The sequence below is a fragment of the Bufo gargarizans genome, chromosome 4 (genome assembly GCF_014858855.1).
Source record: "Bufo gargarizans isolate SCDJY-AF-19 chromosome 4, ASM1485885v1, whole genome shotgun sequence".
NCBI classification, from domain to species: Eukaryota; Metazoa; Chordata; class Amphibia; order Anura; family Bufonidae; genus Bufo; species Bufo gargarizans.
In genome coordinates, this window is record NC_058083.1 from 56757355 (window position 1) to 56829443 (window position 72089).

At 45.5% G+C, this 72089-nt stretch overlaps 2 protein-coding genes across 2 annotated transcripts; one reads left to right on the top strand and one right to left on the bottom strand.

Moving 5' to 3' along the window:
- Positions 1–14147: 14147 nt before the first annotated feature.
- Positions 14148–30058, bottom strand: LOC122934705. The gene is made up of 3 exons (XM_044290359.1): positions 29937–30058; positions 28586–28707; positions 14148–14952 (listed from the first exon to the last, which is right to left on the bottom strand). Exons 2-3 carry the CDS (start codon positions 28699–28701, stop codon positions 14391–14393), a joined length of 678 nt encoding a protein of 225 aa, XP_044146294.1. The 5' UTR covers positions 28702–28707; positions 29937–30058; the 3' UTR covers positions 14148–14390.
- A 31569-nt stretch (positions 30059–61627) lies between these two features.
- Positions 61628–63836, top strand: LOC122935189 (E3 SUMO-protein ligase ZBED1-like). The gene is made up of 2 exons (XM_044290952.1): positions 61628–63085; positions 63286–63836. Exons 1-2 carry the CDS (start codon positions 61628–61630, stop codon positions 63772–63774), a joined length of 1947 nt encoding a protein of 648 aa, XP_044146887.1. The 3' UTR covers positions 63775–63836.
- Positions 63837–72089: the final 8253 nt, after the last annotated feature.

The window sequence follows — 72089 nt, forward strand, 5'->3', positions numbered from 1 at the left end:
GTGTCGGGGTAGACTCTGGCGCAACAACCGGAGCGGCAGTAGGAGCGGGCCCAGGAGCGACAACCGACCCATCGGCAACGGAGGCGAAATGAGCCGTGCGTTCAAGCAGGGTTTGCAACGCCACAGCGAACCGACCCAACAGGTAATCCTGCTGATCAAGTCTGGCAACCAGCGTAGGTAGCGAGGATGGCCCTGTACCGTCAGAATTCATGGCTTGGTCCTAATGTCATGGAACCATGAACCAGACGTACAACAAGAGATAAGTGGAAATAAGAAGGCTTTATTGAAAATCAAGCTGTAGCAAAGGTCCAAACGGATGGCTAAACCGAAGCAGGGTCTTGCGTAGACAGAGGTCAGGAACCAGGAGGGTGGTCAGACGAGGCCTGGATCAGGAACCAGCAGGGTAGTCAGACGAAGCCAGGATCAGGAACCAACGGGGTAGTCAGACGAGGCCAGGATCAGGAACCAGAAGCAGCAGCAGTCTTAGAAGCATGTGAACACAGGAGGACCAAGCAAGGAACTGAAGCCACAGACCTTCTATATATATGAGCTGGGCATCCAGCTCCTCCCAGTGGGAAGGAGAAGCCGCAGGGTGGGAGGCTACAAGAAACCCAGAAACCAAGATGGCCGCCAGCACATGTCAAACGAAGGAGAACAGTAAGAAGGTAAGACCATGACACATGACCTGTGATGTCAGCTTCTCTCCCTGCTCTGATAAAGTTAGTTTACAAGCCTGTAAACGAGACGTCACTGTGCTGGCCACGCCTCCCCCTTCACTGCCGTCTGCTCTCTCTCTCCTAAGATTCTTAACCCCTTCAGCTGCACATACTGGCTAGCTGCAGCAGCCAGTGAGGAGACAATGCTGGGCATTGGAGCTGACAGACTAGAGAGAGCATTGCACAAGAAGGTAGGGGGAAGATCCTGTTTGTATTAGCAGTGTCATTATACAAGTGGGACTTGTAATTCTACACTTACAAGTTGCTGTTGATTCTCCCAGCACTCAGGGCAGCTCTTGTATCCACTCCTTTAGCAGTGTCATTATATAGCTTGGACTTGTAGTCCTACACATACAACATGCTGCAGAGTCTCCTAGCAGGCAGACATGTCATTTAGGGCAGCTCTTGTATTCACTCCCTTAGCATAGCAGGGGGAGTGGCAGACATGTCACTCAGGGCAGCTCTTGTAGCCACTCCCTTAGCAGAGAAGGGGGAGGGGCAGAGATTGTTTTTATTGCATATAAACAAAGGCCAGAAAAGAACCAGGGAAATGAGGAAATATATATTTTTTTGCATAAAACTTGCTTAGCTCAGTTATATATCAGATTTTCAGTGCTATATTATTTTTTTTCATAACTCAAACAACCCCTTTAATTACTATTGGCCCTTTATCCCCCCTTCCCAGCCACACGTACTGTATGACTTATGTTTGTAGGGCAACACACCATGTACATCAGATGCCTCCTGATTGATGAACATATGGTTATTGTAACCATTAGAGAAGAGTGAATTTTTAAAAAATTCGATTCGGGGAGAGGAGCTAGTGCCAGACTGAGATGGCTGCTGAATTCTAAGCTCCGCTGGGACGATTCCTCTAGCACGAGCCTACAGCCGCTATCAGTTGGAAGGATGGTAAAGATCGGGAACTCCAGACCTGGGGAACACTCATCTACCAACAAATCACAGACTGCCATTGGATACATGGACAAATTCATCAAAAAAGCTGTCTCAATGTTCGTGGCCTGGAAAACAAAGATGGCAACGACACATTCCCATAAGGCTTGTGAACGCACTCTGGAAAAGTCGGACGAGGAGAGCGACACTGAGGAGCCCCAAGACAAAGGCGCCCTGACAGTTACCAGGCACTACCTAAAGCAAGCCCTCTGCAAAGCTATGGAAACGGTCCTCAGCAAAATCACAGCGCTTTGCCAGAAGATGAGGCAAGTTGGGGACCCTTGTGGAGGTTCTGGAGACCCATCAGGCATCAATCTTGGATTACCAGACGGCCACCACACGATCTTTTGAAAGGTGCAGTACGTACCTAAATGAATTGCATAGCGCTCTGGAAGACCAAGAAAAAAGGGGGCGCCGTAACAACTTGCGGTTTAGAGGGATCCCAGAGACTGTGTTCCCAGGGGATATCCCTACAGCAGTTCAATCTATCTGCAGTTCTCTATTGGGCCCAGATTTTTTACATAGTTATTGAGAGATCCCACAGGGCACTGCGCCCCAAAACCAAGGCCAGAGGACCCTCCTAGGGACGTGATATACATATTCCTCAACTTCCAAAATGGCGATCCAAGAGGCTGCAAGGAGCCGCTCTGATTTGACTTATGAAGATGCGCAAATTGTAGTATACCAAGACCTAGCACCCTCTACGCTCAGGAAACGTAGAGTCCTGAAGCCTTTGACTGACTGGCTTAGATCTAACAAGACACAATATAGATCGAACTTTCCATTCAGAATTTCCTTTTTCCATGCGGGCGCTGCTTCAACATCTCGGCCTACACAGAATTAGAAGCAGTATAAGATCATTTGCAAATCCCACCGTTGAAAGTAGAGAACTGGAACGTTTTCCAAGACCTCGCTATGTTACCAGATGTACCTACGGTCGTTCCATTTGTTCCTCAACGTACACCTAAAGCACAGAGATCTGGGAGAAGGAAAACTGACACTGAAGAGACTGGCGCAATATCTGTGAATCTCTAGTTTCATACTCAGTATAAATCTCTGTACCCTCTTCATGTGCTAAAATATTCCCTTAACCTCATCAGGTTACATTTTTACCTGTAAATGTCTTACTACACCCTATTTTCTTCTCTGTCTCTTTAAAACACAGTTTATCAATAAAATAGAGTAAATACTGTTCCCCCTCTTTGGTCTTATCACTTCAACCTACCTTCTATAGTGCAGGGAGAATCATAATTAGGTCCATAGACCATTCTCCCCCAATTGACCTTCTTATACATTTACATTGATGCTTCAATGTATAAGTGTTATTACTGTTCTGTTTTAGTATTCACCCTCATTTCTCGTACTAGGTTGTATATAAAGAAGAAGATACATCTCCATTTGCATCTCCATTTGGTTTTCAATATATGTTGTGTTTTCCTCTGAGCCCTTGCTCGCCCTCCAGGTTGGTGGAACGTCTGTCCGTACGTTCGTGCGTCTACCTGGATGGAGCATTCACTGCATGACTGTACCCTAAGACACCTCAGTTGCATCCTATAATGTCAAAAGTTTTAATACCCCATCCAAGCGTAGCCAAATTTTCACCATGTTACGTAACTTTTAGGGGCTAGTATTCTGCTCCTCCAGGAGACGCATTTCAGATTTAACAAAATACCCGAATCTCTCATTCTCACATTACCCTCAGTGGTACTACTGTGGAGGGCAATCTTCTGCCTCAGGGAGGGGTGAGCATAGGTTTCCAGAGGAGAGTCCCCTTTAAATACACTAACCACCTCCAGGATGCTGAAGGGAGATACATCCTGGTTATGGGGCACATAGGCCCACAAGTGTATACCTTTATAAATCTCCTTTAAAGGGGTTGTCCAAGTTATATTTATTGATGATCTATCCTCAGGATAGGTCATCAATATCAGATCGGCGGGGGTCCGACACCCGGCACCCCCTCCGATCAGCTGTTTGAAGAGAAGGCGTGCGCAGTGTCAGCGCTGCCTCCTCTTCACTGTTTACCTTCTAGCCGTTGCATCTGCAGTGGTGAGCAGGTGTAATTACACCCAAGCCTTCCAATTGAAATGAATGGGACGGCTTGGGTGTAATTACACCTGCTCACCACTGCAGATGCAACGGCTACAAGGTAAACAGTGAAGAGGAGGCAGCGCTGACACTGCGCACGCCTTCTCTTCAAACAGCTGATCGGAGGGGGTGCCGGGTGTCGGACCCCTGCCGATCTGATATTGATGACCTATCCTGAGGATAGGTCATCAATAAATATAACTTGGACAACCCCTTTAAGGAGGGGATTGTGGTTTTGGGTGGGGATCTGAACGTTGACTTGAATCCACAACTTGACTCCTCCTCACATAAATCTGCCCTATCTTTGGGATCTTTACGTGCCATTAGAGAAGGCCTGTGAAGTTTACATCTAGTGGATTCTTGCCGAGCTTTGCACCCCCACTCAATAGACTTTCTACCCCCATGTCCATGGTACATATCATCGTTTGGACTATGTGTTTATCTTAAAGGAACCCTTCCAGCTATGTTCTGAGACCAAAATCGGCTCTATTCACCTGTCTGATCATGCTCCTGCTTTCATCTTTGTCCGGGTGACTTTATAATGTCCGAGGTCCCCAAATTGGTGCCTTAATGAACCCCTATTGGGCCATACGAAAACTAATGATAGAATGATAAATGATACCAATGATACCGATGATAGAAAACAGAGGGAGGTTATTAATGGTACATACTCAGATTGGGTCACTGTCACTAGTGGGGTACCTCAGGGGTCAGTATTGGGCCCTAATCTCTTCAATATATTTATTAATGATCTTGTAGAAGGCTTGCATAGTAAAGTATCAATTTTCGCAGATGACACTAAACTGTGTAAAGTAATTAACACTGAAGAGGACAGTATACTGCTACAGAGGGATCTGGATAGATTGGAGGCTTGGGCAGATAAGTGGCAGATGAGGTTTAACACTGACAAATGTAAAGTTATGCACATGGGAAGGAATAATACAAGTCACTGGTACATACTAAATGGTAAAACACTCGGTAACACTGACATGGAAAAGGACCTAGAAATTTTAATAAACAGCAAACTAAGCTGCAAAAACCAGTGTCAGGCAGCTGCTGCCAAGGCCAATAAGATAATGGGTTGCATCAAAAGGGGCATAGATGCCTGTGATGAGAACATAGTCCTACCACTTTACAAATCACTAGTCAGACCACACATGGAGTACTGTGTACAGTTCTGGGCTCCTGTGAACAAGGCAGACATAGCAGAGCTGGAGAGGGTCCAGAGGAGGGCAACTAAAGTAATAATGGGAATGGGGCAGCTACAGTACCCTGAAAGATTATCAACATTAGGGTTATTCACTTTAGAAAAAAGACGACTGAGGGGAGATCTAATTACTATGTATAAATATATCAGGGGTCAGTACAGAGATCTCTCCCATCATATATTTAGAGCAAAATGTTCAGTTATTATTCGCAGAAAGCTTTTCAAACACCTAAAAGACTATTGTGTGTGTGTGTTTTAGGCTACTTTCACACCTGCGTTCAGGTGTCCGCTCGTGAGCTCCGTTTGAAGGGGCTCACAAGCGGCCCTGAACGCAGCCGTCTGGCCCTAATGCATTCTCAGTGGAGGCGGATCCGCTCAGAATGCATCCGCCTGCCAGCGCTCAGCCTCCGCTCCAAGCAGCGTTCGGGCGTCCGCCTGGCCGGGCGGAGGCTTGCGGATCCGTTCCGACTTACAATGTAAGTCAATGGGGACGGATCTGCTTGAAGATGTCACCATATGGCTCAATCTTCAAGCGGATCCGTCCCCCATTGACTTTCAATGTAAAGTCTGAACGGATCCGCTCAGGCTACTTTCACACTTAGAAAATTTTTCTAAGTTATAATGCAGACGGATCCGTTCTGAACGGAGCCACCGTCTGCATTAATATGAGCGGATCCGTTCAGAACAGATCCGATCGAACGCAGGTGTGAAAGTAGCCTTAGAGCAGCAATATATTTTTACCTGCACTAAATTGATCAGCCTCAGGGACATCCGTGCTGAGGAAGGGACAGATAGTGCAGGGAGAAAAATGTGATGTTTTTACAACCAAAAGCTTAGACCCCAAAGTCCTTTTAAGGACTACTGTGTGTGTTTGACAGCAGCAAGATATTTTTATTTAATACCTATTAGTGACATATACTGCACATCATCCGCAGACTGTGTCATTTTGTATAAATTCAAATAATCAGCGCCACATTTATTGTCTATAGTGTGCGTGTAATACACATCCGTGACATATACAGTACGCCATCCGAAAACTGTTTCTTTAGCGTAAATTTAAATAATCTGGGCCTAATCTAGTATCCATAGTTTGTGGCTTTATGTGACATATACAGTACGCCATCCGAAAACTGTTTCTTTAGCGTAAATTTAAATAATTACCGTCCAGTCCTCATCTACTGTCTCTGTAGTGTGTGCGTGTAATACACATCCGTGATATCCGTGACATATACAGTACGTCATCCGAAAACTGTGTTTTAGGGCAAATTCCAATAATCTGGGCCTAATCTAGTGTCAATATTCTGTGGGTTTCTGTAACATATACTGTCCTGCATCCGAAAACTGTGCCTTTAGTGGACTGTAAAACAATCTGTGCCATATCCAGTGACAAAACCATTAATATGAAGAAGACCAGCACTAAGGGACGGGGAAGTGGGCGTGATGCTGATGGTGCACGCAGAGGCCGTGGCCCTGGGGTCAATGAAACTGTGTCTGCTGCCAGTGCACTAGAAACAAAAAAAACATCCACTGTACCCAGCTTAATGTCCAACTCAACTGGATGGCGCAGGACAACATTGTCCAGGTCCGACCAGTGTAAACAGTTGGTCGGTTGGATTGTTGAAGATAATGCTTCCAGTTGGTTAAGCACCACCCTCTCTTCCACCAGGTCCAGTCTCTGTAGCCAAGAGTCTGGTCAACTGAATCATTACTCTGATCATCCTTCCTCCCACCATGGAGAGGCTTGCCAAACGAGTGATCCTACACTTGGATATTCCGAGGAGCTCTTTCCAGCGCCACTATTACATTTGGCCCTCGCGCCCAGCACACTTGAAGAGGGACCTGAGATCTTGTGCCCTGATTCCCAACCTCTTGAGCCTTCACAGTCTTAAGATGACGGTGGTGAATGGCAATCATTCGTTCATGAGGTGGATAATGATGAGACACAGTTGTCAATCACTGAGGTTGTGGTTAGGTCAAGTCAGGAGAATGAGCAGAGTGAGGAAGTGGAGGAGGAGGTGGTAGATGATGAGGTCATTGACCCAACATGGGAAGGTGAAAAGCAGAGCGAGGACAGTAGTACAGAGGAGGAGGGAGCCGCAGCACCGCGACAGGCTGGAAGAGGCAGTGGGGTGGCAAAAGGGAAAAGTCGGCCCACAACAAACAGGCCCGCAACCGTTACACGAGTACCCCAATGTGTAAATCTACTTTGCCAAAGGGTAGGTTTTACGCAGTATGGTGCTTTTTTGAGGAAAGTGCAGACGATAAAAGAGTGGTAGTTTGCAACCTGTGCCGTGCCAAAATGAGTCGGGGCGTGAACACTAGCAACCTCACCACCACCAGCATGATCCGCCACATGGCATCCAAGCACCGTAACAAGTGCGAGAGAGAGACATTTAAGGGAGGTATTAAACCTACTCCCCCCCCCCTATGCCGGCCGGCAGTGGCATCAACATCTTCCATAAACGTGTGGTGAGAGACATTAAAGCCCTCATATATCCCGCAATAAATGATAATGTTACTCCCAAAGAAAAAGCCACCTTGAAGTGGCTGGGTAGTTTGGAAGATGTCGTTTTCAAGCCCGCCAAGGGGGGTAATGTGGTACTACTCACTAAAGAGTATTATATTAGTGTGCCATGTGTGCGAGCGTACGTCGGTGACGCGCGCACCTCCCTCCCGAATGGTGATCACTCAGCTCGCCTCTGATATCGATCGACCTGCGACTCCGAAATGCTTACCTTGCTGTGAACTGCCGTGGATGTTGCCGCCTGCCTGTGGACGCTGCCGCCTGTCCGCCCTATTCGGCAGCGCTGGGGGTCTGAGCGGAGGGGCCTTGTTAAACGGCCGTGGCTCTAGATGGTGACAGGACCTAAGCATATATGAGGATTGGAGGCGCCAGGTGGAAGGTTGGTAGCCTGGTTTGAATGTCCGCGGTCCTTCCCCCCCCCCCCGACATGAACGGCAGTAAGGTGAGAGCTGAGACTCCTTGAAGTATTGCCGGATTGAGCCAGGAGCATGGATACCCTCTGGCACTGAGGTGAGGCAAGTGGGTGCAATTGGCAAGAGGGGATAATTGAGGGGAGCAGAGGTCGCCAGTAACACGGCTCTAAAGATCTTGTATGGAAGCTGGCAGTCGACCCCCCCCCCCCTCCCCCCCCGAAGCACAAGCCGAGAACACAAAGTTTGCATCGGAAACTGGAAGTAGAGGGCTGGCATAGACGGCAGAGTAAAGTCATACTGATTTGGTAGGGGATTTGCTTTAACTATACTCTCCTTCTCGGATTAGGTGGACGCTGGCATGTTGTTTTTTAGCGCTGGGATACCTGCTGCAACTTTGGTGTGTGGGGGAACAGCTGCTTTGTTAACCATAATTGGAAGATTGCCCCCTCTCCTACCCCTCTAGGGTGGCTCTTCTTGTTGGAACTGGAATCTGTGGCAGAGTGGAGGACGTTGGATCCTGTTTCTCTCCTTGCCTTCTTCTATATGAAAATATAGCTACCTTTATGGCACTAGGAATGTATTGGACTCTCCTAACTGCATGAACTGCATTACTTGATCTGATTGGTACTGGTTAGTGAATGGTGACTGGTCAAGTTGGAAGTACCCTTTTTCTCTTTTTTTTTCTTCTCCTTTGTTAAGAACAGATACAATGTGAACTGAGTGATCACATGTAAATGAACTCTGCACTGAATGGTGACTGATCAAGTTGGAAGTATTTTTTTACTCCGTTTCTTTAAGAACCGACATCATATGAACTGATCGATCAAATGCAAATTAATTTTGTACTGAATGGTGATTGATCAAGTTGGAGTTTTTTTTTTAAATTTTTATTATTATTCTCTTTTGATATTACATGAATTGATTGACCAAATGTAAATGAATTTTGCACTGCTATAGCAACAAATCATGTTTGTTACATTGTGAATACTATATCATTAAGTGTGGGGGAATGGGGGGGAAGGAAAAGGAAGGGGAAAGGGAAAAAAAGAGAGAAGGAGGGGAAGGGGAGAGGGGAAAAAGAAGGGAAAGGAAAAAGTAGGAAAAAAACTAAATAACTTTAGAAATGTCTAGACAAGGTGCAGGTAAAAAAGGAAGAGGGCAACAAGAACTTGGCACGTCAATTTCTCCAATGTTTAAGAGAGTAGAAAAATCTAAGCAACAATTAATGCCCAATGTACGTGGACCTACTAGCCCGCCAGGGAAAAGGAGGGAGGACAAAGCCCAGGTCCAGGAGGAGGAATCCATTTGCTTGATAGAGAATGACACTAAGAGATTACTAGTTGAGGATGTCCAACCTGGGGAGAGCAATGATAATCAGCAGAAAATTGGAGAGGAAAGTATCTCCAACAAAGAGGAGCAGGCACCCAGCTTGCAGAATATATTCCAAGAAATAATAAAATGTAATTCTGCAATACAGGATCTCTCTCTCCAGACTAGAAATATAAAGGAGGTGGTGAGGCTTCTCAGGGCAGATCTACAAAACTATAAAGATTGGCTTATAGAGGTAGAGAAGAGAACATCCGACTCCGAGGACTTTTTACAGATAATAATGAAGGAAAAAAGAATTTTAAAGGAAGAAAATAAAGAGTTAAAAACTAGACTATCAGATCAGGCCAAGGAGAGCCATTTCGAGATGTTTGGGATTCCCTGAGGGTTCAGAGGGACGAGACCTATGTAGTTTCATACAAACTTGGTTGAAGAAACAATTGGGCCAGGATATTTTGGATTATCAAAATTTTCTAGACCGTGCCCATAGAATACCAGCAAGGAGTCTACCCTACACTACTACTCCTAAAGTCAAGTATATTGCAGCCTTCTTATTGGCCCACAAGCTAGAAGCAGGGAGGGATCATGTGTACTGATTAAAAAAAAAAAAAAAGGGATTTTTTTTTTGAATATTCGAAATGACAAATACAGCTTGTCCTTACCTCTGGGCAGCCTGGCACACATGAGCGACTACATGCTGCAGTGCCTGCGCAACGACAGCATAGTTGCCCACATTTTAACGTGTGCGGACTACTGGGTTGCCACCCTGCTGGATCCCCGGTACAAAGACAATGTGCCCACCTTACTTCCTGCACTGGAGCGTGATAGGAAGATGCGCAAGTACAAGCGCACGTTGGTAGACGCGCTACTGAGAGCATTCCCAAATGTCGCAGGAGAACAAGTGGAAGCCCAAGGTGAAGGCAGAGGAGGAGCAAGAGGTCGCCAAGGCAGCTGTGTCACGGCCAGCTTCTCTGAGGGCAGGGTTAGCATGGCAGAGATGTGGAAAAGTTTTGTCAACACGCCACAGCTAACTGCACCACCACCTGATACGCAACGTGTTAGCAGGAGGCAACATTTCACTAACATGGTGGAACAGTACTTGTGCACACCCCTCCACGTACTGACTGATGGTTCGGCCCCATTCAACTTCTGGGTCTCCAAATTGTCCACGTGGCCAGAGCTAGCCTTTTATGCCTTGGAGGTGCTGGCCTGCCCGGCGGCCAGCGTTTTGTCTGAACGTGTATTCAGCACGGCAGGGGGCGTCATTACAGACAAACGCAGCCGCCTGTCTACAGCCAATGTGGACAAGCTGACGTTCATAAAAATGAACCAGGCATGGATCCCACAGGACCTGTCCATCCCTTGTGCAGATTAGACATTTATAACTACCTCCCCTTAACCATATATTCTTGTACTCCAGGGCACTTCTTCATTTAATCCTCTTTTTTTTAATTTTACCATTATATTGCGGGGCAACCCAAAGTTGAATGAACCTCTCCTCCGTCTGGGTGCCAGGGGCCTAAATATCGTAAACTTGATTCTCTGCTATGGGACCTCTCTCCTCTGTGTGGGTGCCGGGGCCTAAATATCTGACAGTGGCCTGTTCCAGTGGTGGGTGACATGAAGCCTGATTCTCTGCTATGGGACCTCTCTCCAAATGATATTGGTTAATTTTTTCTTTTTTCATTTCCCTATTCACATTTGTTTGCAAAGGATTTACCTACATTTTGCTGCCTTTTTCGGTCCTCTAGCTCTTTCCTGGGCTATTTTACAGCCTTTTAGTGCCGAAAAGTTCAGGTCCCCATTTACTTCAATGGAGTTCGGGTTTGGGGCGAAGTTCAGGTCAAGTTCGGATCCCGATCCCGAATATTTTCAATGGAGTTCTGGTTCGGGGCGAAGTTCAGGTCGAGTTCGGATCCCGATCCAGAAAATTTTCGGGAAGTTCGGCCGAACTTCTCAAACCCGAACATCCAGGTGTTCGCTCAACTCTACTTACAACTACTGGGTGTCCAAGCTGGACACATGGCATGAACTGGCGCTCTACGCCTTGGAAGTGCTGGCTTGCTGCCAGCATTTTGTCATAGCGGGTATTTAGTGCTGCTGGGGGCATACTTACTGATAAGCGCATCCGACTGTCAACTGAAAATGTTGACAGGTTGACTCTTATCAAAATGAACAAGGCCTGGATTGCCCCTGACTTCTTTACTCCACCAGAGGAAAGCAGCTAAACAAAAAGGCACTTTAAATGTGGCTTTTATGGTGTATTTAATACACTGTATTCCCATGCACCCCTTCCACCACAAACAAGGTATATTGTTCAATCTGGCTTTTCTCGCCCTCCTCCTCCATTATATCAACATGCTTATTAGGCTGCCCTTGCTCCTAATGTTTTAGAGGGTCAGCTCAGCAGCAGACCCTCACCCCTAATGTTTTAGAAGGTCAGATCCGCATCAGACCCTTACCGCTAATTATTTAGATGGTCAGATCAGCAGCAGGTCCTCGCCCCTAATGTTTTATATTGTCAGCTCAGCAGCAGACCCTCACCCTAATATTTTAGAAGGTCAGCTCAGCAGCAGGCCCTCACCCCTAAAGTTTTAGATAGTCAGATCCGCAGCAGGCCCTTGCTCCTAATGTTTTTGAGGGTCACCAGCAGGCCATCAATCATAATTTTTCAAGGGCGTGTATGATGCCCTCCTTTATGTAAATTATGTGTAATAAAGGGTGTATTGCAGCGCCGGTTCCTTGCAATTTTTGGCAGCCCTTTCACTTAGTGCATAGGCTTTATGAGTGTAGGAGTCCCACTACATGAACAATTGTACCACAATGTGAATGAGGCCCTTCTTTATGTGATATACAGACTGTTACGGAGAGCCTCTTCCTTGAAATTTTTGGCAGCACTTGCACTTTATATACCAGTAAATATACAGGAAAGAATGTTTCCTAACAATTTCTCCTCTAAAATTAATTTTATCTTCGGCTTTGTGGGTATTATTGTTAGTCTGTAGAAGTGGCGTACTACTCGGACAACATCGTTCCCAGCAGCGACCTGGGAGTCCAAGATGCATCCAGACATCCTCTCTATGCTGTTCCCGAACCGTTTCAGTGGTGTTTCTATCAATTTCTGACCTTTTCCTATGAACCAGACACCCTCCCCTCTTCAGAGTAGGGGCTGCCTGGTTTAATGCTTGAGTTCTCCGATTGATTTCCATTGTGCTCTGAGCATCCCAAAGTGTTCTACTTTAGCACCAGAGCACTTTGGTGCTTAATTAACACTAGTGGTAACCAGTGGGAGGTGTGTCCCTGCACAGTCTAAAAATGGCAGCACTGAGTCTGTGCAGGGACGCCCCCACCAACTGGTTACCACTCCTCTGTACCCTTACTGCAGACTGCTAGCAATTCATTCATAACTTCTAGTGGTAATAATAAAGGAGTCTCACAACATAGAGCCACAAGAAGAGATGTTCCACAATAATTTATTACATGGGGAATGCACAAAGCTATTAAAACAGGCGTGTCAGGAGAGGTGAAAGGTCCTCTCTAGGTCTCCAGGACTAGAGATTAAAGGCTATGTACACCTTTGGGGGCAATTTTAAAAAAATATTATTGCATTATACTTATTTTGAACAATTTTTTTTTTTTCTGTTGGTATTTATTAACAATATGGAATCCTTTTTTCTGCAAAGAGCTGAGATCCTCTACTAGCTGACTGTGTATTTTATCTCTTTTCCGTCAGTTGGGGAGCTGACGGGCTCCTTATCTCTGCTCTCTGACATTATAAACACTAATTACAGCTCAGTTCTTATCTTGCTGAAAAGAATATGGCTTAAATAAGTATTTAATACCTCTTATTAGTTTAGAAATGAGGGTAATTAGATGACAAGCACAAAGTGAAAGTGAAAGTAGCAGTCACACAGTTAGAAAAACAGTTAAACCTTTGTGACTGAACAGCTCAATATTTTTTATAAAGGCCAATTGAAAATATGATTTTTAGCCAAAAATAAGTTAAATGAGAACAAAGAGAAAATGGAGCTCAAGACGCCAGAAATAGAAATAATTATAAATATTTATTTATGTCGTAAAAAAATTCATCAAGATTACATATAACAGAATGCAATGATACAGGGACAAGAAGAGAACAGGGAAAAAAATGGCTAACAGCGCCACCCTGGATGGAAGGCTCTGGTCATAAATGTAAAAAAGGCACAATCAGCGGACTAGGTACATAATATGTTAGTACATAATAATGGCATAATAGCACCGCAGATGTCAATAATTACAGTAGTGAGGGTGAGTCTACAGGTATAGATAGGAAAGATGGGTCAGAATAGAAAAACCCATATCCCAAAGGGCAGAAAGCATCCAGTTTCTAAGTCAATGCCTAATGGCACAATAGAAGTCCATGTGAGACAAACCGGAATGCACATAATAAGGAGGGACTCACCACAATAACGAACCAAGAGAGAACCAGCCAGGATGGCGCCACCCCTAAATGCAATGATAAAAAAAAATTGACTCCAAAGGTGTAAATAGCCTTTAAGGGGGTCATTTACGAAGACCAGTCGGTTTTAGATGCTGGTCTTAATAACCCCTTTAGCTGCCGTTGGATCTGGTGGAGTTATGAAGAGGTGCTGCCAGTTTTAAATATAATACAGCTTCCTGTCTTACATTTAGACCATTGTGTACGCCTAAAACAGGCGTAAAAAATGATGAATGAGACAGGCCTGCGGCCCTACCCCTCCGCCGCCACTCCATGGCGACTTTTTTAGACCTGGTTGGGAAAAGTCACAGATTGTGGCGCAAATAACCTTTTCGCTGCAATTTCTGGCGGAAATATGCCTAATATAGGCGCATTGCTGGATACTAAATGACCCCCTAAGTGCAGTGAAATGGAAATTAAACATCAGAGATTTTGAGATTCTAATTTCAGCAGTTTATTTATTAAGCTTGTTATATGTTGTCATACAGATATAAACTTTGAGCGTGACAACCAGCCGTCTCTCCTCAGATACTAGTATTTTATAGGTATTCATTTATGTGTTTATTTCATTTGGTATACAAAAAATTTAAAATTTAAAAGGAAAAGCAAATCTTATAGTTAATATGCTACTGGGAAGATGTGTAATAGTTATAAGCAAAGCAGCAACGTAATCTGATCATCTAGACTAATCCTTATAGCAGGCCTTATTTTTGACTCCATTATTAAAGCATTTAATGCAGTTATTTCCGCTACACCGAAGTAAAGTCATTTTGCCATCGAGAACTCCCCAGTTTTTCCAAACCTCGTCCTCTGGTTTCTTCTTATCCTTCTCGAACACTTTGGTGTAAGCGAAGGCTCGGCTCGTGGGAAGGTTGTGTTTATTAAGTTTGTCGATAATGTTGTACTTCCCCTTGGGATCAGTGCAGGTCTGTACACAAGGGGAGTTCAAGGAGAAAAATACAACACAACCAGCGGCGGGGGTCCCCTCCAGTAGTTTGCTGATGGGAGACTTTATAGGATCAGGGTTTAATAGGCGAGATTCGGCATGTATGTCAAATTTCTTCTCCTTTATGTAGGATGCGGCCATCATTCGCTTTCCATTATAGATTTCTTTATTGACCACTTTTTTACTTATGCCGGCAGATTTATCCTCTTTCAGAATCACGTCAAAATCTTTGGTTTGTAAATTTTTGTTGCATTCTTCATTAGTAAACTTAACCAAATAGGCATACTGATCCTGCAAACCCCTGCCAGATAATAAAACAAACCCGATTATTTACTTAAAACCTATTTTATACTCATGTAAAATGAATAGTACAGTAATTAGTTAAAAGTAATTTGTATTCCATACTTACAAACTTGTACTTATTTACAAATTAAATTATTTAGTATACTCCAGAGCTGCACTCACTATTCTGCTGGTGCAGTCACTGAGTACATACATTACATTACTTATCCTGTACTGATCCTGAGTTACATCCTGTAAAATCTGAAAAAAAACAGCAAATCGAAACTATCACTGTTGGAGCATGGTGGAGCTGTGGGACGCCACTGAAAGAACCTCTGCACGCAAAAAGGATTTTGGATCAGCGCAACATATCGTGAGAGTACCAAATGTGTGCATTACATTATCTATAAACGAGTGAACCCTATTGACTCTGAAAGTTTGAGACTACGTAGGAACGGTGTCTCTCCATACAAAGATCAGATGCCCTATATATATGGACTGATTACATGACATTTGCCATCGGGATTTCTGCCTATGCAAACATGTCTCTACAGGGAGTGCAGAATTATTAGGCAAATGAGTATTTTGACCACATCATCCTCTTTATGCATGTTGTCTTACTCCAAGCTGTATAGGCTCGAAAGCCTACTACCAATTAAGCATATTAGGTGATGTGCATCTCTGTAATGAGAAGGGGTGTGGTCTAATGACATCAACACCCTATATCAGGTGTGCATAATTATTAGGCAACTTCCTTTCCTTTGGCAAAATGGGTCAAAAGAAGGACTTGACAGGCTCAGAAAAGTCAAAAATAGTGAGATATCTTGCAGAGGGATGCAGCACTCTTAAAATTGCAAAGCTTCTGAAGTGTGATCATCGAACAATCAAGCGTTTCATTCAAAATAGTCAACAGGGTCGCAAGAAGCGTGTGGAAAAACCAAGGCGCAAAATAACTGCCCATGAACTGAGAAAAGTCAAGCGTGCAGCTGCCAAGATGCCACTTGCCACCAGTTTGGCCATATTCCAGAGCTGCAACATCACTGGAGTGCCCAAAAGCACAAGGTGTGCAATACTCAGAGACATGGCCAAGGTAAGAAAGGCTGAAAGACGACCACCACTGAACAAGACACACAAGCTGAAACGTCAAGACTGGGCCAAGAAATATCTCAAGACTGATTTTTCTAAGGTTTTATGGACTGATGAAATGAGAGTGAGTCTTGATGGGCAGATGGATGGGCCCGTGGCCGGATTGGTGAAGGGCAGAGAGCTCCAGTCCAACTCAGACGCCAGCAAGGTGGAGGTGGAGTACTGGTTTGGGCTGGTATCATCAAAGATGAGCTTGTGGGGCCTTTTCGGGTTGAGGATGGAGTCAAGCTCAACTCCCAGTCCTACTGCCAGTTTCTGGAAGACACCTTCTTCAAGCAGTGGTACAGGAAGAAGTCTGCATCCATCAAGAAAAACATGATTTTCATGCAGGACAATGCTCCATCACACGTGTCCAAGTACTCCACAGCGTGGCTGGCAAGAAAGGGTATAAAAGAAGAAAATCTAATGACATGGCCTCCTTGTTCACCTGATCTGAACCCCATTGAGAACCTGTGGTCCATCATCAAATGTGAGATTTACAAGGAGGGAAAACAGTACACCTCTCTGAACAGTGTCTGGGAGGCTGTGGTTGCTGCTGCACGCAATGTTGATGGTGAACAGATCAAAACACTGACAGAATCCATGGATGGCAGGCTTTTGAGTGTCCTTGCAAAGAAAGGTGGCTATATTGGTCACTGATTTGTTTTTGTTTTGTTTTTGAATGTCAGAAATGTATATTTGTGAATGTTGAGATGTTATATTGGTTTCACTGGTAAAAATAAATAATTGAAATGGGTATATATTTGTTTTTTGTTAAGTTGCCTAATAATTATGCACAGTAATAGTCACCTGCACACACAGATATCCCCCTAAAATAGCTAAAACTAAAAACAAACTAAAAACTACTTCCAAAAATATTCAGCTTTGATATTAATGAGTTTTTTGGGTTCATTGAGAACATGGTTGTTGTTCAATAATAAAATTAATCCTCAAAAATACAACTTGCCTAATAATTCTGCACTCCCTGTATATATGGCACCCAAAAATATTGCAAGTATAATTGAACAGTGGGGTTGCCTTAAAAAATAACTTTTATTAATCAATGGTTAAAATAGTAGGCCCAATAATTTAATTAGAGACTACATGCATTAGTAACAACAGTACCCAAATAAGACAGCTCACAACCTTTTCAATGTCTGCACGGGAAAGGAGCAATCCCCATATGATGCATACGAAAAAATCCCAGCAGACAAACTTGCTCTTCAGAATGTAGTTAATTGAACGGTTCACAGAACGCGTTGCGGCATGTCAGCCTTCCTCAACTGCACAATACATACTGACACTTCCTCACATTCTACAGACCTAAATAACATGGTTATGACATCATCAATCAATTAGAAACAGACATCGCTAGTTAATGATGAGAGACACCTGACGTTCTAATTCGTGTCTTTCCAGGCCAGATGCGTGGCATTGCACTCTGCAAAAAATAACAAATCCTTATCAAGCCCCTTTGGATATAACGTATCCAACGTATGAATCCAAATAGCCTCCCTGCGTAACAATCTTTTCAAATCACCTCCCCTCCTTGGCTGACATACCTGCTCTATGACCTGATACTTCAGTTGTGCAACAGAATGATTGTGGTTATGAAAATGAGAGGGAATGGGTAACAGCAAGTTTTGTTTCCGCATTGTGGATTTGTGTTTACATATGCGGTCTTTCACCATTTGCATTGTCTCTCCCACATACAATAATCCGGACGGGCATTTAATAAGATAAATGACATTTTTTGTATCGCAAGTGTAATAGCCTCTAATCTTATAGGCCTTCCCAGTACGTGGGTGATAAAAATATTGTCCTTTTTGTACATTACTACATTGCATGCAGTGGAGACAAGGAAATGGGCCTCCCTTTTGACTAATGACCAAAGTTCTCTGGATCTGTATTTTATTCCTGGTTCCAATGTCAAAATGAACCAAATGGTCCCTCAAATTGGCGCTACGTTTATTTCAAATAAGAGGTGGATTTTTAAACTCCTCTACCATTGGATAGGATTTACCCAGGATATGCCAATGTTTGCGCACAATATTATCGAAAAGGTGGTTGTCTCCTTGTCCCTGGCTGGAATTATACTCTCACTAGCACGCCGCGCTTCCCTGAGTACCCCCTCTGGATAACCTCTGTCCCGGAACCTGGAAGCCATCTCCTCCATTCTCAGGGTTTGTGTCTCAGGGGTGGACACTATCCTTTTAACCCCTAAAAACTGGGACTTGGGGATTGCCTTTTTTAGGGAAAGTGGATGTGCACTCTGGTAGTGTAATACGCTATTCCTATCTGTTTCCTTACGAAACAGATCCGCGGCCAGACACCCATCTAACCGTTTCGAGATCCGTACGTCCAAGAAACTAATCGTTTGATAATCATAAGTCGTAGTAAATTTTTATTCTTCCCAGACGTTATTTCGATGTTCCAAAAATAGGAGGAGGGGCTCAGTGGCCCCGCCCATACGCAAAAAATGTCGTCAATGTATCTTTTCCATACCGTGACAAAACTCTTGAAATATTCATGTATTATAAACATGGTAATTTTCAAATGACCACATATATATATTTGCGTAGGGCGGAGCCACATTCGAGCCCATCGCAGTTCGTGTTGCTGTATGTAAAATTGATCACCAAACAGGAAATAGTTCTCATGGAGAACTAGGTGTAACATATCTCCCAAAAATTGCTGTTGTTCACTGGAATAACCACTAGACTGCAACAAGGAGGTGGTGGTATCCATTCCCTTAGAATGCTCTATAGAGGTATAGAGGCTCGCCACAGCTATCGTTACGAGTAAGCAATCATCCGGTATATTAGTTAACTCCTTAATAATAGTCAGAAAATGGGACGTATCCAACAAAAATGATTCAGTATTTTTTACCAATGGTGTCAAACTTTCTGCAATACGATTGCCAAGGGAGATCCGTCAGCTTTAATGTCGACGCCCCTTTATTATCGCTGATACTCACCATCTGTGAAGGTAAATCCCTCACAGAAAAGTGCGCTTTCAATCTCACCCGCCGAAACAACGATAATAAAGGGGCGTCGACATTAAAGCTGACGGATCTAGGCTTACATGTGAAAAGCAAATTTACACCCCCTAAAGTGTATCACCCTGTAGAGACATTTGTCCATCTTGTGACCAAAGAGATCCAAACCAAGATGGAGGCGGCTAGAAAAGGCGAGCTACATATAACTTCCAATTTCTCCACTGAAGAACGACAGGCAGTAGACGATTTGATGAAGGACCAATCTTTGGTGGTGAAGTCCGCCGATAAAGGCGGCTCCATTGTTATTATGGATAAAGTTAAATATGTACAAGAAGCATTAGGTCAATTATCCGACACCACCACATATAAAAGATTGGACTATAACCCGGTATTTCGCATTAAGGCGAAAATTATGGAAATGGCATCGGGTTATAAGACTTGTGGGGTTATTGATGATAAGCTATACAAATTTTTGATTAGCCATTCACCGGTCACACCTGTGTTTTATCTTTTACCAAAGGTGCATAAAACACTTATAAATCTGCCTGGACAGCCAATTGTGGCCTTTGGTTGACTCGATATTGTCTCTCTTGGCAATCGTATTGGAGAAAGTTTTGACACCATTGGTAAAAAAAGCAAAAATACCCATTTTCTGACTATTATTAAGGAGTTAAATAATATTCCGGATGATTGCTTACTCGTAACGATAGATGTGGCGAGCCTCTATACCTCTATAGAGCATTCTAAGGGGGTGGAGACCACCACCTCCTTGTTGCAGTCTAGTGGTTATTCCAGTGAACAACAGCAATTTTTGGGAGATATGTTACACCTAGTTCTCCATGAGAACTATTTCCTGTTTGGTGATCAATTTTACATACAGCAACGCAGGACTGCGATGGGCTCGAATGTGGCTCCGCCCTACGCAAATATATATATGTGGTCATTTGAAAATTACCATGTTTATAATACATGAATATTTCAAGAGTTTTGTCACGGTATGGAAAAGATACATTGACGACATTTTTTGCGTATGGGCGGGGCCACCAAGCCCCTCCTCTTATTTTTGGAACATCTAAATAACGTCTGTGAAGAATTAAAATTTACTACGACTTATGATTATCATACGATTAGTTTCTTGGACGTACGGTTCTCGAAACGGTTGGATGGGTGTCTGGCCGCGGATCTGTTTCGTAAGGAAACAGATAGGAATAGCGTATTACACTACCAGAGTGCACATCCACTTTCCCTAAAAAAAAGGCAATCCCCAAGTCCCAGTTTTTAAGGGTTAAAAGGATAGTGTCCACCCCTGAGACACAAACCCTGAGAATGGAGGAGATGGCTTCCAGGTTCCGGGACAGAGGTTATCCAGAGGGGGTACTCAGGGAAGCGCGGCGTGCTAGTGAGAGTATAATCACAGCCAGGGACAAGGAGACAGGCGCACGTATACCATTTGTACATAAATATCACCCATATAACCACCTTTTCGATAATATTGTGTGCAAACATTGGCATATCCTGGGTAGATCCTATCCAATGGTAGAGGAGCTTAAAAATCCACCTCTTATTTGCAATAAACGTAGCGCCAATTTGAGGGACCATTTGGTTCATTCTGACATTGGAACTTTGGTCATTAGTCAAAAGGGAGGCACATTTCCTTGTCTCCACTGCATGCAATGTAGTAATGTACAAAAAGGACAATATTTTTATCACCCACGTACTGGGAAGGCCTATAAGATTAGAGGCTATTACACTTGCGATACAAAAAATATCATTTATCTTATTAAATGCCCGTGCGGATTATTGTATGTGGGAGAGACAATGCAAATGGTGAAAGACCGCATATGTAAACACAAATCCACAATGCGGAAACAAAATTTGCTGTTACCCGTTCCCTCATTTTCATAACCACAATCATTTTGTTGCACAACTGAAGTATCAGGTCATAGAACAGGTATGTCAACCAAGGAGGGGAGGTGATTTGAAAAGATTGTTACGCAGGGAGGCGTTTTGGATTCATACGTTGGATACGTTGTATCCAAAGGGGCTTAATAAGTCATTGCCTGCAAGGGACACTAAGGGACATATAGTGAGGGCATCATTTTGAGTTAGAACCGAGGGATAAACTAGGGGAAGAGACCCAGCATCTGTCTCCCTCTTTATCTGTATCCCTATGTTTCGTAAACTCACCCTCCCAGCAAGTGTTTACATTTCACACCTGCTTCTCCTCTCTACCTTTTTCATTTGGTGGTGTATGACGACTAATGCATGTAGTCTCTAATTAAATTATTGGGCCTACTATTTTAACCATTGACTAAGGCAACCCCACTGTTCAATTATACTTGCAATATTTATGGGTGCCATATATATTATTGTGGTTTGACTGGTTTTAATCCCAGTTAAGTGATCATTCTACCCAAAAAACACTTTTTTGGCAATATACAACATCTGGATTAGTCAGTGTGCAATTTAAGCTAGAAATACAGCCATCATTTTCTGTTTTTTTTAAAACACACTTTTTTTTGACAAAAAACACTATTTTCCAGATCTGCAAGTGTTAAATTCAAGTTTAATATATACAGCTTTCATATTCTGTTACCCAAAAAACACTTTTTTGGCAATATACAACATCTGGATAAGGTTACTTTCACACTAGCGTTCGGGGCTCCGCTTGTGAGTTCCGTTTGAAGGCTCTCACAAGCGGCCCCGAACTCATCCGTACGGCCCCAATGCATTCTGAGTGGATGCGGATCCGCTCAGAATGCCTCAGTCTGGCACCGTTTGGCTTCCGCTCCGCTCAGCAGGCGGACACTGTCCGCCTGGCCGTGCGGAGCCAAACGGATCCATCCAGACTTACAATCTAAGTCAATGGGGACGGATCTGTTTGAAGTTGACACTATATGGCTCAATTTCAAACGGATCCATCTTTGACTTTCAATGTAAAGTCTGGACTAACTTTCACACTTAGAATTTTTTCTGAAATATAATGCAGACGGATCCGTTCTGAACAGATCCCATCGTCTGCATTATAGGAGCGGATCCGTCTGTGCAGACACCAGACGGATCTGCTCCGAACGCAAGTGTGAAAGTAGCCTTAGTAGTGTACAATATAAGCTAGAAATACAGCCATCATTTTCTTGATTTTTAAAAACATTTTTTTTTGCCAGATTCCACTATTTTTCAGGCCTTGCAGCATCATCACGTGTAAAAATTCCAGGGTTATATACTGCTGTCAAATTCAGTTATTAAACAAACACCCGTTTGGGCAAAAAAAAATAGTTGGCAGCCTTTACATACTGTCTTTCTATTCAGTTATTTGAAATAAAGCCATTTTGGACACAATTCTATGATAGCATCCTAGTGTGGATCAGGGCGTGTGAGATACACCCTGTATATACAGAGGTTATATTCAGATATTTGAAATAACGCCATTTGGTGCACAAATCTTTAATTGAGGCCTACTGTGGGTCAGGCCGTGTGAGATACACCCTGTATATACAGGGCTTATATTCTTCCATTAATAAAACACCCTTTTTGGGGCAAAATGCACAATATTTCAGGCCTTGCAGCATCTTGACGTTTGAAATTCCAGGGTTATATACTGCTGCCATATTCAGTTATTAAACAAACACCCGTTTGGGCAAAAAAAGTTTATTTGCATTTGCTGCATATATCGTTGTGAGATACACCCTTTATATACAGGGGTTATATTCAGATATTTGAAATACCGCCATTTGGTGCACAAATCTTTAATTCAGGCCTACTGTGGGTCAGGCCGTGTGAGAAACACCCTTTAAATACAGAGATTTGATTCAGGTATTTGAAATACAGCCATTTTGGCCAAACAAATCTTTAATTGAGGCCTAGTCTGGTTCAGGCCGTGTGAGATACACCCCTTACATACTGTCGTTCTATTTAACTATTAATTAAACACCCATTTAGGGCAAGATCCTAAATTCGAGAAATATGAGAAGAGTGTCAAATAAGGGACGTGGCCCAGGTCGTGGTGCTCCTGTTGCAGGGAGAGGACATGGTCGATCTGTTAAAGCTACACGCACAAGTAAAAACCCTTCCTCAGGTGCGAGTAGGCGACAGAATCTGCAACGGTATTTGGTCGGGCCTAATGCTGCTCTACGAATGGTGAGGCCTGAACAAGTACAGGCAATAGTAGATTGGGTTGCTGACAGTGGATCCAGTTCCTTCACATTGTCTCCCACCCAGTCTCCTGCTGAAAGACCACAGTTGGCACCTGCAGCCGATGTCCATCAGTCTTTCACCTCACCCCCTTGCAAATCAGCCAAAAATTTAGTTGGTAGCCTTTGCTGCAGATGTCATTGTGAGATACACCCTTTACATACTGTCTTTCTATTCAGGTATTTAAAATACAGCCATTTTGGGCAAAAAAAAATGAATTGAGGCCTAGTCTTGTTCTGGCCGTGTGAGATACACCCTTTACATATAGTGGTTTGAATCAGGTATTTAAAATACAGTCATTTGGGGCAAACAAATCTTTAGATGAGGCCTAGTCTGGTTCAGGCCATGTGCGATAAACCCTTTAAATACAGGGGTTTGATTCAGGTATTTGAAATACAGCCATTTTGGGCAAACAAATCTTTAATTGAGGCCTAGTCTGGATCAGGCCCTGTGAGATTCACCCTTTACATACTGTCGTTCTATTCTACTATTAATTAAACACCCATTTAGGGCAAGATCCTAAATTCGCGAAATATGATGAGAGCGTCAAATAAGTGACGTGGCCCAGGTTGTGGTGCTGCTGGTGGAGCCCCTTTTGCAGGGAGAGGACGTGGTTGATCTGTGCCAGCTACACGCACAAGTGAAAACCCTTCCTCAGGTGCGAGTAGGCGACAGAATCTGCAACGGTATTTGGTCGGGCCTAATGCGGCTCTACGAATGGTGAGGCCTGAACAAGTACAGGCAATAGTAGACACCCATTTGCTGTCTGATGTGTGTATATCTACACTATAAGTGATTTTTTATACTGTCAATTGTGACGTTTTATCATTATGTTATTTCATTTCTGTACAAATTACGTACTTTGTATGACATTTTAATTATTTTTTTTTAAAAAGTTATTGCATGAATAAAGTGACTTGTTTGAGCAAATTTCCAGATATTGAGTGCCATATCTCCAATATTATTTAAAATTCTTTACTTTCTGGTGTTTGGAGTTCACACCTAGATATTGAGCACCTCTCTATCCTACGGAGTAGTAGAGCCACTCCATTTTGCTAAATAGTAGATTGGGTTGCTGACAGTGGATCCAGTTCCTTCACATTGTCTCCCACCCAGTCTCCTGCTGAAAGACCATAGTTAGCACCTGCAGCCGATGTCCATCAGTCTTTCACCTCAATCCCTTGCAAATCAGCCAAGCAGTCTGAGACCCAAGTCATACAGCAGTCTCTTCTGCTTTCTGATGACTCTGTTAGCATTGTTTCCCAGGGCCATCCACCTAGCTCTGCCCCAGAAGTGGAAGAGATTGAGTGCACTGATGCCCAATAACTTTTCTTTCAAGATGAGTACATGGGAGGACCATCGCAGCACGTCTCGGATGATGACGAAACACAGGTGGCAACTGCTGTGGCTTTCGAAAGTATGCAGACCAACAAGGAAGGCAGGGGTGAAGACTGGGTGGAAGATGATGTGGAGGAAGATGAGGTCCTCGACCCCACATGGAATCAAGGTCATGCGAGTGACCTATGTAGTTCGGAGGAAGAGGCGGTGGTCGCACAGAGCCAACCGGACCAACAGCAGAAGAGGGAGCAGGGTGCTAAAGCGGAGCGGACGTCCACTAGACAGTACGCCTGCTACTGCCCACCGCAGCAAGGGACCACCAAAGCCAGCTCCAAGGAGTTCCCTGGCGTGGCAGTTCTTCAGACAATGTGCTGACGACAAGACACGAGTGGTTTGCACGCTGTGCAATCAGAGCCTGAAGCGAGGCATAAACGTTCTCAACCTGAGCACAACCTGCATGACCAGACATTTAAGTGCAAAGCACGAGCTGCAGTGGAGTAGACACCTCAAAAACCAAGAAAGGTCTCTGGTTCCTCCTGCTTCCTCTTCTGCTGCAGTCTCAGCCTCTTCATCCACCTCTGGAGTGACAGTGCCACCTGCCACCCTGCAAACAGAGGATCTGCCAGCAACACCACCACCTGTGTCACCAAGCATCTCCACAATGTCCCATGGAAGCGTTCAGCTCTCCATCTCCCAAATGCTGGAGAGGAAGCGGAAGTACCCCCCTACTCACCCGCGATCCCTAGCCCTGAATGCCAGCATTTCTAAATTGCTGGCCTTTGAAATGCTGTCATTCCGTCTGGTGGAGACGGATAGTTTTAAAGGCCTTATGGCGGTCGCTGTCCCACAGTACGTCGTGCCCAGCCGCCACTACTTTTCCAGGAGAGCCATCCCTTTCCCTGCACAACCAAGTAGGGGACAAAATGAGGTGTGCATTGCGCAACGCCATCTATGGCAAGGTGCACCTGACTACAGATGCGTGGACCAGTAAGCACGATCAGGGACATTATATCTCCATAACAGCACACTGGGTAAATGCAGTGGCGGCTAGGCTTGAGGCAGATAGCAGTTTGGCGCATGTCCTTCCACCACCGAGGATTGCAGGGCGCTTCAGTTTGCCTCTTGTTGCCTCCTCCTCCTACTCTGCTCCTCATCCGGTCAGCGTAACACCTTCACCACCAACTTCAGCACAGCCAGGGGTAAACGACAGCAAGCAGTTTTAAAACTTATCTGTTTGGGGGACAAACCCCACACCGCACAGGAGCTGTGGACGGGCCTTAAACAACAGACCGATGAGTGATTTGTGCCAGTCAGCCTCAAGCCCGGCCTGGTGGTGTGCAATAATGGGCGAAATCTCGTAGCAGCTCTGGGACTAGCCGATTTGACGCACATCCCTTGCCTGGCTCATAATGGGCGAACATATTCAGCACAAATTTGTTGGTGCAGAGATTTCTAAAAAATTACTCAATATGTTAGAGTGACTGGATAAAGTGCGGTCCGTCTTTGCGTGCTTTCGGCGTTCTCACCCTGTTGATGTTCGGCTGTCAGCCCTGCAGCGTAACTTCAGCCTTCCCGCTCACCGCCTCATATGCGACGTGCCCACAAGGTGGAACTCCAGCTTGCACATGCTGGCCAGACTATGCAAGCAGCAGCAGGTGATAGTGGAGTTTCAGCTGCAGCACGCACGGGTCAGTCGCACTGCGGAACAGCACCACTTCACCACCAATGACTGGGCCTCCATGCGAGACTTGTGTTTCTTGTTGCGCTGTTACGAGTACTCCACCAACATGGCCAGTGCCGATAACGCCGTTCTCAGTGTAACTATCCCACTTCTATGCCTCCTTGATAAAACGCAGCTGGCAGATGATGGAAGAGGATGTGGCACAGGAGGAGGAAGAGGGATCATTTCGTAGGACTTCCGACCAGTCATTCACAAGTGGATCTGAGGGTGAGTTCCTCCACCCACAAACGCCAGGTACACAATTGTCCAGCCAGGGCACAGTTCTGGAGGATGAGGAGGTGGAGGATGAGGAGGAGGAGATGGAGAGGAGGAACCATGTTCTCAGCAGGGTGGCACCCAGACCAGCTCATGGCCATCTCTACTGCGTGGCTGGGGGGATACACAGGACACAGACGATACACCTCCCACAGAGGACAGCTTATCATTGCCTCTGGGCAACCTGGCACACATGAGCAATTACATGCTGCATTGTCTCCGCAACAACCGCCGAGTTTCCCACATTCTAACTTGTGCTGATTACTGGGTGGCCACGCTGCTGGATCCCCATTACAAGGACAACGTAACGTCCTTAATTCTGTCAATGGAGTGTGATCGTAAGACGCGCGAGTACAAGCGCACGCTGGTAGACGCTCTGCTGGTGGCATTCCCACCTGACAGCGGGGACACAGTGGAAGCACAAGGCGAAGGCAGATGACGAGGAAGAGGTCGCCAACGCAGCTGGGGCACCGCCAGCACCTCAGAAGGCAGGGTTAGCATGGCCGAAATGTGGAAAAGCTTTGTCAGCACGCCATAACAACCAGCACCACCAGCTGATATGGAACGTCTTAGCAGGAGGCAGCATTTCACCAACATGGTGGAGCAGTATGTGTGCACACCCCTCCACGTACTGACTGACGACACTGCCCCCCTTCAACTTCTGGGTCTCCAAATGGGGCACATGGCCTAAGCTTGCCCTTTTACGCCTTGGAGGTGATGGCCTGCCCTGCAGCCAGTGTATTGTCTGAACGTGTGTTTAGCACTGCAGGGGGCGTCATCACAGACAAGCGCAGCCGCCTGTCCACAGCTAATGTGGACAATCTCACGTTCATTAAAATGAACCAGGCATGGATCCCACAAGACTTGTCCGTACCTTGTGCAGAATAGACATGTATACCGGCCTTTTTATACTGCAGCACAATTGCTAATTGTTGTATTTTGGATATTTCACACTCTTTTGGAGTGTAGCCTAATTTAATAAAAAAATAATTAAAACCAAAAATCGGTGTTGGCTACCTCGTCCTCCTACACCGCCGTTTCCACTTACACCGCTACATTTACCGCCTCCTCAAACTCCTACTCCATCTTGAACTCCACCTCATAAATCAAATTTTTATTTGTACGTATTTTATGTCATTTCACTACTTAGTCAGTTACATTTTTTACCATTTAGACTGGTAAAAATAAAATAAAAAATTGGTCAGTTAAATTTTCAGGTGAAATTCAACAATTTTTAGGTGTAATATACCCCTCCTCCACCTAGTAGACAGGTAAAAAAATATATATGGTCAGTTACATTTTCTGGTGAAAATCACCAATTTTTTGGTATGATGTACCACTGCTATACCGAGTAGACAGGTAAAAAAAAAATTGTCTGTTACATGTTTGGGTGAAATTCACAAATTTTTATGTGTAATATACTCCTCCTCTACCTAGTTGACAGCTTAATAAATTTTTCATTTTTCTTTTACATTTTCGGGTGACAATAAACAATTTTTTTCTGTCATAGACCCCGGCTATACATATATTGTCCTTGACCGTAGTTACAGCTACTGACCAATTTTCCCAAAAAATGCTGTGTCATAAACACATTTCAACACTGAATGGTGAAACATCCATGATCGGCATCATTTCTAATCATGGACTCTGCATTTGGGACTAAGGCAGCTTGGCAGCTAAGGAGCCCACTCAGATCTTGAGCAGGCATCATCTATAAAGCCCTGACTTGTGCAGTACATGTAAGGTGCAAGTTGGGAAGGGGTTAAGTATGTTTGACATGTTTAAATAAAAATAACATTTTGATAGTTTTTCTTGTACATAATTTTCTATCACGGTGGATTAGAGCACCATCGTGGCTTGACATATAGTTACCCTGAACACACAACAGATTTCCTTCAAATCTACCAGGACTGGTAATGGAAGCTCTGAATGTAGCCTCTCATGGCACTGTCATAATAAGAAGTTCTCCTGATTCATAAAGTAAGCGAGGTGAGTGCAACTTACTGGAAGATGTTTTTCTCAATGTAATTTGTGATTCTTCCTACTTGCTCTTGGCTTATAGGTGTCACAGTCAGCACACAGCTCCACAGACAGAGGGCGGTCAGGATCGCGGGTCCCATCTTCACCTGTAATGGTATGGAAGATTTTTAAAGAGGAGCTGTCACTCCCTGTCGTGTCTGTTCTAGTAACTTCCTGCATTCCCCATGTAATGTAACAATTCTGGAACATCTATAATTATTACTTAATGTTGCGTCATCCCTCTATTATTCCTTTTAGAAGTTATGAAGGAATCACTAGCAGTCAGCAATAAGGGTCCAGCTGGGTGTTACCAGTTGAGAGGGGTGTCCTGTCACAGTCTTACACTGGCAGCACTGATTGGATAGTGCCAGACTTTGAAGGGGCACACGCCCCAACTGGTTACACCCAGGTGGACCTTTCTTAAACTACAAGGTGGAGTAATAAGAATAGATGCTCCAGCATTGCTTTATTTTGGAAAATAAACATCAGGAGAGGTGACGGATCCTCCTTAATACCAACATGTCAGACATTTCTGACAGATAGATGTGCAGATTAGTGCCTAAAGGGTCAGATGCTGAGTTATAAAGTGTATACCGCCACTTGGTGGCACGCAAGAGATGGCTGCTTTTCTCTTGGAAGAGAGATAATCTGCATATTCCATTACCCATCATGCATTGCATGGCCTATAAGACTCCCTGTGCCAGCTCTGGTGCTCTCTTCAAGGAAAAACAGAACCTCCTGGATTTAGCAGATGAAACAGACCTGACAAAGATCTCAGTCAATATGTCAGTCCTGGCTCAGGAACATAGAATATGTCATTATCTGTAGGATTCTTCTGGAGACTCCACCCAAATGTCTCAACACAGAAGATAATTGACTTCCTCTAAAAATGTGTGGACACGTCTGATATGAGGAAATCATAGAGCAGCTGGTGCATGAGGACAGCCTCTGTGTATACCTGTACAACGCCATTATAGCAGAACATATCACAGTCATACAGAAGTCTGACGATATAGAAGGAGTATAAGTAGGAAACATAAGGAGTCTAAAAACAGACAAAACCTACTGATAAGAAAAGACGTTAATAACATTCCCAGTGAGAGGAATGCTAAAGTAAAAAAAAAAATGTGATTATGATAATATAATAATATTCTCAATATTAACATTAAAGTAAAGAGTAAAAAATAAAAAATAAATACTGTAACCTGAGTCTATAATAATAAAGTCTAGAGAACGACACTAATAACAGGTGGAGGTTCCCACCCTCCAGTCCTGCTGAGGATTTCATGTTACGGAGGATGGGGCACAATATCAATGACTGGGGACCATTACTCACAGGATTGGGGTCACACAAGTAACGAGAGGAGAAGCAGCCGTCTAGGTTCCTGTAAGGTAGTGGAACCACAGAGCGCAGCAGCAGAGTGTCTCGTGTGACTGCTGAGCTGGGACTGCAGTGGCGTGCCCATGGAGGGGCTGGGACTGCAGTGACGTGCCCAGGGAGGGGCTGGGACTGCAGTGACGTGCCCAGGGAGGGGCTGGGACTGCAGTGACGTGCCCAGGCAGGGTCTGGGAGGAGACACCAGGAAACACTTGAGTCTGAGATAACAATGTCTGGAACGGTTTTAGATTCACTTAGGCCTCCCCCCCGACCCCCCTCCCTCTATTGTATTAATATCATTGGCGGCACAGTGTGCAGCCCCCCCCCCGGCCCTCCTCCCTCCCTCTATTGTAATAATGTCATTGGTGGCAAGTGTGCGGCCTCCCCTTCTCCCCCCACCCCCCCGATCATTGGTGGCAGTGGAGAGTTCCGATCGGAGTCGCAGTTTAATCGCTGGGGCTCAGATCAGTAACCATGGCAACCAGGACGCTACTGCAGTCCTGGTTGCCATGGTTACTTAGCAATATTAGAAGCATCATACTTACCTGCTGCGCTGTCTGTGACCGGCCGGGAGCTCCTCCTACTGGTAAGTGACAGGTCTGTGCGGCGCATTGCTTAATGATCTGTCACTTACCAGTAGGAGGAGCTCCCGGCCGGTCACAGACAGCGCAGCAGGTAAGTATGATGCTTCTAATATTGCTAAGTAACCATGGCAACCAGGACTGCAGTAGCTCCTGGTTGCCATGGTTACCGATCGGAGCCCCAGCGATTAAACTGGGACTCTCCGCTGCCACCAATGATCGGGGGGGTGGGGGGAGAGGGGAGGCCACACACTGGCAACCAATGATATTAATACAATAGAGGAAGGGAGGGGGGCCCTCACACTGGTTTTGGTGTCCGCCTGGCCGTGCGGAGCCAAACTGATCCGTCCTGACTTACAATGCTAGTCAATGTGGACGGATCCGTTTGACGTTGACACAATATGGTGCAATTGCAAACGGATCCATCCCCCATTGACTTTCAACATAAAGTCAGGAGTTAATATACCATAGGATCTGAGTTTTATCCAATCCGATGGTATATTTTAACTTGAAGCGTCCCCATTACCATGGGAACGCCTCTATGTTAGAATATACCATCGGATTTGAGTTAGATCGTGAAAACTCATATCCGACAGTATATTCTAACACAGAGGTGTTCCCATGGTGATGGGGACGCTTCAAGTTAGAATATCCTACGAACTGTGTGCATGACTGCCCTCAGCTGCCTGGCAGCACCCGATCTCTTACAGGGGGCTGTGATCCACACAATTAGCCCCTCAGGTGCCGCACCTGAAGGGGCAAATTGTGCTTATCATAGCCCCCTGTAAGAGATCAGGGGCTGCCAGGCAGCAGGGGGCAGACCCCCCTCCCTTCCCAGTTTTAATATCATTGGTGGCCAGTGTGCGGCTCCCCCTCCCTCCCACTATTGTATTATCATTGGCGGCCAGTGTGCGGCCCCCCTCCCTCCCTCTATTGTATTAATATCATTGGTGGTACAGTGTGCAGCCCCCCCGGGCCCCCCCTCCATCTATTGCATAAATATCATTAGTGGCCAGTGTGCGCCCCCCCGGGCCCCTTCCTCCCTCTATTGTATTATCATTGGTGGCACAGTGTGCGGCCCCCCCTCCCTCTATTGTATTAATATTATTGGTGGCACAGTGTGCGGCCCCTCCCGGCCCCCGCCCCCCGATCATTGGTGGTAGTGGAGAGTTCCGATCGGAGTCCCAGTTTAATCGCTTGGGCTCCGATCGGTAACCATGGCAACCAGGACGCTACTGCAGTCCTGGTTGCCATGGTTACTTAGCGATATTAGAAGCATCATACTTACCTGCTGCGCTGTCTGTGACCGGCCGGGATCTCCTTCTACTGGTAAGTGACAGGTCTGTGCGGCGCATTGCTTAATGATCTGTCACTTACCAGTAGGAGGAGCTCTCGGCCAGTCACAGACAGCGCAGCAGGTAAGTATGATGCTTCTAAAATTGCTAAGTAACCATGGCAACCAGGACTGCAGTAGAGTCCTGGTTGCCATGGTTACCGATCGGAGCCCCAGCGATTAAACTGGGACTCCGATCTGAACTCTCTGCTGCCACCAATGATCGGGGGCAAGGGAGAAAGGAGGCTGCACACCGGCCACCAATGATATTAATACAATAGAGGGAGGGAGGGGGGGCCGCACACTGTGCCACCAATGATATTAATACAATAGAGGGAGGGGGGGTGCACACTGTGCCACCAATGATATTAATACAATAGAGGGAGGGGGGCCGCACACTGGCCACCAATGATAATACAATAGAGGGAGGGCCGCGCTGGCCACCAATGATATTAATACAATAGAGGGAGGGGGGGCCGGGGGGGCCGCACTGGCCACCAATGATATTAATACAGTAGAGGGAGGGGGGGGCCGCACTGGCCACCAATGAAATTAAAACTGGGGAGGGAAGGGGGTCTGCCCCCTGCTGCCTGGCAGCCCCTGATCTCTTACAGGGGGCTATGATACGCACAATTAACCCCTCAGGTGCCGCACCTGAAGGGGTTAATTGTGCTGATCACATTTCCCTGTAAGAGATCGGGTGCTGCCAGGCAGCAGAGGGCAGACATGTACACAGTTTGTAGTATATTCTAACTAGACTCGTCCCCATCACCATGGGAACGCTTCTGTGTTAGAATATACTGTCGGATCTGAGTTTTCACGAAGTGAAAACTCAGCTCTGAAAAAGCTTTTATGCAGACAGATCTTCGGATCCATCTGTATGAAAGTAACCTACGGCCACAGATCACGTTCGCGGATGCCAATCTTGTGTGCATCCGTGTTCTTTCACGGACCCATTGACTTGAATGGGTCCGTGAACCGTTGGCCGTGAAAAAAATAGGACAGGTCATATTTTTTTCATGGCCAGAAAACACGGATCACGGATGCGGCTGCCAAACGGTGCATTTTCCGATTTATTTATTTTTTTTCCACTGACCCATTGAAAGTCTATGGGACCGCAGAAAAACACGTTAAACGGGACAACGGCCACGGGTGCACACAACGGTCGCGTGCAGGAGGCCTTACTGTTCCTTTCGTTTGCACTTTATTTTTTTGATTTACTATAAGCTAATTGGTCAATCATAAAAGGGACTGGTCACCAGGAAAATGCAGTGAATCTGCAGGCAGCATGTTGTAGACCTGCTCTTTGTGAGCTCGATAATATGTGAGCGTCTCTAAAAAATTATTGATAGCATTCCTTGTATAAGTTTCTTGCATATACATAGACAGCTGTCAGTCACTGATCAGGACAGTTTTCGGATCCTGAGTTACATCATGTTCTGAATTTCTATTCTTTGAAATGATAAAACATAACAATAACACAATGTAACAATAATAAAAAACATAATCAGCATAAAATATCAAACACAACCAAATGGTGAATAACTAACACGGGTCCAGCCACTCTCTAGAATATTAATATTGTATTATATACATACACCAACTATACATATATACACTCACCCTACACCAATTGTATACAACTATACATATACAATATCCCCTCCATAATAGTATATACATACTAACACCCTACAACATCATGTTTTGTACTATACTCCAGAGCTGCACTCACTATTCTGCTGGTGCAGTCACTATGTACATATATTACATTACTTATCCTGTACTGATCCTGTGTTACATCCTGTATTATACTCCAGAGCTGCACTCACTATTCTGCTGGTGGAGTCACTGTGTACATACATTACTTATCCTGTACTAATCCTGAATTACATCCTGTATTATACTCCAGAGCTGCACTCACTATTCTGCTGGTGGAGTCACTGTGTACATACATTACTTATCCTGTACTAATCCTGAATTACATCCTGTATTATACTCCAAAGCTGCACGCACTATTCTGCTGGTGCAGTCACTGTGTACATACATTACTTATCCTGTACTGATCCTGAGTTACATCCTGTATTATACTCCAGAGCTGCACTCACTATTCTGCTGGTGCCGTCCCTATGTACATATATTTCATTACTTATTGTGAAATAACCCTGAGTTACATCCTGTATTATGCTCAAGAGCTGCACTCACTTTTCTGCTGTTGGAGTCACTGTGTACATACATTACTTATCCTGTACTGATCCTGGGTGACATCCTGTATTATACTCCAGAGCTGCGCTCACTATTCTGCTGGTGCAGTCACTGTGTACATACATTACAATATTTTTTCTGTACTGATCGTGAGTTACATACTGTATTATACTCCAGAGCTGGACTCACTATTCTGCTGGTGGAGTCACTGTGTAGATATATTTCATTACTTATCCTGTACTGATACTGAGTTATATTATGTGTTATACTCCAGAGCTGCACGCACTATTCTGCTGGTGCAGTCACTGTGAACATACATTACATTACTTATCCTGTACTGATCCTGAGTTACATCCTGTATTATACTCCTGTCACAACCAGACAGCTGAGAAGCTCTGACAGAGGCCTTTCAGAACTTCCTCCTTGACTTTCTTTGTTGTGGTATTCAGTTCCTCATCTCGTTAGCCTCTCTCGGCTGTCATGTGTTGGACTAATTGCTTCCCTTTAAATTCCTCCCCAGAATGCTTTTCTGGGCGGCTTATACTTCTTCCTGGAGTGTGTGTGCATGCTGGTCTTGTTCTCCTGTCTGCTACAAAAGCTAAGTGTTGAACATTTATCTGTTATTTTCTGTTTGCTGGATCCCAGGTGACCCTGACTCCCTCCGTATCTTGTGTAGGGAGCCGGTGGTCGTGTCCCCTCACTATTGTAGGGTGCTCAGGGGTTATATAGTCAAGGTACGTGGATATGCATACCTCCACCATTCGGATCTATGCATAGGCTGAGCAGCCAGGGAAAGTGCCAGGTCTTCTGCAGGGGTCTCCCTTTTGTTCCTTAGCTTTTGGATCCAGCGAGTCATTTATGCATGTTGCTTTGCCTTGTTTCCTGTACACCGTCCGTGACAACTCCAGAGCTGCACTCACTATTTTGCTGGTGCAGTCAATATCTAAATATATTTCATTACTTATCGTGAAATTAACCTGAGTTACATCCTGTATTATACTCCAGAGCTGCACTCACTTTTCTGTTGTTGGAGTCACTGTGTACATACATTGCATTACTTATCCTGTACTGATCCTGAGTGACATCCTGTATTATACTCCAGAGCTGCGCTCACTATTCTGCTGGTGTAGTCATTGTGTACATACATTATAATACTTTTTCTGTACTGATCGTGAGTTGCATCCTGTATTATACTCCAGAGCTGCACTCACTATTCTGTTGGTGGAGTCACTGTGTACATACATTACATTACTTATCCTGTACTGATCCTGAGTAGAGTTGAGTGAACCCGAACTGTAAAGTTCGGGTTCGTACCAAACTTTAGGGTTTTCGGCACCTGGACCCGAACCTGAACATTTACGTAAAAGTTTGGGTTCGGTGTTCGGCGATTTTTATGGCGCCTTTTGAAAGGCTGCAAAGCAGCCAATCAACAAGTGTCATACTACTTGCCCCAAAAGGCCATTACAGCCATGCCTACTATTGGCATCGCTGTGATTGGCCAACTGCAGCATGTGACCCAGCCTCTATTTAAGCTGGAGTCACGTAGCGCCACCCGTCACTCTGCTCGGATTAGTGTAGGGAGAGGATGCGGCTGATGTGAGGGAGAGATCAGGGAGAAATCTTATCAAGAACTGGTTTATGTACTCAGCGATCTACAGAAAAAGTGTTTTGTGGGTGCAGTGCACAATTTTTTCAGCCTGCCCTGAGCCAACTACTGCTGAAAATGAACTTTTTTTCTTCAGTTAGTTAATATCAATACATAATCGGCAGACAATTTATGAAACGAATGTGCACCAGCACAGGCTATCTGCAAGTCCAGAAATACAGCTAAGGCATACTGGGGTGAAAAAACCCTCTAATATACTGCACATCTGGGATTAGACAAGCATAAGTGACTGTCACATTTAGGACAGAAATACAGATTTTTGGTTAGGGTGAAAAAAGCCTCTAATATACTGCACAACTGGGATTACACGTGCATAAGTCACTGTCACATTTAGGACAGAAATACAGCTTTTTGGTTAGGGTGAAAAAAAACTATAATAAACTGAACATCTGGAATTACACGTGCATAAGTCACTGTCACATTTAGGCCATAAATACGGTTTTGGCATACTGGGGTGAAAAAACCCTCTGATATACTGCACAACTGGGATAAGACGTGCATAAGTGACTGTCACATTTAGGCCACAAATACCGCTGTCATATAGAGTTAAAAAAATTATAATAATAGAGTGCAATACCCAACATCAGGGTTTATATTGGCGGTTAATTATTTTTAACATACTTAACCACTTTTTACTTTGCTTTGTGAATGCTAACTATGAGGCAAACATCTAATAAGGAACACGGTCATGGTCGTCGTGGTGGTGATGTTGGTGGAGCCTCTGGTGCAGGGAGAGGAGGTGGCCGTTCTGCCACAGCTACACGTCCTACTGAACCTACTACCTCAGGTCCCAGTAGCCGCCAGAATTTACAGCAATATTTGGTCGGGCCTAATGCCGTTCTAAGAATGGTAAGGCCTGAGCAAGTACAGGCGCTAGTCAATTGGGTGGCCGACACTGGATCCAGCACGTTCACATTATCTCCCACCCAGTCTTCTGCAGAAAGCGCACAGATGGCGCCTGAAAACCCATGCCCATCAGTCTGTCACATCACCCCCGTGCATATCGGGGAACCTGTCTGAGCCTCAAGTCATGCAGCAGTCTCTTTTGAAGACTCTGCTGGCAGGGGGTGGAAGACATAGAATGCACTGACGCACAACCAGTTATGTTTTCTGATGAGGACATGGGAATGCCACCTCAGCACGTCTGTGGTGATGACGAAACACAGGTGCCAACTGCTGTGTCTTTCTGCAATGTGCAAACCGAAAAGGAGGTCAGGGAGGAAAACTGGGTGGAAGACAATGCAGGAGACGATGAGGTCCTAGACCCCACATGGAATGAAGGTCGTGCCACTGACTTTCATAGTTTGGAGGAAGAGGCAGTGGTGAGACCGAGCCAACAACGTAGCAAAAGTGGGAGCAGGGTGCAAAAGCAGAGCAGCAGTCGCCAAAACAGTTCGCCTGCTACTGGCCACCGTCACCAGGGACCGAGCACACCGAAGGCAGCTTCAAGGAGTTCCCTGGCATGGCACTTCTTCACACAATGTGCTGACGACAAGACCTGAGTGGTTTGCACGCTGTGCCATCAGAGCCTAAAGCGAGGCATTAACGTTCTGAACCTTAACACAACCTGCATGCATGACCAGGCATCTATATGCGAGACACGGGCTGCAGTGGAGTAAGCACCTTCAAGACCAAGAAAGGGCTCAGGCCCCTCCTGCTCCCTCTTCTGCTGCTGCCTAGGCCTCTTTCTCCGCCTCTGGAGGAACGTTGGCACCTGCCGCCCAGCAAACAGAGGATGTGCAACCAACAACACCACCTCCGTCACCAAGCATCTCCACCATGTCACATGGCAGCGTCAGCTCTCCATCTCACAATCCTTTGAGAGAAAGCGTAAACTCCCACCTAGCCACCCTCGATCCCTTGCCCTGAATGCCAGCATTTCTAAACTGCTGGCCTTTGAAATGCTGTCATTCAGGCTGGTGGAGACAGACAGCTTCAAACAGCTCATGTCGCTTGCTGTCCAACAGTACGTAGTTACCAGCCGCCACTACTTCTCCAGGAGAGCCGTGCCCTCCCTGCACAACCAAGTATCGGATAAAATCAAGTGTGCACTGCGCAACGCCATCTGTGGCAAGGTCCACCTAACCACAGATAGGTGGACCAGTAAGCACGGCCAGGGACGCTATATCTCCCTAACTGCACACTGGGTAAATGTAGCGGAGAGCTGTTTGTCGCACGTCCTTCCACCGCCAAGGATCGCAGGGCATCATTCTTTGCCTCCTGTTGCCTCCTCTTCCTACTCGGTTTCCTCCTCCTCTTCTACCACCTCCTCATCCGGTCAGCGACAGACCTTCACCACCAACTTCAGCACAGCCCGGGGTAAACGTCAGCAGGCATTTCTGAAACTGATGTGTTTGGGGGACAGGCCCCACAACACACAGGAGTTGTGGTGGGGTATAAAACAACAGACCGACGAGTGGTTGCTGCCAGTGGGCCTCAAGCCCGGCCTGGTGGTAGTGCGATACTGGGCGAAATCTCGTTGCAGCTCTGGGACTAGCCGGTTTGTCGCACATCCCTTGCCTGGCGCATGTGATGAATTTGGTGTTGCAGAAATTCATTCACAACTACCCCAACATGTCTGAACTAAAGTGCGGGCCGTCTGTGTGCGCTTCCGGCGTTCTCATCCTGCCGCCGCTCGGCTGTCTGCTCTACAGCGTAACTTCGGCCATCCCGCTCACCTCCTCATATGCGACATGCCCACCAGGTGGAACTCCACCTTGCACATGCTGGAGAGACTGTGCAAGCAGCAGCAGGCCATAGTGGAGTTTCAGCTGCAGCACGCACGGGTGAGTCGCACTGTGGAACAGCACCACTTCACCACCAATGATTGGGCCTCCATGCGAGACCTGTGTGCCCTGTTGCGCTGTTTCGAGTACTCCACCAACATGGTCAGTGGCGATGATGCCGTTATCAGCGTTACAATACCACTTCTATGTCTCCTTGAGAAAACACTTAGGGCGATGATGGAAGAGGATGTGGCCCAGGATGAGGAGGAGGAAGAGGGGTCATCTCTAACACTTTCAGGCCAGCCAGGGCCCACTACTGGAGGACGAGGAGGAGGAGCATGGGGATGAAGCATGTTCACAGCGGGGTGGCATCCAACGCAGCTCGGGCCCATCACTGGTGCGTGGCTGGGGGGATACGGAGGACGCAGACGATACGCTTCCTACAGAGGACTACATGCTGCAGTGCCTGTGCAACGACTGCAGAGTTACCCACATTTTAACGTGTGCTGACTACTGGGTGGCCACCCTGCTGGATCCCCGTTACAAAGACAATGTGCCGTCCTTAATTCCCTCATTGGAGTGTGATCTGAAGATGCGTGACTACAGGTGCACGCTGGTAGACGCGCTCCTGAGAGCATTCCCGACTGACGCCGGGGGACAAGTGGAAGCACAAGGCGAAGGCAGGGGAGGAGGAAGAGGTCGCCAATGCAGCTGTGTCAGCGCCAGCACCTCAGAAGGCAGGGTTAGCATGGCCGACATGTGGAAAAGCTTTGTTACCTCGCCTCAACAACCGGCCCCAACTGCTGATATGGAGCTTGTTAGCAGGAGGCAGCATTTGAACTACATGGGCCTCCATGCGAGACTTGTGTTTCTTGTTGCGCTGTTTCGAGTACTCCACCAACATGGCCAGTGCCGATAACGCTGTTCTCAGCGTAACTATCCCACTTCTCTGCCTCATTGATAAAATGCAGCTGGCGATGATGGAAGAGGATGTGGCACAGGGGGAGGAAGAGGGATCATTTCGTAGGACTTCCGACCAGTCATTCACAAGTGGATCTGAGGGTGGGTTCCTCCACCCACAAACGCCAGGTACACAATTGTCCAGCCAGGGCACAGTTCTGGAGGATGACGAGGTGGAGGATGAGGAGGAGGAGATGGAGAAGGAGGAACCATGTTCTGAGCAGGGTGGCACCCAGACCAGCTCATGGCCATCCCTACTGCGTGGATGGGGGGATACAGAGGACACAGACGATACACCTCCCACAGAGGACAGCTTTTCGTTGCCTCTGGGCAGCCTGGCACACATAAGCGATTACATGCTGCATTGTCTCCGCAACGACCGCCGAGTTTCCCACATTCTAACTTGTGCTGATTACTGGGTGGCCACGCTGCTGGATCCCCGTTACAAGGACAACGTCCTTAATTCCGTCAATGGAGTGTGATCGTAATATGCGCGAGTACAAGCCCACGCTGGTAGACGCTCTGCTGGTGGCATTCCCACCTGACGCCGGGGGACAAGTGGAAGCACAAGGCGAAGACAGGGGAGGAGGAAGAGGTCGCCAATGCAGGTGTGTCAGCACCAGCACCTCAGAAGGCAGGGTTAGCATGGCCGACATGTGGAAAAGCTTTGTTACCTCGCCGCAACAACCGGCCCCAACTGCTGATATGGAGCTTGTTAGCAGGATGCAGCATTTGAACTACATGGTGGAACAGTACCTGTGCACACGACTACACGTACTGACTGATGGTTCTGCCCCATTCAACTTCTGGGTCTCCAAATTGTCAACATGGCCAGAGTTTGCCCTGTATGCCTTGGAGGTGCTGGCCTGCCCTGCAGCCAGTGTACTCTCTGAATGTGTATTTAGCACAGCAGGAGGTGTCATTACATATAGACGCAGTTGCCTGTCTACAACCAACGTGGACAAGCTCACGTTCATTAAAATTAACCAGGCATGGATCCCACAAGACTTGTCTGTACCTTGTGCAGAAAAGACATTTATACCACCATCAAACATACATTCTTGTACTCAAGTCAAGTGCAATGATTCTTTGTTTTCTTTTTTTTTATTTGTCCCAATATTTTGGGGGCTACCCCAATAAAAAAAATAAAAAAAACATTGTTGGCTGCCTCCTCCTCCTCCATTGCTGCCTCCACCTACAACACCACATTCACCGCCTCCAAAACCTCCGACTCCATATCCACCTCCTTCTCTGAGTTGCAGGTTAATAATTTGTAATTTTTAGTTATTTTATTTCATTTTAAGTTATTTCCCTATCCACATTTGTTTGCAGAGCAGTTGCCATGCTCTTAAGCACATTTTACTGCCTTTTACATCCCTCTAGCCTTTTCAAGGACTATTTCAGAGCTATTTTAATTTAAAAAAGTGCCAATTTTAGTGCCATAAATTGAAAAAAATCTTATTTTCAATTGTCGGTTGACATTTTACCAGTTTTGGCGTATACAAACCCCTGCTGTGCCTGGTGACAGTGGCCTAAATCTCTCCAAATCCTCTGTTCTATTGCTGGGTGACATGAACCCCCTTTTGCCCTGAATGAACCCCTGCTGTGCCTGGGTGACAGGGGCCTAAATCTCTCAAAATCCTCTGTTCTATTACTGGGTGACATGTACCCCCTTTTGCCGTAAATGAACCCCTGCTCTGCATTGCTGACAGGGAACTAAATTTAGTGAAAACATCTGTTACTGATCGGAAGATGCGCGACTACAAGTGCACACTGCTGATGGCATTCCCACATGACAGCGGGGGCACAGTGGAAGCACAAGGTGAAGGCAGAGGAGGAGGAAGAGGTCGCCAACGCAGCTGGGGCACCGCCATCACCTGAGAAGGCAGGGTTAGCATGGCCAAAATGTGGAAAAGCTTTGTCAGCCTTGGAGGTGCTGACCTGCCCTGCAGCCAGTGTATAGTGTGAACGCGTGTTTAGCACGACAGAGAGCATTATCACAGGCCGCAGCCAATTTGGACAATCTTACGTTTATTAAAATGAACCAGGCATGGATCCCAGAGGACTTGTCCGTACCTTGTGCAGAATAGACATTTACACCAGCCTCAACCATCCATTCTTGTACTCAAGTGCACTTATTTGTTTTATTTTGTTATTCACTTCCTGAACACCTGGGACGCCACAGTGCAAGGAGGACGGCGGCTTGAACAATCTTGGTCTGCACAGCGGAGAAATTAAAGACAAGCACCACCAACCGAGCAGGCATTGGTACATACGGGAGACGGTAATGGGATACCCCAATTTAAAAATAAAAAATAACACAAATCAGTGTTGGCTACCTATTCCTCCTTCACCGCCGCTTCCACCTACACCGCCACATCCACCCATCCACCGCCTCCTCAACCTCCTACTCCTAGATCCAGATTGTTATTTTAAAATTTTCTGTATTTTATGTTATTTTAAGTCATTTCCCTATCCACATTTGTTTGCAGAACAGTTGCCATGCTCTTAAGCACATTTTGATGCCTTTTGCAGCCCTCTAGCCCTTTCCATGACTATTTTAGAGCCATTTTAGTGCTCAAAAGTTCGGGTCCTGTCACGGCCATGGTTATGGTCGTGACTCCTGAACCGCATGCGGTTGTCAGCGGTCTTTGGTTTGGTTGTCAATCACAGGTGAGGGCTGTGGTATTTGCCTCACCTGTGGTTGCCGCTGGCAACAGTATGTATGTGGCAGCATAGCAGGCTGAGCTGTGTCATGGCAGCTTGCTATGTTGTGCATGCGGTTGCGTGTGATTTGTGTGTATGTGTGCACTTGGTTTTATGTATTGCGTGCACTTCCCCTTTTAGTGGTGTTTTCCCTTCCCTGGTGGTGGAAGGGTTAACTCCCTTTCTGTGTGTGTGAGACACTGGGTGTGTCTGTGTGGGTGTGGCCACTTATGCCTATAAAGCCTCTGTGTTAGGCATGGCTCAGTGGGTTGCTTCAGCCATGGTTAGCTGGAGCATGCTCCTGTGTATTCCATCTGCCAGTGGGGGGCACCCTTGTGGTCATACTGTCACGGCTGAGGATGGGGAAAACCCTCAGCCGTGCGATGCCAGAAGATGTAAATGGCTGCTCGGCCAGGACGACAGAATTAGGGAGCAGGTCACCTCCTAACGCATCCCTAATCCGACCCTAACTCCTAGCTGCATGGGCCGACCTTGAAGGTAGGTGGGCCCATGCTCAGGAACCTCGGATCCCTACTCACCCTCCGAACGATCCCTGAACTAGGAGTAGGGTAAGACGACCTGTTCCTTCTGGATACGGAGGAACAAGAGTCTCACTGGCCAAGCTGCAAGGAAGAGGGGAACACAAACAGGCCTATGGATATGGCAGGTGAACTGCACTAGTTCCAGCCACCTGCCACAGCCTTGCTGACTGGATCCCTGTGCTGGCAAGCTGATGTCCACACAATACAAAATGAACTCAGCACACACACATCCACACACAGGATCCATAGCTGCACCAAATAACAAAGGAAAACATCAACTGAACATCACATAAACTTGACATAAACTTAAGAGTCACAGTTAGTTTTACATTTATGACCACAAGGGTGGCCCTCACTGGCATATGGTATTCACAGGAGGCTGCTCCAGCTAAGCATGGTTGAAGCAACCCACTGAGCCATGCCAAACACAGAGGCTTTATAGGCCTAAGTGGCCACACCCACACAGACACACCCAGTGTCTCACACACACAGAAAGGGAGTTAACCCTTCCACCACCAGGGAAGGGAAAACACCACTAAAAGGGGAAGTGCACACAATACATAAAACCAAGTGCACACATACACACAAATCACACGCAACCGCATGCACAACATAGCAAGCTGCCATGACACAGCTCAGCCTGCTATGCTGCCACATACATACTGTTGCCAGCGGCAACCACAGGTGAGGCAAATACCACAGCCCTCACCTGTGATTGACAACCAAACCAAAGACCGCTGACAACCGCATGCGGTTCAGGAGTCACGACCATAACCATGGCCGTGACAGGTCCCTATTGACTTCAATGGGGTTTGGGTTTGGGGTCAAGTTCGGGTCCCGAACCCGAACTTTTTTTTCAAGTTCGACCGAACCTACCGAACCTGAACATCCAGGTGTCCGCTCAACTCTAGCCCCGAACTATGCTAATTTATTCATGCCTCAGTGAGAGTAGAGCGAGCTTGGTACTCAGGCATCGTTAAATTGACGATGTCATATTTATATGGCAAGGCCCAGAGGAAGAACTGACAGGTTTTAGGCAGTAAATTAATGAAAATGAAAAAAAAAAGAATTTGACAATAAACACTAGTAAAACGCAAGTGGAGTTTCTAGATCTGATAATCAAAATAGAAAATGAAAAAATTATATGTCAGACTTTTCAAAAACCAGTAACCAAAAACGATTTTATTTCGTTTTCCAGTTGCCATTTACCAAGATGGCTGGTCAACATCCCAACTAGCTAATTTCGGAGATTTAAGAGAAATTGTACACAGGATATCCAGTTTGAAACAGAAGCAAAAAACCTCATGCAACATTTTGTGGACAAAAATATCCCAAAGAAATAGTGGAGACAGCTTAAAAAACGAAAGACAAATGGAGAGAAGTCGGTTTTTAAGAGCACAAATAAAATTGAAAAAACACAGGAGGTTATAAGATTAATACTACCTTACCAATTAGAATACAAAAAAGTGGTCGCCATAATCAAGAAACACTGGCACAATTTACTAGAGGAGAAACTAATAGGACCACTGTTGGGGGAAAATCCACAAATTACATACACAAGAGCAGCTAATTTGGGGATCAAAGTAGCACCAACGTTTAGGAAGAAGGAACAGAAACAAACTTAAAATTGGTTAACATTAAAAGGCTTTTTTCGGTGTGGGAAATGTGGAAATTGTCAGATCACCCATTCTCCCCAAAAAACTGAAGAAATAAACTCTACACAAAATGCATATAGTTATCGGAGTAAGGAACATTTGTCATGTCATACAGCCAGTGTTATATACCTATTACAGTGTAGCTGTAACAAACAATATATAGGTAGGACCAAGCGGCCTCTAATAAAACGAATAGCGAAACACGTAGCAAATATAAGAAAAGGATATGAACAACATACGGGGCCAGATTTATCATTAGCTCAGGTCAGAATAATGGAGTGAAAAAGTCCCCAAAAAAGTCCCAAACGCTAAAACTGCGCACAAATTTGCGACTTTTTTCTGCTCAGCACTATGCTCGCCAGTTTTCTGAAAGTAAATTAATCTCTAGACAGATTTACTATTGGGACTATTTAAAAAGTCGCTAAAAAGTCGCAATTTCACTCCAGTGAGGACCATGCTTATCTTATGAGATTTTTTAATAGAACATGCGACTTTTTCATAAAAACATGCGACTTTTTCGTAAAGATGTGCGACTTTTGTAAAGCCTCTTACTGATGGATAAATGGCTACCGTCAAACCACATTTATCACAGTCTTAAAGGGCCGATCATAAAACTGACTTGGCTAAAACTGACTTTAGCCATATGTGAAAGTGGAGTGAGCTGTCAGAGTCATGATAAATCTGGCCCATGGTGTCCAAACATTTTAAAGAGGTACATAATAAAGATCCAGGTCAGATCTCATTTTTTACAGCCATAGAAAGAATAAGTTAAGAATGGAGAGGTGGAAATCATATATCCAGAATGTCCAGGGCAGAAACAAGAATGATATATGAATTTGGATCATTGGTTCCAGCGGGGTTGAATGGGGAAATTGAGGTTTTTGATTTTCTGTGATGGGGTGGACGTCCGACGGTGATGAGAAACAGACGTTTTAGTGAATGCGTCTGTTCCCCCTCCCCGTTGCACCTCTACCTCCAAACAACTATGGGTACAAATCATCGCAAATACCTGAAAAGATATCTGAATAAAAAATTATGGGACATTGTAAACACATTGTCATATCAATTTAAGCATAAAAATGGGAAGGTGGCAATCTAACGCATCCAGACAACCAAAAAGATCCATAAAAGCACATTTTCGATGAAACTAGCAAAAAACACACGAAAACCGCATTAAAAACGCAGGTGCATTTTTTGCAAAAAATGTAAGAAAATGAGAAGTAAATGTAAGTAGACATAGAAATATAAGATATATTGTTAAGAAATAAGGGATACAGCACATTTAAGGCCTCTTTCACACTTGCGTTGTCCGGATCCGGCGTGTACTCCACTTGCCGGAATTACACGCCGGATCTGGAAAAACGCAAGTGAACTGAACGCATTTGAAGACGGATCAGTCTTTAAAATGCGTTCAGTGTTACTATGGCAGTCAGGACGCTATTAAAGTCCTGGTTGCCATAGTAGTAGTGGGGAGCGGTATACTTACAGTCCGCGCGGCTCCCGGGGCGCTCCAGAATGACGTGTCAGAGCACCCCATGCGCATGGATGACGTGCCATGCGATCACGTCATCCATGCGCTTGGGGCGCCCTGACGTCACTCTGAAGCGCCCCGGGAGCCGCACGGACGGTAAGTATGCTGCTCCCCCGCTCCCCACTACACTTTACCATGGCTGCCAGGACTTTAGCGTCCCGGCAGCCATGGTAACCATTCAGAAAAAGCTAAACGTCGGATCCGGCAATGCGCCGAAACGACTTTTAGCTTAAGGCCGGATCCGGATCAATGCCTTTCATTGGGCATTAATTCCGGATCCGGCCTTGCGGCAAGTGTTCAGGATTTTTGGCCAGAGCAAAAAGCGCAGCATGCTGCGGTATTTTCTCCGGCCAAAAAAACGTTCCGGTCCGGAACTGAAGACATCCTGATGCATCCTGAACGGATTTCTCTCCATTCAGAATGCATGGGGATATGCCTGATCAGGATTCTTCCGGCATAGAGCCCCGACGACGGAACTCTATGCCGGATCCGGACAACGCAAGTGTGAAAGAGACCTAAAGGGGATACAAGCTCAATGTATTGAAAATTCCAAATGCCAGATGGATGAAGGGTAGTAAGAAATATGGTGTAAAAGTTTAAGGAAATGCATATAGAATGTGAATATATAGAAATGTTTGTGATACATCTTTTGGTATAAAGAGGTTGGAAGTGAAAACTGAACGTTACAAAGATAGGAATATATGTGCCAATAGAAAAATCCATACCAGGGTTTAAAGGCTGCCAATCAATATTTCACCCTATAATACCGAACCGTCATTTGCTCTGTTACCACTGAAGAAGGAGATACATTCTCCGAAACACGTTTGGGAATACACAGGAAGGAACGTTTGCGGAAAAAGAGCTCAATTGATGAAAGAAAAGAAAACACCACTCTTATTTCATCTCAACAAAGCTCAACTACATCTGAACTCGCTCTAGGACCCAGCGGCAGCCAACACAGACTTCACTTCCTGAACACCTGGGACGCCACAGTGCAAGGAGGACGGCGGCTTGAGCAATCTTGGTCTGCACTCTGCACAGCGGTGGAATTAAAGACAAGCACCACCAACCGAGCAGGCATTGGTACATACGGGAGAGGGTAATGTACAAAACCAACAAAGTTGGATTAACAAATTAATGTACTAACCCTACAATTCTATAGACCTGTTAATAACCATGAGCTGGAATGCTTAAAAGTATTGGTGCAAGAGAGGTGTAATGAGTGAGAACTTTATAACCGTTTTAAACCATAACAAACTTTTTAAAACCTTTACTAGCATGCATGCATAGCATGGACTGAGGCAAGACGTCATATACAAAATATAAGGATCCAAGACGTATTTGCAGCAAAGCAACATACACCGAAAACCCGTGGTATTATAGTAACCCCTAAAGGTGGAATCATATATTACAAGGATTTTATTTTACATCTTGCATTTTATAATATATGTACATTTTATATGTTTTATCTGTATATTGTTGTGCAGTAAATTACAGTTTTAATGAGGGAATAGGCAGCTATCAATAAACTCTAGATGTATAAAGTAAAACCGTGTAACTCCCTATATTGAGTGTCAGCCAGCATTACATATTAATATACTACGGAGTTTAGACTAAGGGCTCTTTCACACTTGCGTTATCCGGATCCATCGTGTACTCCATTTGCCGGAATTACACGCCGGATCCGGAAAAACACGTAAGAACGCATAATTTCTTTCTTTCCAGATGCGTCTTTCCGGGCTTTTTTGGTAAGATACTGATCCGGAAATCCAGAAGCCAACATCAACGTTTTAGATGGATCTGTCGTCCGGATCCATCGAAACAGCGGATCCGTCGTGTACTGATGAGCGTATCCGGTAGGTGAATTATTTCTTATCAGAATTCTATTCTTATCAAATTTCTAGTTTGTTTTACAACTAATAAAATATGCAAAGGACAAACACACACAATACTCACCTCCAGGAGCTTCTTTCACGCCCTGTCTTCTCCCGCACGGGCTGTCTAGTGGAAGTTTTTCGCGCCAGCCAAGCCCTTCCTACTTCCTGGCGATGTTAGGACGGATCGGGAATAATACATTTCAATGGGCTATTATTCCGGATCCGTCGATGCGGCAAGTGTTCAGGATTTTTGACCGGAGCAAAAAGCGCAGCATGCTGCAGTATTTTCTCCGGCCAAAAAACGTTCCGGTCCGGAACTGAAGACATCCTGATGCATCCTGAACGGATTTCTCTCCATTTAGAATGCATGGGGATAATCCTGATCAGGATTTTTCTGGCATAGAGCCCCGACGACGGAACTCTATGCCGGAAAAGAAAAGCGCAAGTGTGAAAGAGCCCTAAGGGGTGAGTCTGCTGGAGTGTGCACCTTAACCCTGCCTGGATGTGTGGTAGAGCCTCTGGAAGACTGTTTTTAGTGTCGATATAATTCAGATTTTTGTCAGGTTGGTATTCTGTTCTGTACATGTACTGTACAGAGGTCATGTAGAAGAAGAGGGTTCGTCAGAAATGTTTCGAGAAGGAGAGACTGAGTAGGTACAGTATATCATGATTAAAAATTTCCTGGCAGTAATATCCTCTCTTCCTCTACAAAAGTGACCATCGACATCAAATGTAAGTCATGAAAAAAATTGGGGAAGGACATATTTATAGTGTTGAGCGCGAATATTCTAATAACGAATATTCGAATAGCGAATATCGTAACTTCGAGAATTTCTCGAATATGTAGAATATGTGACAATATATTCGTTAAAACGAATATTCGTTTCCTCTGAAGCTAAATAAATTCATAGAAAGATAATCGCTTAGGCCAAATGCAATTTGAAGAACGCGCATATTATATATTCTGTCTTTCAGAAAATTTTGATTAATAAAAACTTCTCCCAATTTCTATTTTTCCCGCCAGTGTTGTTCACATGAATAATTTCAATTAAATTAGCGCATTATTCGCATCGCACCTGACAACTGTGGTTGGGTTGGTAATTGAATATGTCGAAGATAGCGCTATATTCTCCATATTCGTAAATTCTAACTATCGAAGTTCCTTTAACATCTTCTTCTCGATTACTATTTACTGCATTACTCAAATGCCTTTTCCAACTCGAATCAAGCGCATATTTAAAATTTTTCGCATAGATTAAAATAGATGAACCATCCAAATTTCCATATGTAAGTAATTTAAAGTATGAGAAAATAAAAATGTTATCCTTAAGTAAGCGCTTAAATATAATAGCATAATGGCAATCCCAATCCGTATTTTTTGAATATAGTGCTATATTCGTACTTTACAAATATAACGCTATATTCTAAATGTGGGGGGTTCAGCCCGCACAACCCTGTTTGCAGGTGCTCATTGCTATGGCGAACTACAGATACAAACGCAAAAACACAAATGCAATCGCACTCTGCCCTGCCTTTATGCTGGATGTTGAATAAGGCATTGGTGTACATTTTGGCCAAAGCGTTATAAGCCACTCACCACGTCAAAGTCGTCTTCATGAGTGGTCCCTAACACTAGTTCCTACCTGTTATGGGCCACGACAGCCACACAAAGTCCAGGGAGCGCAGGTACAGCATGCACGCCAAGCACACTCTGCTTTTAACCCCGTCCGGTGCCATTACAGCTTTCATCGGATCCAGGGATGCAAGTACCAACATGCATGCTGAGCCCACTATATACTTGTCACAACCAGACAGCTGAGAAGCTCTGACAGAGGCCTTTCAGAACCTCCTCCTTGAGTTTCTGTGTTGTGGTATTCAGTTCCTCCTCTCGTTAGCCTCTCTCAGCTGTCATGTGTTGGACTAATTGCTTCCCTTTAAATTCCTCCCCAGAATGCTTTTATGGGCGGCTTATACTACTTCCTGGAGTGTGTGTGCATGCTGACTTTGTTCTCCTGTTTGCTACAAAGCTAAGTGTTGTACCTTTATCTGTTATTTTCTGTTTGCTGGATCCCAGGTGACCCTGACTCCCTCCGTATCTTGTGTAGGGAGCCTGTGGTCGTGTCCCCTCACTATTGTAGGGTGCTCAGGGCTTTATAGTCAAGGTTCGTGGATATGCAAACCTCCACCATTAGGATCTTTGCATAGGCTGAGCAGCCAGGGAAAGTGCCAGGTCTTCTGCAGGGGTCTCCCTTGGTTCCTTAGCTTTTGGATCCAGCGAGTCATTTATACATGTTGCTTTGCCTTGTTTCCTGTACACCGTCCGTGACATTATAAGCCGCCATAACCGTCTCAAGCATGGATCCGGTTTCACTTTTGGCTGAACGCTTCCAGGGTCTTTCATTGGAGGTAGCTGATCTCCGTAAGACTTTTTCTCAGCTTCAAGTGACCGGTTCAGCTTGCGTTCATGGAGTTTGTTCTGAGCCTAAGATCTCGCTCCCGGATACGTTCTCCGGGGGTAGTGAGAATTTTGTGCGTTTTAGAGAGGCTTGCAAACTCCATTTTCGCCTTCTTCCCCACTCCTCTGGTGATGAGGAACGGAGGGTGGGGATCATTATATCGCTGCTCAGAGGTAACGCTCAGTCCTGGGCCTTTTCGCTGCCGGAGGGGGCACGGCCTCTCCGTTCAGTGGATGAATTCTTTTTAGCCCTGGGTCAGATATATGATGATCCGGATCGTATTGCTCTGGCTGAGTCTAAACTACGTCTATTATGCCAGGGTAAACAATCCGCAGAAATATACTGCTCAGAATTTCGGAGATGGGCAGTTGATACTGGTTGAAATGATGCTGCGCTCCGAAGTCAATTTTGCCATGGTCTTTCAGAGGGATTGAAAGATGCATTTGCCTTTCATGAGAGGCCTATTTCTTTGGACTCTGCTATGTCTCAGGCCGTTCGTATTGACAGGCATCTTAGAGAGAGAGGAGAGATGTCCCCTTCCTGTCATACTCAGTCCCAGGACAGTGCAGCGGTCCCATTCTGTGCGCAGGGGTCTCAGTCGCCGTCAGCCCCTTCTGAGCAGGAGCCCATGCAGCTGGGGTTGATTGCTTCTTACAATAGAAGATTCAGCCCGCATGGGAAGGTTTGTTTTTGTTGTGGAGGTATAAATCATTTGGCAAATATTTGTCCCTCTAGGAGATTCAGGCAGTTTTCTGGGAGTAATAAAGAAACAAACAGGAAAAAATCTTTTAAAAATGTTCCGTCTGTTACTATTGGCAGGGTTGAGGCGGAAATTGAAGGTTTTCCATTTGCTTGTAGTTCCCGTTTTGTCCTGCCGGCTAGGGTGGCGCTAGAGAGCAAGAACATTTTTTGTGAGATTTTTGTGGATAGTGGAGCAGCGGTCAATCTCATTGATAATCAATTTGCGATAACTCATGGTTTCCAGGTGCGCACTTTGGGAAAGGATATTCCTGTTTTTGCTATCGATTCCGCTCCACTTTCTCAAAAATCATTAAAGGGCATAGTTCACAATATGCGTTTAATTGTGAGTGATGCTCATGTTGAGGATGTGTCATGTTTCGTCCTTAGCGGTTTGCCCACCCCGCTGGTGTTGGGGCTGCCCTGGCTCACTAAGCATAACCCCACCATTGATTGGCAAGCGAAGCAAATAAATGGTTGGAGTGACTTTTGCAGAGAGAATTGCCTCATGACATCTGTTTCTGAGGTTGCTACTAAGACTGTACCATCTTTTCTCTCTGAATTTTCGGATGTCTTCTCTGAGAGTGGAGTTCAGGATTTGCCCCCGCACAGAGAGTACGATTGCCCTATTAATCTCATCCCAGGCGCCAAGCTGCCTAAATCTCGTTTATACAATCTTTCCCAACCTGAGAGGATCGCTATGCGTGCTTATATCTCTGAGAGTCTGAGAAAGGGACACATACGACCCTCGAAGTCACCTGTTGCCGCTTGTTTTTTCTTTGTTAAGAAAAAAGATGGTTCTTTAAGACCTTGTCTGGATTTGAGGGAGCTGAACAATATCACAATTCGTGACCCTTATCCGCTTCCTCTGATCCCGGACCTGTTTAACCAGGTTGTTGGGGCTAAAGTCTTTTCCAAATTAGATCTAAGAGGGGCATACAACCTGGTCAGGGTCAGAGAAGGGGACGAATGGAAGACGGCCTTCAATACCCCTGAGGGCCATTTTGAAAATTTGGTTATGCCTTTTGGTTTGATGAATGCCCCAGCCGTTTTTCAGCATTTCGTGAGCAGCATTTTTTATCATTTGATGGGAAAATTTGTATTGGTGTATTTGGATGACATTTTGATTTTTTCTCCCGATTTCAAAACTCATAAGGAACATTTACGTCAGGTCTTGCTCATCCTGCGGGAGAATAAATTATATGCGAAACTGGAAAAATGTGTGTTTGCGGTTCCAGAAATTCAATTTCTGGGGTTTCTTCTCTCCGCTTCTGGTTTTCGCATGGACCCCGAGAAGGTCCGCGCTGTGCTTGAGTGGGAGCTTCCTGAGAATCAGAAGGCGCTGATGCGTTTTTTGGGCTTTGCCAATTATTACAGGAAGTTCATTTTGAATTATTCTTCTATTGTTAAACCACTCACTGATATGACCAGAAAGGGGGTAGATTTTTCTTCTTGGTCAGTAGAGGCGCGTAAGGCTTTTTCTGATATCAAGGAGAGTTTTGCTTCCGCTCCCATCTTGGTGCAACCTGATGTTTCTTTACCCTTCATAGTTGAGGTTGATGCTTCTGAGGTGGGTGTGGGGGCGGTCTTATCTCAGGGTTCCTCTCCTACCAATTGGCGACCGTGTGCCTTTTTCTCAAGAAAACTCTCCTCCACAGAGAGAAATTACGATGTGGGAGATAGGGAATTGTTGGCCATCAAGTTGGCTTTTGAGGAATGGCGCCATTGGCTAGAGGGAGCCAGACACCCTATTACCGTATTTACTGACCATAAAAATCTGGCCTACTTGGAGTCAGCCAAGCGTCTGAACCCAAGACAGGCCAGATGGTCTTTGTTCTTTTCTAGGTTTAATTTTGTTGTCACGTTCCGCCCTGGAGTTAAGAATGTGAAGGCAGATGCCCTGTCACGTTGTTTTCCGGGAGGCGGGAATTTTGAAGACCCGGGTCCCATTTTGGCTGAAGGTGTGGTGGTCTCTGCTCTTTTTCCTGAATTGGAGGCAGAGGTGCAGGCAGCCCAGTCAGAGGCTCCTGATCTTTGTCCTCCTGGGAGGTTGTTTGTGCCTCTCGCTTTAAGACACAATATTTTTAAAGAACACCACGATACGGTCCTTGCTGGTGTCATGGCCTTACCTTCTTACTGTTCTCCTTCGTTTGACATGTGCTGGCGGCCATCTTGGTTTCTGGGTTTCTTGTAGCCTCCCACCCTGCGGCTTCTCCTTCCCACTGGGAGGAGCTGGATGCCTAGCTCATATATATAGGAGGTCTGTGGCTTCAGTTCCTTGCTTGGTCCTCCTGTGTTCACATGCTTCTAAGACTGCTGCTGCTTCTGGTTCCTGATCCTGGCCTCGTCTGACTACCCCGTTGGTTCCTGATCCTGGCTTCGTCTGACTACCCTGCTGGTTCCTGATCCAGGCTTCGTCTGACTACCCTTCTGGTTCCTGACCTCTGTCTACGCAAGACCCTGCTTCGGTTTAGCCATCCGTTTGGACTTTTGCTTACAGCTTGATTCTCAATAAAGCCTTCTTATTTCCACTTATCTTCTGATGTACGTCTGGTTCATGGTCCCATGACATTAGGACCAAGCCATGAATTTTGACGGTACAGGGCCATCCTCGCTACCTACGCTGGTTGCCAGACTTGATCAGCAGGATCACCTGTTGGGTCGGTTCGCTGTGGCGTTGCAAACCCTGCTTGAACGCACGGCTCATTTCGCTTCCGTTGCCGATGGGTCGGTTGTCGCTCCTGGGCCCGCTCCTACTGCCGCTCCGGTTGTTGCGCCAGAGTCTACCCCGACACCTGTTGCTGCGCCTGCGGTGTCTCGGGGTATGACCGGTTCTGCCCCCCTTCCACAGCGCTTTGGGTGAGAGCCAACTCAGTGCCGAGGTTTCCTTAACCAGGTGGGCATTTATTTCGAGTTGCTGCCACATGCCTTTCCTACTGAGAGATCAAAGGTGGGCTTCTTGATCTCGCTGCTCTCGGACAAGGCCTTGGCCTGGGCCAGCCCTTTATGGGAGAACAACAATCCGGTGGTTGCCGAGTTTTCCGGTTTTGTTGCTTCTCTTCGGAAGGTATTCGATGTGCCGGCTCGTGCTGCCTCTGCTGCGAAGCTCCTTATGTCCATCAGACAGGGTTCACGATCCGTAGCTGAATACGCCATTGAGTTTCGTACCCTGGCAGCAGAGGTGGGCTGGAATAATGAGGCTCTGGTCGCTGCTTTCTCTCATGGTCTCTCGGATGCCTTGAAGGATGAGGTTGCAGCTAAGGACCTACCAGTGGAGCTCGAGTCTCTTATTTCTTTCCTGATTTTGATTGACACCAGACTCAGGGAGAGACCTTCCTTTAAGGAGAGCCTGCGGAGGTCTTCTAACAGATTGGCGCCTACGTTTGCTGTCCCACCCGTGCCTCCCTCTCCTCCCACGCCTCCTGGGGATGACTTGTCTGGGGGTGAACCCATGCAGCTGGGGTTTGCTCGCCTGTCCGAGGGGGAGAGGGTACTCCGGAGACGCGAGGGCCGATGCATGTACTGTGGTCTCGGTGGGCATTTTCGGTTGGCATGTCCGAACCGTCCGGGAAACGCTCGCACCTGAGATCCTGTCGGGGGCAGATCTTGGGTGGAGTCTCCTCGTCCCCGGTTTCCCGTGTTGACAAACCACTGATCACTGTTGTCCTCTCCTGGGTCGGGGGCTCGGTGACGACCCAGGCGTTGGTGGACTCTGGTGCTGGTGGTTTGTTCATTGATAGTGTGTTCGCTGCCGCCAATTCCATTCCTCTGCAGCCTCGAGGTTCCCCACTGGCTCTTGAGGCGATAGACGGCAGACCCCTTCTGCCGCCACACGTGACTCATGAGACCCTTCCAGTGGGGATAGCCATTGGTGCCGTTCACAGAGAGTCGGTCTGTCTCCAGGTGATTTCGTCTCCACACTACTCGGTGGTCTTGGGGTACCCCTGGCTCCAGAAGCATAATCCGACTTTCGATTGGAGATCGGCCGAGATCCTCTCGTGGTCACCGCAGTGTGGGGCTAGTTGCATCCATGGGCCTGTCAAGTTGCTGTGTACTTCCTCGGACTCTCTGTTGCCTCCTGAATACGAAGAGTACCGGGATGTATTTGATAAGGTGCGCGCGGTTGCCCTACCTCCGCACCGCCCATACGATTGTGCCATAGAGTTACAATCTGGTGCCGTTCCTCCTCGTGGCAAAGTCTATCCACTGTCGGTAGCGGAGAATGAGGCCATGGAGGAGTACGTGAGGGAGGCGCTTTCACGCGGACACATTCGCAAATCCTCGTCCCCGGCAGGGGCTGGATTTTTCTTTGTGAAAAAGAAGGGCGGTGAGTTGAGGCCTTGCATCGATTACAGGGGTCTCAATCGCATCACGATCAAGAACGCTTACCCGATACCCTTGATTTCCGAGCTGTTCGATCGCCTCAAAGGGGCCACGGTCTTTACCAAACTCGACCTGAGGGCGGCATATAACTTGGTAAGGATCAAGGCGGGCGATGAATGGAAGACCGCGTTTAACACCAGGACCGGTCATTATAAATCCTTGGTTATGCCCTTTGGGTTGTGCAATGCGCCCGCAGTCTTCCAGGAATTCATCAACGATGTTTTCCGTGACCTGTTGCAGCAGTGTGTGGTGGTCTATTTGGATGACATCTTGGTATATTCTGAATCCATGGAGGCCCACATTATGGATGTCAGACGAGTGTTGCAACGGTTACGAGAGAACAGGCTGTTCGGTAAGCTTGAGAAATGCGAATTTCACCGATCCCAGGTAACCTTCTTAGGTTACATCATTTCCGCTGAGGGGTTCTCCATGGATCCTGAGAAGGTTTCGGCTGTCTTACAGTGGCCCCAGCCCAGTGGTCTCCGTGCCCTGCAGCGCTTTTTGGGCTTCACCAATTATTATCGGAAGTTCATCAGGGACTTTTCCATGCTAGCCAAGCCTCTCACGGATCTGACCAGGAAGGGCAGTAATTTCCAGGTCTGGCCGCTCGAGGCCATCCGAGCTTTTGAGGCTCTAAAGTCCGCCTTTGTGTCGGCTCCGATTCTGTCGCATCCCAACCCTGGGTTGCCCTTTGTCCTCGAGGTGGACGCGTCTGAGACGGGAGTAGGCGCCCTTCTGTCTCAGCGTAGAACACCAGAGGGTCCTCTGCTTCCTTGTGGGTTTTACTCCAGGAAACTGTCTTCCGCAGAGTGCAACTATCAGATTGGTGACAGGGAGTTATTGGCCATCGTGCAGGCCCTTAAAGAATGGAGGCACTTGCTCGAGGGTTCGGTGGTTCCGGTTCTCATCCTGACGGACCACAAGAATCTGACCTACCTTTCTGAGGCCAAGAGATTGACACCACGTCAGGCCAGATGGGCTCTGTTCTTGTCACGTTTTAATTACGTGGTCTCCTACCTACCCGGTTCCAAGAACATCAGAGCGGATGCCTTATCACGGCAGTACTCCGAGCTGTCCGGGGAGGAGGCGATTCCGACTTCGGTCATACCTCCGAATCAGATCCTGGCCGCCATTCGCACCAGCCTGACCTCTCCCCTGGGTGAGCAGATTTTGGCGGCTCAATCTGGTGCTCCCTCTGGGAGACCCAACGGCAGGTGTTTTGTGCCTGAGGAGTTGCGCACTCGGTTGTTGCGAACCTACCATAACTCCAAGGCCGCGGGGCATCCTGGAAAGAATCAGCTGTCCTGGGCTGTTTCACGTCTGTTCTGGTGGCCTTCTCTACGTTCCGACATCGCCGCATATGTAGCGGCATGCTCCGTTTGTGCCCAGAGTAAGTCCCCTCGGCACCTTCCGTTGGGCCTTTTGCAACCCATAGCCACCGGGGAGCGCCCATGGTCACACCTGGGGATGGATTTCATTGTGGACCTCCCTGCATCCCGAGGCCATACGGTCATTCTCATGATTGTGGATCGGTTTTCCAAAATGTGCCACTGTGTTCCTCTCAAGAAGTTACCCTCTGCACAAGAGTTGGCCACGATTTTCGCCAGGGAGGTCTTCCGGTTGCACGGTTTGCCCAAGGAGATTGTGTCGGATCAGGGGAGTCAGTTTGTGTCCAGGTTCTGGCGCGCCTTTTGCTCCCAGTTGGGGATTCATCTCTCTTTCTCCTCGGCCTACCACCCTCAGTCCAATGGGGCCGCAGAACGATCCAATCAGGCTTTGGAGCAATTCCTTCGTTGCTATGTCTCCGATCACCAAGACAATTGGGTTGACCTCCTGCCTTGGGCTGAGTTTGCCAGGAACACGGCGGTGAACTCTTCCTCTGGGACGTCTCCCTTCATGGCCAATTATGGGTTCCAACCTGCCGTGTTACCGGAGGTATTCTCTCCCCAGGATATTCCGGCTGTGGAGGATCACCTTTCCGTCCTACGTGCTTCTTGGGTACAGATCCAGATGTCCCTTGAGGTCTCTGCGCAGCGCCAGAGACTCCAGGCTGATCGCAGACGAGCGCCCGCTCCTTCCTACCAGGTCGGAGACCGTGTATGGTTGTCCACCCGCAACCTCAACCTTCGAGTGCCCACTCCCAAGCTGGCGCCTCGCTTTGTTGGTCCCTTCCGAGTGCTTCGCAGGGTAAACCCGGTAGCCTATGCCCTTGCGCTTCCTCCTGGCATGCGGATCTCCAACGTGTTTCATGTCTCCCTGTTGAAGCCATTGGTGTGTAATCGTTTCACTTCCTCGGTTCCTCGGCCCCGTCCGGTCCAAGTGGGCCATCGTGAGGAATATGAGGTGAGCAATATCCTGGACTCTCGCCTGGTCCGCGGTCGGTTGCAGTTTTTGGTCCATTGGCGTGGTTATGGTCCAGAGGAGCGTTCCTGGGTTCCCTCCGCAGATGTCCATGCTCCTGCTTTGCTCCGAGCCTTCCACGCACGCTTCCCTCAGAAACCGTTCCTTACTCCGCGGAGGAGGGGCCCTTGAGGGGGAGGTACTGTCATGGTCTTACCTTCTTACTGTTCTCCTTCGTTTGACATGTGCTGGCGGCCATCTTGGTTTCTGGGTTTCTTGTAGCCTCCCACCCTGCGGCTTCTCCTTCCCACTGGGAGGAGCTGGATGCCTAGCTCATATATATAGGAGGTCTGTGGCTTCAGTTCCTTGCTTGGTCCTCCTGTGTTCACATGCTTCTAAGACTGCTGCTGCTTCTGGTTCCTGATCCTGGCCTCGTCTGACTACCCCGTTGGTTCCTGATCCTGGCTTCGTCTGACTACCCTGCTGGTTCCTGATCCAGGCTTCGTCTGACTACCCTTCTGGTTCCTGACCTCTGTCTACGCAAGACCCTGCTTCGGTTTAGCCATCCGTTTGGACTTTCGCTTACAGCTTGATTCTCAATAAAGCCTTCTTATTTCCACTTATCTTCTGTTGTACGTCTGGTTCATGGTCCCATGACAGCTAGGCACCCGGGGGTAAGAGCCACACTGGATCTCATCGCTCGGAGATTCTGGTGGCCTGCGCTTCGTAAGTCGGTTGAGGGTTTTGTGGCAGCCTGCGAGACTTGCGCTCGTGCCAAAGTCCCTCATTCACGGCCATCAGGTCCTCTCCTTCCCTTACCCATTCCTTCCCGTCCTTGGACACATCTGTCCATGGACTTCATAACGGACCTGCCACGTTCCTCGGGGAAGACCGTGATTCTGGTGGTGGTGGACCGTTTTAGCAAAATGGTGCATTTCATCCCTTTTCCTGGTTTGCCCAATGCTAAGACGCTGGCGCAGGCATTTATTGATCACATTGTCAAATTGCACGGTATTCCTTCAGACATAGTCTCTGATAGGGGCACGCAGTTTGTTTCCAGATTCTGTAAGGCTTTCTGTTCTCGCTTGGGGGTTCGGTTGTCATTCTCTTCTGCTTTCCACCCGCAGTCGAATGGCCAGACAGAGCGCGTCAATCAGAATCTGGAGACATATCTGCGCTGTTTTGTGGCGGAGAATCAAGAGTATTGGTGTTCTTTTTTGTCCCTTGCTGAGTTTGCTTTAAATAACCGTCGTCAGGAGTCCTCTGATAAGTCACCATTTTTTGGTGCATATGGGTTTCATCCGCAGTTTGGGACTTTCTCGGGAGAGGGGTCTTCTGGTTTACCTGATGAGGACAGATTCTCCTCCTCTTTGTCATCTATTTGGCAAAAGATTCAGGATAATCTAAAGAGCATGAGTGAGAGATATAAGCGTGTGGCAGATAAGAGACGTGTGCTTGGTCCGGACCTGAATGTTGGTGATCTGGTGTGGTTGTCTACCAAGAATATCAAATTGAAAGTTCCCTCCTGGAAGTTGGGTCCTAGGTTTATTGGGCCTTACAAAATCCTGTCTGTAATCAATCCTGTTGCATACCGTCTTGATCTTCCTCAGACTTGGAAGATCCATAATGTTTTTCATAAGTCCTTATTGAAACCTTATGTTCAACCCATTGTACCCTCGCCTTTGCCTCCTCCTCCGATTATGGTTGATGGGAATCTTGAATTTCAGGTCTCTAGGATTGTGGATTCTCGTCTTGTCCGCGGTTCTCTTCAGTACCTTGTTCATTGGGAGGGGTATGGTCCTGAGGAGAGGATGTGGGTCCCAGTGACGGACATTAAGGCCTCTCGTCTCATCAGGGCTTTCCATAGGTCCCATCCTGAGAAGGTGGGTTCTGAGTGTCCGGAGTCCACTCGTAGAGGGAGGGGTACTGTCACAACCAGACAGCTGAGAAGCTCTGACAGAGGCCTTTCAGAACCTCCTCCTTGAGTTTCTGTGTTGTGGCATTCAGTTCCTCCTCTCGTTAGCCTCTCTCAGCTGTCATGTGTTGGACTAATTGCTTCCCTTTAAATTCCTCCCCAGAATGCTTTTCTGGGCGGCTTATACTACTTCCTGGAGTGTGTGTGCATGCTGACTTTGTTCTCCTGTTTGCTATAAAGCTAAGTGTTGTACCTTTATCTGTTATTTTCTGTTTGCTGGATCCCAGGTGACCCTGACTCCCTCCGTATCTTGTGTAGGGAGCCGGTGGTCGTGTCCCCTCACTATTGTAGGGTGCTCAGGGCTTTATAGTCAAGGTTCGTGGATATGCAAACCTCCACCATTAGGATCTTTGCATAGGCTGAGCAGCCAGGGAAAGTGCCAGGTCTTCTGCAGGGGTCTCCCTTGGTTCCTTAGCTTTTGGATCCAGCGAGTCATTTATACATGTTGCTTTGCCTTGTTTCCTGTACACCATCCGTGACAATACTTCTCCTGGAGCCAGGAGTTTAATTTCTTTACATAATTTTTTTTTAATTAAAATATTTCATTAATTATATATGTTACCACATTACTGTTTTAAACACTGAAAATACTAATGTAACGTGTGTTTAATACATTTTTGGTTGTGGTCCTAGTCTGATGGGTGGTCCATTCATGATTCCACATTCCTGCTGTAAAGTTAGAAAATGATGCAATCTGAGGTGTATTCTTTTAGTGTTGGTGCTGCCCCTGTTTGTTGGTGGGGCCATTCCGGGTAATATATTTCGGCTACACATTTAGCTGCTGCTGCCTGTCCTGCTGAGTTGGCCCTAGCTATATGTGGGCCTCATACTAGACCATTTAAAAAAATCCTGTGTGGATGCAGCTGCCTGTCCTGACTCCTGATCTATCTGAGTCATCTAGGGGCCTAATAACACTCGATTACCTGCTGTTGCTCCCTGTCCTGCTGAGTTGGGCCGAGCTATATGTGGTCCTCATACTAGACGATTTCATATATCCTGTGGTGGATGCTGCTGCCTGTCCTGACTCCTGATCTATCTGAGTCATCTAGGGGCCTAATAACACTCGATTACCTGTTGTTGCTGCCTGTCCTACTGAGTTAGGCTGAGCTATATGTGGTCCTCATACTAGACGATTTCATATATCCTGTGGTGGATGCTGCTGCCTGTCCTGACTCCTGATCTATCTGAGTCATCTAGGGGTCTAATAACACTAGATTACCCGCTGTTGCTGCCTGTTCTGGTGAGTTGGGCCAAGCTATATGTGGTCCTCATACTAGACAATTAAAAAAATCCTGTGGTGGATGCTGCTGCTAGGGCTGTCGAATATAATCGATGCAGCGATGCATCGCGATTCGACCCCCGGCGATTCTGCATCGATGCGGTTGCTTTAAATAATCGATGCATGTTGATGACGTCAGCGTCGCGTCCGCCGTGCAGAGCCGAGTCGGAAAAAAAAGTTTTTGGGCGCCTTCTTTCCCGCCTCCCGCTGACGTGACGACAGTGACACCCCCCTCCCCCTGTGTCGCACACTCCGAGTCCCTTCATCCATCACAGGCAGCAGGAGAGGAGACCCGCAGGTGCCACGTGCCAGCCAGACTCTGCCACCTTGTTGTGACAGGTAGGTGACCATCACACAGATACACCACTCACAGAGACTGCAGCTGGTCACTGCCTGTTATTACCGTACCTAAAAAAAAAAATTGTGTCACCTCACCTGTCCGTTTTTCCTCACTCCTCAGGCTCAGTCCAGTCCACCACAGGCAGGAGGAGAATCGCTCCACCACCAGCAGCCAGCAGTGTTACTTTTTCTGTTGATCTCGTGGCAGGCTTTAGGCTTAGTCACTCAAATTTTTTTTTTATTTTTTTTCAAACTGACAGAGTTTGACAACATCATCGTCACGTCAAGACTTGTGTCATCCCTACTCACAAATTCACATAGATGCCTGGCATGCATTGCATTTGCTAGTAAATAAAAATGGCAGAAGTAGAACAAAAGGAACGAGAGATAAAAAATGCACCTAGCTTTTTAAAAGCAAACATCTGGGAACATTTTGGCTTTTATGAAAAAAGTAGGAAGCACGAATTGGACAAGTCATACGCTGTGTGTAAAATCTGTCACACAAAAATTAAATATCTAGGGAATACTACTAATCTGAGAAACCACGTCAGCCGTTTTCACTCAGAAATGCTAAAACCTACCACCACCACCACCACCACCAAGGAAATGAACCCAGATCAGCCAAGAATTGATGCAATGTTACAGTCAACTTTGCCGCCCAACTCTGAAAAGGTAAAGAGAATAACAAAAGCTGTGGCAGCTTTCATAGCGAAGGACCTGCGCCCTTACTCTGTTGTGGAAAACAGTGGGTTTCGCTACCTTTTGAAGACGATAGAGCCGCGTTACAACATCCTGTCACGAAGTCACTTTACAGAAAACGTCATACCTGCACTCTACCACGAAACCAAAGCTAAGATAATTGCATCAATGAGCCAAGCAAGTCGAGTCGCAATAACGTGTGATTCCTGGACTTCAGTCACGACAGAGTCTTATGTTACAATAACAGCACATTACGTTAGTAAGGACTGGCAGATTTTGTCGCATGTACTGCAAACGAGAGCCATTTATGAGTCTCACACGGGTGCTCATCTGGCAGAGCTACTTTCTCATGTTGTGGAAGAATGGCAGCTGTCCGATAAATCTGTAGTGCTTGTGACCGACAACGCGTCAAACATGATAGTTGCAGCTCAAGTTGGAAAATTCCCCCATGTGAAATGCTTCGCCCATACACTGAATCTTGCATCCCAGCGAGCGTTGAAACAAGTGGCCACTCTCTCTAGGCTTCTTGGCAGAGTACGTCGGATATCCACATTCTTTCACCGCAGCACTAGAGCAAGCCACTGTCTAAAAGAGAAACAGAAATGTCTTGGCCTGAAGAATCATAAGCTGATAACTGATGTGGCAACAAGATGGAACAGTGCATACGACATGGTCGAGAGGTTCTTGGAACAACAACCTGCAGTCTGTGCCACCTTGCTGTCTCCAGAAGTCAAAAGAGGAGAGTCCGATCTCTGCACTCTAAACGAAACAGATGTGTCAAATGCAGAGGACGCCGTGAGTGCATTAAAGCCAATGAAGGATGCAACCATGCTGATGTCAGAAGAGCGCAATCCAACAGTTTCTCTCATTGCCCCTATAAATGCACAACTTCTCCAGAGCATGACAGACACGATGGGAGACACACCCATGATCCATGAGATCAAGAATTCTATTAGAACAGATCTCCAGAAGAGGTACAGCAGTGAGGCCGAGAAGAAGATCCTTCATACAGCCTCTGCACTGGATCCTCGCTTTAAGGGACTGCCTTTCATCCTCACAGATGAAGAAAGATTGGAGATATTTAAAGGAGTCACTGAGGAAGCTGCATCCTTGGAGGTAATTAAATTAATTTGAAGAATTCCATCATGTTTCTTCTTGAAACGACAGTAGCACTACCACGCTTCTGAATCTGATGCGGTGCGGGAACTGTACTGTCCGTTTCCTGTGCTTTTTCATCACCCCATCAGAATCAAAGGCATTGACATTTGTGTTTTTACTTATTGTTTTTTTTCCGTTTCTTTTTTGTTCAAACACAGATTACATCAGATGAGAGTGAGAGGACACAAGAGGATCATCAAGTGCCTAGAAGAAAACAAACTCTGGAAGAAGAGGACAGTTCACCCATCGAAGACAACCATTCTGAATCTCCACCATCTCCTCCCAAAAAGGCCAGATCGCTGCTCGTGAGTTTGCTGGGACAGTCTTTCACTGACACTGAAGGTACAATAGAACCCAAAAAGACCCCCTATGCCAAGGCTGAAGAGGAAATGGAAAACTATTGTAAAGCCCCACCTCTGCCTCTCACTGAGGACCCTTTGAACTGGTGGCGTGAGCATGAGGTCATATTTCCCCTCCTTTCTCGGCTGTCAAAGCAATACTTGTGTATCCCAGGTACAAGCGTGTCTGCAGAGCGGGTTTTCTCCACTGCAGGAGATGTGGTAACTGCAAAAAGAAGCGCCCTCAAACCAGACCATGTAGATCAATTGGTGTTCTTACAGAAAAATCTACATGTTCCCAAATGCTGAGCAGTGTTTTTAATTTTATAGATTTTGTTTATAGCATTGTCTCTGCCACTGAAATTTTTTATTTCTCTGTCTCCCCTGCCAGACTCCCCTTTTCCCTTCCCCTCCCCCTCCCCTTTTCCCTTCCCCTCCCCCTCCCCTTTTCCCCCTTCCCCTTCCCTTTTCCCTTCCCCTCCCCTTTTCCCTTTCCCTCCCCTTTTCCCTTTTCCCTTTCCCTCCCCTTTTCCCTTTCCCTCTCCCTCCCTTTTTCCCTTTCCCTCTCCCTCCCCTTTTTCCCTCTCTCTCCTCCTTTCCTTTTTTTTCCCCTCTCTCCTCCTTCTTTCCTCCCTCTCTCCTCATTCTTTCCTTCCTCCCTCTCTCCTATAACACAGTCACTGACTGTGTTATAGGTTCACTGACTCACTGTGATGTTTTACAGTCAGGAACTGAAGTGCTCCTTTTTTTGTAGGTACTGTTTAATATTATATAATACATAATATATATTATATGGTAAAACTATTGTAAAACTTATAAACTAACTGCACCAGCCAGGCCAGCACAACAGTTTAATGTTACAGAGACACTGACAGTACTGTTTTAAATAAATACTGTTGTCCGCTGCACTGTTTTGTTCATTCAGACTTTGCTATATGATATGCAGGGAACTTGGTATGATTTGTTTAAATAGCAGATACAAATAAATATTTTTGTGCAATTTCTGACTGATTGAATTAATTTTTTGATGTAAAATTGAAAAACAAGGGGACTTGGGTAATAATCTTGATGCATCGTGATGCATCGCCGAATCGAATCGTGGACTTGATAATCGTAATCGCATCGAATCGTGAGACGAGTGAAGATGCGCAGCCCTGGCTGCTGCCTGTCCTGACTCCTGATCTATCTGAGTCATCTAGGGGCCTAATAACACTCGATTACCAGCTGTTTCTCCCTGTCCTGCTGAGTTGGGCCAAGCTATATGTGGTCCACATACTAGACGATTTCAAATATCCTGTGGTGGATGCTGCTGCCTGTCCTGACTCCTAATCTATCTGAGTCATATAGGGGCCTAATAACACTCGATTACCTGCTGTTGCTGCCTGTCCTACTTAGTTGGGCCAAGCTATATGTAGTCCTCATACTAGACGATTTCAAAAATCCTTGGGGGATGCTGCTGCCTGTCCTCACTCCTGATCTATATGAGTCATCTAGGGGCCTAATAAGACTACAATATGTGCTTTGATGAGTCAATACATTTTGTAGTCCTTTCACTACATAGTTGACATTTCAATGCTGCTGTCTTACGTGTTTATAGTTTGTTTTGGCCTTAAATTGTAGCTTTACTACAATTGCTTTAGTACACTTAAAAATTAAATACGTTATTTTTATAAGATAATATTTCACAGCCACCAATTAGAAAATTTAAGAATGTGTTATTATATTTCTGCTCCGTATTCATTTTCTTTTAATTTCATAAACAACAATGAAGAAAGACATATCTTCTGCTTAGGTAAAAAATATGTTTGTAATTTACAGAAAGGTCAATACAGTGTCAAGTATCAAGCATAGAGCGAATTATTAAAGAGATTGGATACAATGAACTAGGTAGACAAGCACTCAGAACATCATGGGACAGGCACAATATTTAATACTAATAACATGAAATAGACATTAAAAAAATTACAATAAAATATACAGTGATAAAACAGTTGATCAACAGTAAAATGAGGTATAAAATTGCTAAGGAATAAGGTGCAAGGCAAGTTCCTGTCGGAATGGATATACCAATATATGTCCTTATTAATGCATCTGATGTTACCGCTGAATTGGTGTCAGCCTATTACTTGTGCACGCTTTGATCTAGCGTTATGTTCAAACCGCAAGCTAAAAGTTTTTGTAACCACAGTATACTGTCAGTATGCGGATAAATGGTTGCTCACTGAGCACTCACCCCACCTGATGGTATACGGTCTTCCCACTGGCTGGTGTGCGCTCAGGTGTACGCATTTGGAGCGGATCGGTACCTGTAGTGAGGTCAAACTTTCATCCAGTTGTTTGGACTGCTTCTGTGTCTTGCTCCGTGTGTAGTTCTCGCGAGAGTTTGAATGCGAGGTCGCGGGTTCAGATCTCTTCTTGCATTAACTTCTCGTATTGCTGAAGGATCGTCTCACTAGATTCATTCGTAGAGTTTAAAATCGTCTTGCTGACCTCTTCCTCAGTGGTTAATGACCGTTTAACGATCCTTCAGCAATACGAGAAGTTAATGCACGAAGATATCTGAACCCGCGACTTCGCATTCAAACTCTCGCGAGAACTACACACGGAGTTCTCTCGAGATGATAATGGTAAGGGAACTCAAGACATTGGGACTGAACATTTGTTTACCCGTATGAAAAAACTAATAATATTGATTGAAATTTGAGACAAAAATCAATATGCCAGGGAGCATAAAGATCGGACTCTGGAGCAATGGCAGAATGTTATGTTGTCAGATGATTCAAGATTTACCATGTTCCAGAGTGATATGCTCAACAAGAAGAGAGGCAGATGAAGTGATTCACCCATCATGCCTAGTGCCTACTGTATAAGCCTGTGGGTCCATTTTATATTCTGGGGTTGCAGCAGTTGTTCAAGTCTATGTTCAGCAACAGTATGTTTTGCAAGAATGAGGTCACAGGACTAATTCAACAGATCGAGTGACCAGGTTATTAATACATCAATGCATTTTTTCTTCCATGATGCCATGAACAGTCTTGAAGAAGACAATGCCATCATGCATCTTGTATAAAATGTGAAATAGTGGTTCAGGGATCATTAGACCTAATTTTAAGCCAAGTACAAACCACAGATTCAAGACCTTTACCACTGTATATATATATATTTTTTTTTTTAATAACAGTGTACTTACCGGTTATTTCCTGCTCTTATTCTGCATAGTTATGAGTCATAATTTGTGAATCCTAACTTTTGAGTCGGCATTCTACTACAGTGTTAACTGTAAAACATGAATGTTCTTAATCCTGCGTAGACAACCAGCATGGATCACTTTTTCTACTTTACACTTTAACAAGTCTAGAGTGTGGAATTCTCACAACATGGTTTGGATTGTTCATATTCACACATGTGCTGTGTTAATTATGTATTGTAAATATTTAGACACTGAAATATGTATATTAATAATATTATTTAAAAAAAAGAATCCTGGTTTGTTTGGCTTCATTTACAAAATGAAAATATTTTACTTTATTTATTATGTTTTATTTTTATAAAGTTGGGTTTGGGGCGCTTGTGGTGTAGTTCACACTGTAGCAAGTTGTGGAGCACATGTGGCCTTCCCTTGTCAAAAGGTCTTGTGCAGTAAACATTGTACTGGACTTATTGATGAACCTTTTTTTTTTTCTTTTTAATTTTGCTACGGATTTTGGTTTGAACATGGTGTTGTCTGTTGTCCTGGGAGGGATGGCTGACTTCCGTGTTGACCTATCTACATCTATATATATTTTTTTTTTATATTGACAATTATGTAATAATAATTTGCACATGCAAAGTATATATAGACACAGGTTTAATTTTTTATTTTTTTTAAACTGTGTACAATATAATGTTCTGAAAGCCAGGTCACCAGTTAGAGAATTCTTATACTCTGAGTCATGTAATCACATTTGTCGGTCTGTTTGGCGGAAGCAATGCCCGGACATTTACCATAAAAAAAAAGTGCGCTGGCAAGGATCCGTGCTGTTTAGTTTTTACCACACGCCTTTACATTTTTGCTTACTGTTACTGACCTTATTTTAATTTTTTTGTGGGGTAACCAGAATTAATTCAAAATAAATTTGATATTAGTTCTCACTTTTATGAATTGAGCTCTTTTAATAATAAAAACGTTTTGGTTCATAATCATTTCATTGGCTGGATACGAATATAATTTTTTTTTTATTCTTATACCAAAAATTATTATTTTTATATTTGAAAATGTATCAATCATTCTAATTTATGTAAATTTAAAAAATAATGTATTTATGTTCAAAATAGCTAATTCTTGAATTTATACATGTACCGTATATACTCGAGTATAAGACGAGTTTTTTTGCACATATTTTTGTGCTCAAAAAGCCCCTTCGTCATATACTCGAGTCTAGGCCTTGATTGCGAAAATTCGCAAAACAAATCGCATTCAAATTTTTGCATAAAAATTCGCATGAACTGGTATTTTCCCAAAAATCTAATATTCGCTTTAGTTGGTTTTTGTACTGTTAAAGTTATTGTTGATACCATATTGTTTTTCTTTGAAATAAATATTCAAAAACCTTTAACCTACTGATGCCTCAATTAATGTAATTTTATTGGTAATATATATATTTTTATTTTTGAAATTTACCAGTAGCTGCTGCATTTCCCACCCTAGTCTTATACTCGAGTCAATAATATTTCCCATTTTTCGGGGGTAAAATTAGGGGCCTCGGCTTATATTCGGGTCGGCTTATACTCGAGTATATACGGTAACTAGCTGTATTTGATTGTTTTATTTTTCTAAAATAAATTGGATTACCTATTAATGAACAAAACATTTCATTTTTCATTTACACTTGACGCTACAAACTAATAACATTTTGCTGTCTGTTCCTGCAGAGTGAGTCGGGGCTATGTGTAGACCTTAAACTACAACGTTAAGTAACCATCTTCCTGCTGCTGGTTTGTCAAGATGATTCGGAGATTGGTGTAGGCCTTATTATCCACCGTTAACAATAACTGCTGCTGTTATCCAGATCCTTAATGATTATGTGTCAGCCATATACTCCAACATTATCAAGGACGACTGCTATTATCAATATCGTTTGGAGTTCTGTGTAGGACAAATAATGTCCCATTTATATGTACCTGCAGGTGTTGTTTGTCAGGATACTGATGAGTTTGTGATGGAGTATAGGGGCCTTACTGTAACCTAATGTTTAGAAATTAAAAAGAAACCTTCAATTAAAAAAATAACAACAAAGACACAATGAAGTTAAATATTAAAACATAATTATATAAAACAGAAAAGTAATAAAATGAAGAATTTGCATTAAGGCAAGGCTTTTAGTTTGTCGCAGAGGTTTAGGAGTTCCTCCACGGCCTTGGTGTGCTGCTCCTCCAAAACTGCCATTTTGTGGGAGAACTGGATCTTGATCTCCCTCATCTTTCTTTTGTGGAGCTCCCGGAGCTCCCGCAAATTCTTTGTATGGTTCCGTTGAAGGGCCAACATTTATGTTTTCCTTTTTTTAAGTACTGTTAAAAATAAATTTAAAAAAAGGGTTTATTATTTTGTCATCAGATTAAATGCAATTTTGTGAATATTGTATAAAGCTGTTGACTAATGGTGATTGTAGGTGAAACAAATACTGTGAAGAATACATTTTTCAGAGATTCTGTCTATATAAAATCAGATTTTTTGATGTATAACCTGCCATTGGGCCAGGAATAGTCTATGGCACTGAGATCATAATATACATATGCTATTTGATTTGTATCATACATTTAGAATTATTGGTATGAATGATAGGGCTCTTGTTATTTTTAGTTATTTTATAATCGGTTTATTTTAAAATAATATTGCCTCTACCAGATTGAAATGTGTCAAAACTATAAACAAATTAATTTATCTACATCATAACCATTATCTGTTCTACTAAATAACACTAGACTGTAATCAAGTATTCCAAAATTAAAAAAAACGACCTATCTTTAATTCATTGAGCTGTAAATAGTATTCTATCATATTTTGCGGGAAAAAAAAATCTGAAATGTAATCTGTGCTCAAAGTGGATTCACCTCCAGAAGTCTTTACTCTCGAGTAAACGAGCCATGTATGGCAACTGTGGCAAAGTAGGACGGGGTTGGCAGTGTTCTTGTTATAACTTGATCTTTGCCATAATTATTAAAATGTATATTTTACCACTATTACATTTAGAAACTAAGGATTGATATTGCTATCTGCACTGTAGTAGCCCAAAGGGGTGAATCAGGGATGCTCGGTAGGTCTCAATGGGAATGTATGCCTCAGGGAGATAATTAACGTTACTCAGTACGCCTGGAATCAGCACGCCTGTTTGGTTTCTGGGGTTTTGTCTTTAATATGGATTTTGGATCGAGGTTTTAATAGTGAACAGAGACATTGGGTGGGACAGGTCTCACCCGTGCTCCATCCTAGTTTCTCATAACGGTGCGGTTAAAAAGGCTGTTAAGATAAAGTGTGGACAGGCCATCCCAACGCAGAACAATCTGAGACGGGTACCAGAACGGTGACAGACTGTAAAGAGGGATGCGATAGTACTGTTTTGTTACCCTGAACTGTAAGTGTGGGACTTTCTGTTATCCAATATAACTAAACTGACACGTGTGTGTGTGTGAATGAGTTTAAACAGCAAAAGCACATATTTACCCTCCTCGTGTGGGGTGGTCACTAAGCCATCCTCCTCCTCTTCCTCCTCGTCCACATCTTCAAAAACTTGGGGGGATGATTCATTTTGGGGTGAGAGTCCACCCTGTTCCTCCTCCATTAACTCCCCCTCCTGTGGTGGTGCAGGGGCATTTAGTGGCCCTGAGGGTCCTGTCTGCTCCCCCTCAGACGCAGAGACCTCTCCCACGAATCCCTTCTGGAAGGCCTGCGTCTGACAGAGGGAAGGCGAGCACCTATAATAACAAATTAGACTTATGTAAAAATAAAAATCACAAATCATTAAATGTACCTCAGCATTAAGTTACTTTTGTATATTTCACCAACACTCAGTAATCCTTGTACCTGGACAGTGTTTATCCCGGATCTGGCGGATTTTCTCAAGATGCCTCCGCTTGAGGTCCGACCATTTTTTTAGCACGGCCAGGCGACTATGTTGTCCGTCGTGATCCCTCCAGAGTTCCACTCGGAGAACAATGGCCTGCTTCTCTCGCTGGGAGCGGATATCATCATAGCCTTTCTCTAACATGCACTGCGGGATAAAAAAAGGAAGCATTTAACCCAAAATTTTTTATAAACTAAGATTACCCAACTTTAACATTAGCAGCAGGGGAGTACGTCAGGCTATTCCAGGAAGGTGAACAACTGGTCGGATCCGTCCTGCCGCTAGTTCACTTATGCCCCCAGACAGTGGCGTATCTAGAAATGACTTGGCCCCGCAGCTGATTTTTTAATGGGGCCAACCTACCCCACAAATTTCGTTTACGCCACCCCCATTACTGTGGATAGTAAAGATCGCTCTCTCACACCAGGCCCGGCAGCTGTTCCATCCGTTTCCTACACTGTCTATACTATAATTTCATTGTGTAATACTGTTAGGTGGGCCATGACAAAATATTTTAGTCCTCCTCCTCCTGGATGGGCCCCTTCTGGGTCAGGGCCCCAAGCAGCCGCTTCACCCCGCATCCCCTGTAGCTACGCCCCTGCCACAAGAATGACGATCCGTCCACATTTACTATAATGGTGGCGGTCAGGGGTTTAACTATCGGGGAAGCAGGAGAAGCGTCTGCTTTGGGGCCCTGACCCAGAAGGGGCCCATCCTGAAGGAGGAGAAGGACTAAAAGATTTTGTCAGGGCCCCCTCGACAGTATTACACAATGAAATTATGTGACACAGTGACAGTATAGACAGTGTAGGAAACGGATGGAATGGCTGCCGGGCCTGCAGCTACACCACTGGTGGAGGGGGCAAAGTTCCGGCAGCAGCAAGGCAGCACACGACGATAGGCAGTCTAACTAAAAGCTCTGCATGTTGTAGTTTAAGTCCGGGAAACCGCTCGCCGCGCGCTGCCTTGATGCCGCCGTAACTAACCACCACCATGTCATCATCATCACCTCAACCACCAAACCAAAAATTATTATTGTTTGAACGTGAAATACTAGAATTTAATTTAATTTTAACTTATAACATCTGATTATATTGAAATTGTATGTGTGGGGGGGGCTATTAGATATTGTCCATCTGAGGAGAAGTGTACCTGTCTAGTGACGTGACGGCATAGTATGGGGTGTAAAGCTGGTCCGCCTCCACGTGGTGCACCCTGGGTAACGCTAAATGAACCAGCAAATACAGAATGTCAAAAATTACTTCTCCTAACCAACAGGACACTTATTAGAATCTTTAGACTAGCTATCCGCACACTGCGGCCCTCCAGCAAACTGCGGCCCTCTAGCTGTGGCAAAAATACAACTCCCATCATTCCATGACAGCCTACAGCTATCATCCTATAGAAGGGCATAATGGGAGTTGTAGTTTGACAACAGCTGGAGGACCGCAGTTTGAATAGACTGTGTGTGTGTTTGTGTGTTGGGGGTGGGGGGTGGTCAGAGGGGGTGTGGGTTTGAGGGGG

Coding starts and splice junctions, on each gene's coding strand:
- LOC122934705 (XM_044290359.1), bottom strand. CDS start 28,701: ATGGGACCCGCGATCCTGACCGCCCTCTGTCTGTGGAGCTGTGTGCTG. Junction 14,953..28,585: donor ATTGAGAAAAACATCTTCCA/GTAAGTTGCACT, acceptor ATTATCTGGCAG/GGGTTTGCAGGATCAGTATG.
- LOC122935189 (XM_044290952.1), top strand. CDS start 61,628: ATGGCAGAAGTAGAACAAAAGGAACGAGAGATAAAAAATGCACCTAGC. Junction 63,086..63,285: donor AGGAAGCTGCATCCTTGGAG/GTAATTAAATTA, acceptor GTTCAAACACAG/ATTACATCAGATGAGAGTGA.